Here is a 51,262-nt window from a genome sequence, read left to right as displayed (position 1 = left end):
CAACAAAAAAGGTTCTCTGGGGTTGACTCTTAGGCCTGATTTTAAGTAGGCTTAGCCTGTCCTTTGCAGGAATACATTTCATAGGGGCAAACCCCAAGATTTAGGGCTCGGCCTATTGATTTGGTTGTTCCCACTGCTTTTCTTTTCAAGTCCCTTTTTGTTGAAGATACTCTAACTTATAGCTGATCACATATACTTTTAGAGAAGTATTAGAGCAAAGTAGTATAACTGACAAGTAAATTTTGTTGTTTCCATGATCTGTAAACTTTTTCTAAGAATAACTAAAACCATGACTAATGACATCATGCTATTGTCTAACATCATACAAATCAGTATCAGGAAATGACATGAACAGAGAGAACATTGTCAAGTGCTTAGAAATTTTATGCAATCTCTAAATATATGAATAACATTTCACCCATACAAATTTAGCTAACAGAAGTATATAAACCCCTTTTAATTGTTGTAATACTTCCCAAATACTTCCTAAGTAATATGTTAAACTATTTGAGCACTTCACTATTACAGTGTAAAAGAAAGAAACTTTTGCAACAGTTTTCCTTTAAGTGTGACTTGTCTTCTGAAATAAAGGATGATAAAGTCAACATAAACATGAAAAGAGATTATTCTGATGTGAAATAAAATCTTCATCTTCTAGACAGAGTACTCAGATGGTTAATTCATTAAGTGCAGACCAACAATCCACATTATTTTAACAGATAGAAAACTCCAGTTTAGTGTGAATGCACAGTTTGACATAAAAGAACTTTAAAAAATATACATGTGGGAGACCTGGGTTCAATTCCCAGCCCATGCACTCAAAAAAAAAAAAAAATCAACAAATTGTGCTGTGATAACAGGATACTCAAATGGCAAAGAATGAAATGTGACCCCCATCACACAGCATACAAAAAAAATATAAACAGGCCTATAAATTTTTGATCAGCATTGACTATGAGAGAATTCACTTTCACAAACCTACAACTTTCCAGGTCATTCAGGTCTTGTCTTATATATTAAAACTAGCCATTTTATTTTAGGACAAACCATATTCCTATAAACAAGCTTATCAAGTTTTAGTCAGCATTAACTACAATAAATAAAATTCACTTTCAGAAGGCTTCTACAACTTTCCATATCCATTCAGGACTTGTAGTCAACAATGACTACAAAAAAAAATTCACTTCCTACAACTTTGCATATTCACTCAGGCTTTATCCTACACATTCTTAAGGATAAAACTATACACTTTTCTTTAACCAAGCATATCTTATGTATTTTATATATTTACATACCTGTATACTTTAAGTTACTAAAAAGATCTTTAATTCTGTCTTTAAGCATCTTACAAGACATAATTATTTTTAAATAAAGTTTATCAAAATATCTTAATTTCATTTAACACAAGCATACTTTTTTTACCACAATAAAGATCTAATAAATATTATGCTAGCTTATTTTATCAGTAAATTTGTATAAATTTAGGGAGAACATACCTAAGTATAATAAAATTGTTATTTGATTCAAGAAAGTCATCATATATTAGAGAAATGCAAATTAAAACTACAATGAGATTTCGTTCACACCCGCTAGAATAACTACTATTTAAAAAGCCAAAAATAGGGGTGCAAGGGTAGTTCAGTGGTAGAATTTTTGCCTGCCATGTGGGAGACCCAGGTTTGATTCCCAGCTCATGTACTTCTCAAAAAACAAAACAAACAAGCAAAGAAAGAAAGAAAAAACAAACAAAAATTCAACAAGCAGGATACTCACATGGAAAAAGAATGAAATGTGACCCCCACCACACAGCATACAAAAAAAAAAAGCCGAAAATAGTAATAGTTAGAGAGGATGGGGAGAAATATTCATTGTTGGTGGGAATGTAAAATGGTACACAGCTGTGGAAGACAGTTTAGCCATTCCTCAGAAAGTTAACTATAGAACACTATATGACCCAGCAATCCCACTTCTAAATATAAACCCAAAATAATTGAAAGCAGGGTCTCAAATAAATATTTGCAAACCGCTGTTCATAGCAGCATTTTTTGAAATTGCCAAAAGATGAAACCAACCCAAGTGTCCATCAACCTATGAATGGATAAATAAAATGACTATATATGTATATATGCCTAGCTTGTTTTACGTATATATAGTCATATATATGTATATATAGTCATAAAAACAGAAATAAGACTAGATTTTGTTGCTGCTGCATATTTTTCTGGCTGTATTTGTTTGTATTCCTTCTGTTGGAGGTTAAAAAAAAATCTGTATTTTTATAATATCCCCAAATCATGAGCAAGCTTAAAAGCATATTGAAGTTAGACATTGCTACATATCGTAACGTGTGAAACCCTGACCAAAACCATTCCAGACAATCCTAAAGAACACCTAGGGCAATATATAAGATTCTACTAAGGTTCTATACACTAGGGTAACTTTCCAGAAAACTACAACCTGCAGAAGGGTCCCTGGACCAGATAAGATCTGAAACCTAGAGGGACCAGCCTCTCCAGAACATCAGCTAGTTCCATCTCCCTACCCCATATTTTGACAGCCCCTTCCAGCACGGCAAATTTAGAATGGCCATAGTCCAAATACCCCTAAAGAGTGGGATAGAAACATCAAAGGTGATGGTGGAATTATACAGAGAAGGTAGGGTTTAACAAACAAATATGATTGCTGAATCATTAAAATGATATTTTTTTTTTTTTTTAGATCAGTAATTCTTTATTTTTATTCTCCTGTTAAAAAAGACACTTGGAACAAATAAATATAAAATGGTATGTATTATTTAGCAACGGGCAAATAAAAGTTTTCTAGTATCTCCACAGTAATACACTTATAAAGTTGTCACAAGCACACTCATCCTACCTACATCCCACCCTCTAAAAAAGGTCAATTCTTTTAATTCTCTACAATTTTTAACAATGGTTTCTCTAAGTAATCTAAGACTGACTCAGGAACTAAGACATCTGAATCAACAAGTTTTAAAAAATTATATATATACAAAAGATATGATTTAGGCCAGAAACTCCAACTAATAAATATTCTTACAGGTTTTCATTTTTTATAATTTGCATGAATAAAGAATGTTCTGTCTCTGTTCAAATCTTCATGGCAAATAAAATGCAGAAAGCTGAGTACAATAGATATACTTTCCTGTCCTAAAAGAAAATATAGTTATATCTAATATATAGTGAACATGCCATGTATTTTCTTAAAACCAACAGAATTCTGATTTTCTATACCTTGAAGGTGATGCAGCAGAAAGCAGATAAATACCAAAACCATTTATGACCAAATTTAGCTAATTTAGCTGATCATATACACCCTGCCAGTTTGGCTCAGAATACACCAGTTTAGGCAGTGATGAATATCCAAGTGTATTTGATTCACTAAAATTTATCTTCAAGATGATACCTGAAGACCTTTGCTAATACTTTCAATTAAATATTCCTATTTAATGATTCATCCATCAAGTGGAAATATGTACAACAGTTATTTCCAACCAGGAAAAAAAAGGGGTGATTTTTTTCTCCTACCCTATATTTGGTGCCTTATAACCACTGTTCACTCTGCACATAGAAAGGCAGAAAAGGATATAAAATATTTAAAGGGTCTTCATCAAAATAGCCAAGTGGATTTTAAATTTAGTTTTTATACTTTTTATATTATCTGGATCCTATGCTAGTTAATTACATTTTATTGGGTCCTTGTAATTTTAGAAAGATGAATATAAAAAAAGAACAACTGGCTTTTATATTTTAAAATAAGCCTCTCCTCCACAACTGCTTCCCAGGTATTTTAAAGCAAAAAAATCAATCTGGTTGTTTTAGGTGGGATGTAATACTTCCTAAAAAACAATTCTTATAAGCCCTTCAAACCTTTTAGGACCAGTGCCAAATTCAAAGGATTTATTCACTCAGGTTTCATGGAAAGTGGGAAAACAGAAATGTCAGTACAAGAGGAACCAAATATAAGAAAAAGCACCAAGGAAGGAACTCCCACAGGAACAGAGGCTGAAAGCAATGGAGCCCAGGAGCTAGGGACCAGCAGATGCCAGACATGATTACCCAGCTGACAGAGGTGTTCCTGACCCACTGACCTTTCTTGAATTAGGGTATCTCTCCCTGGATGCCTTAGTTTGGACAATTTTAGAGACTTAAAACTATAAGCTTGTAACTTATTAAATTATCCTTTTTAAAAGCCAAAAAAGAAAAAGCACCTAAAGATGGAGAAAGATAGCTCTGCAGGTCTGACATCTTACCTGTCAGTGGTAAGTCATGTTCATGTATTTCCACGGACAAAAAAGCTTAAGTTCTCGAAAAGAACTAATTATTTTTGGTTCTATATCTAGCACTTTCTTTAGTCTTCAAAAGCCAATTAAATTTAAATTGGTAGGGATGGGGAACATTACAAAAATTGTGGGTGATAATCATTAAAGCATAAGATCAACTTCCTAGGTGGCAAGTCTCAACTCTCCAGAAGTACAAAAAAAACCACCAGAAAGTGTACAGCCAGTACCTCACTCAACATGCACAACCAGGAAATCCTATGAAGTCAAGTCAGGGATTTAAATTAACTTCCTTGTAGCAGAAGATAGTGTTTCATGATGGAAGCAGAATATGCCCACTGCTCATTGAGACAGACATACACCACTACTGCTGAGGTACTACTTTGTGACAATTTAGAAATCCAAACTTAACTTCAGAAAATATAAATCTGGGATATGAATTTGAAGACAGACAGTACAAATAGCAATTAGTTAAGTGGTACCTGCCTGCAACAATTTTTTATTATTTTTCCTTTAAGGCTACAGAAAATCTGTCCATAAACAAGGCAATTAATTCTCAGAATAAAAATACCCCACTACTAACAGCCAAGGTCTCCAGTCAGATTCCATGGTGAGATACGATGTATCACATTCTATTCCACAAGTGTACTTTCTTGTGAGTCTGCAGAGTTAGGATCGATTCTTTCTGGAAATATCAGCTTCTCACAAACAGCCTCCTTTATTGGTAAATACTGGGATATTTCATTAGGTTCCGTGAAGAGGGAAGATGAAACATGCATTAAATTAGCAATTTTGCTCTCCTGTGATGTATATTCTCGTAACATATAAGTCTTGCCAGCCTCATGGTAAAGTCTTGTGTCATTCATCCTGATACGCACCCCATCAATTCTCAAGAAAAACCGTTAATAACAGGAAAAAGCTAGAAGGCATTACTCTAATTTTCACACTCAGGCTGGAAACTCCATGATCATGAAGTTCATCCTCAAACAGGAGAACTTCTTCAAAAAACTTAATCTGTTCTCTGGCTTTCAGTTTCTCTGTATCTATATGATCTGTTGTAGGTACAACCTTTAACTTAAGTGATTCTCCAAGTAATGTTCCTTTATAATCTGTTGTATAGGTCCAATCGTATGGTTTAATAACATCTTTGGAGTGTTCACCTTCCGTCCTGCTTTCCTGCCACTCTTCAGCACAAGCTACTTTGAGCATTCCTTGGTAGTTATTTACACATCTTAAGGCATCTGTAGCATTGAACTCAATCCCAAAGCCAGAGCTATGCTGGATTCTTAAAACATTGTTTCCAAACATCATTTCAGGAAGAGATGGCATATGCAATTCATCAGCTAACTTCTCCACATCCGCTGACTTCATGATGTGGGTCTTGGCCGCTGTTCAGCTTCCAGGGCCCGAAGCAGAAGTCCTGGTGGCTGCTCTGGAAGCCTCAGGGACCACGAGGAACAGGCTGGAAAAGAAGCGGCGGCGGCGGCGACAGCAAGCACCGGTTCCTCAGCTTTCCTCCGGCCCAGCCCCCTCTTCCGAGCGGTTACCATGCCCGGCCCCGCCTCCCCCGCCCCCAAGCGCAATGATATTTCTTTTAGTCTTCAATATCTTAGAGCAGCTAGAAGTAAACACCAAAAATTATGAAATTGTAAACCATACCAAACTCTGAAATCTGTTCTACAACAATTGTGCTGTGCTTTGAAATTTGTTTCTTTTTTGTATGTGTTATTTTTCACAAAAAAGAAAAAAAATCTGATCTTCAGGCTCAGTAGAAAGAATTCTAAACCAAGCCCATAACTCTCCAATCTTTCTGCGCCCAACACTTCCCCAATAGCTGCATTAGCTGATTCATTCGCATTCAACCCAGGCTTAAGACGTCCCAAGGGCATGGATAGGTGGGATAGAAAAAATAAGGCCCGGTCTGTTGAACTTGGATTTCAAAGTTTTAAATGAGGGTGGTGGGGTTAAAGACCCCCATGGTGGCATTAGTGTTGATGAGAGTTCTTATGCCTTTCTTTTAATTTTTTGTCAATTATTATATCTATTTTGCTTAAAGCTGTGACATGGACAACTGGAAAAGTCTTTGTTCTTTCCTGAAGAAGCCCTCTGCTGCCTTCGGGAAATTCCAGGCAATAGTTTCTTTCCAGTGTCCAGACTTGTTTATAGTAATTACATATATGAATGCCTTGAACCTTGAACCCTGGTGCCTAAAGAGTTTTTGCCTTTTTCTCAGGAACTTCACGAGTCCCAGGAGACTATACACACACACAAACACACACACACACACACACATACATATATAGTCTTTATCTTTAAATAATTTGAATATTGCTCTTCAAGAATTTTTTTTTGTTAATTTGCTATTATTGTACAGAGGTATGAAAATATACATTGAACCAAGCTGACAGAGACAAACAGAAAATTAGCCACAAACAAAAAAACACAGAAATATGCTTTTGAGAGGGACAAATAAAGGATTGAATATGCATTATCTCATCCCATTTCTGCTCTCTTTTGCAGAACAGCTCTAACTGTAATACCATTTTCAGGCCATTTCCTAATTCTAAAATATATTGAGGCCAGACTGTTACAGAAATAAACTATTTTTTTCTTTTTTTCATATGTTCATAACTAAAATCTTTCCAATTTTTCAAAATAAAGTAAAATATTCAGGAAAACTATTAGAATTAGAATTTCCCATTTTAAAGAATTTCCACAATCAATGACCAGTTAGGAACATTTGAATAATACAAATGCAGTAACACACCGACCAACAAGTTTAAGTGGATACTTAACACTTACTATATATTTAAGTAACATGCTGATTTACAGTTAAACAGACACCATATACTAATTTAATTTCATTAAATACCAATTAATTTTTGTATTATTTTCTAGGAATGTACTCAACAGATAAACTCAAGTCTGGGCCTGGAACACTGTACAGAATGATACTCAAAAAATAGATTAGTAGATATCAGAGAAAAGGGGGGTCATTTCAGAAATGGGACACAGCCTCAGTTCCAGGTCCGGGAGACTCGAACCTCCAAACTGACTTCCTGACCCACTTTTATCTTGATGACCCTCATCCAGTCTGATGTCTGGAGTTGGAACTGGAAATATTTCTCTCTCTGAAGCTTTTTAAGGCACTGAGGGTCTGGAGAGCTGGCAGAAAAGAGAAAAATCTGGTTGCCCAGCCTTTATACTAAGAGTCTAACAATCACATAAGGCTCAATTACCATGTTTACTTGTCCTTTCAGGGCTCCAGAACTTCAGACAGTTGGTCTCCTTCCTTCTTAAGAATCTTTGTTCCATCGGGATCAAAAGTGGTGGGTTCTCCTCCTGATGTGCTCAAAGGACCAATTCCTGAGATACCAGGGTTTTGAAGAGAGAATGAGTCTTGCTAGATGTGAAACAGGAGATCAGACAGCCTATTGGCCTAAAAATTTGTCTCCCCAAACTGCAGTTACTCTGATAGTTTTATAGTAGCAAAAGATGGGTAGATTTTAGGATAATGAGCACAGTAGCTTAAGATGACAAGGTTAGAGGTGATCTAATTATTGAGCATGCGCAGATTGATTACATATTTAACGTATGTAAGAAAATAGTCTTAACATGATGGTGGACATGATTTTTAGTATTATAATGAGGTATCGGTCACCTTTAGGTTAAAGATTTACCTGTTGTTCATATCCAGCTGGCCATTTTTGGTTAGATCCAGCTCTATTAAGGTAACTTTGTAATTGGGGTGAGATAGTTCTGGGCTGACTCAAGTCCCTTCATTAATAAACATTAAAGCATCTTATTTTTTTTATTGTGAAATATAACAGTATACAAAAAAGCAATAAATGTCGAAGTACATTGTAACAAGTAATTATAGAACAGATTTCAGAGTTTGGTATGGGTTACAGTTCCACAATTTTAGGTTTTTCCTTTCAGCTGTTCTAAGATACTGAAGACTAAAAGAAATATTGATATAAAGATTCAGCAGTAATACTCAATAGTTAAATCCTATCTTCTCTGTCATAACTCCTCCTTCTCCTTTGATCTTTCTCCCAATTTTTTTTTTTTTTTTTTAGGAATAAAGAAACGGGTTTATTTCAACATTGCCACCCCCTGACCACCTCCATTTTCCACACCAACTGGCCTCAGGAGGCACTGGGGCTGGAGCCAGCGTCCCCTGGGCCTCTTCCCCAAGCAGAGCTTGGATTTGTCTAAGACAGCCAGGGGTGGCTGCAGATACCACAGCTCAAAGTAGCTTGAGTTAAAGCTGCTGCCAATATCACAAGGTCCCCCACATACACACGTACACACACATGGGGCCTTGAATAGAGGGCCGGCTTCTGCCAAGGGCCCACAGCAGGTAGGTGCAGGACTCAGGGAGATTTAGACAGACCCAGGCTCAGCAGGGTTGTCTGCTCAACAGGGCAAATCCCAGGGAATTGGGGGCCCTCTTCCACCACCCCACTAGCTTTTCAAACAAAGGCCTGGAAAGCAGTGTCTCCCAATTTTTAAAAGGAGTATTTGAGCAATGCCCATTCTAACTTTTTCATGTTGGAAAGGGCTGTCAATAATATGGGATAGGAGAATGGAACTAGTTGATGTTCAAGAGAGGCTGGCCTTTCTGGGTTTCAGGACTTGTCTGGCCTAAGAGCCCATCTGGAGGTTGTAGGTTTCTGGAACGTAATCATAGTGCATGGAACTTTTGTAGAATCTCAGATAGAGCCCTAGGTGTTCTTTAGGGTTGGAATGGTTTTGGTTGGAGTTTGACAAACCATGGTAAATAGCAATATCTATCTGAAACTTGCAAGAGAGTAGCCTCCAGAATAGCCTTTCGACTCTACTTGAACTCTCTCAGCCATTGATACCTTATTTTGTTACAGTTCTTTCCCCCCCCCGTTTGGTCAGGCAAGCATTGTCAGTCCCACGGTGCCAGGGCCAGGCTCATCCCTGGGATTCATATTCCACCTTGTAAAGGCTATCTTTTGTGATTATAAGAATCTAAAGTTGAAACCAGGAAAGGGGGTATAAGTGAGGGTCAGTCACAAGGTTTTTACAGTCACCAGGTAAAGGCCATATAGTTAAACAATCATTATCAGAGATCATGGTAGCTGGATTACAGTTCAGTAATTTCATGTATTTCCCTCTGGCTATTGTAATATACTAGAAATGAAGAGAAATAAGTATATAATGATTCAGTAATCATAATTGTTTGTTAAATCCTAACTTCTCAGTTACATGAATATTTAACCAAAGTGGAGAAAGAGCATTCCATCTGGAACCAGATCTAAGTTCAAATCTTAGCACTGCCATTTCTTTCAGTGTGTGTAACTTTAGATGTGTCCCTTTAGTTCTGAGTTTATTTCCTCTGTAATAGTACCGCTTTTACAAGAGTTCTGTGAGGATCCGAGAAAGAAATGGTTGTAAAAGCTCCCACACCTGTATAATGCTTTATGGGTCACAGAGCTTTATATTATCATGGCTGTTTTTTATGATTGTAACAGTCATGTAGTCACTTAGAAGAAAAGTTCTATTACTGTGCGCCATGTTTTAGTTTGCAAGCTGCTGGAATGCGATATATCAGAAACAGAATGGCTTTTTAAAAGGAGAATTTATTAAATTGCAATCTTACAGTTCTAAGGCTATGAAAATGTCCAAATTAAGTCACCAACAAGAGGTTACTTTCACTCAAGAAAGGTGTATGAAGTTCAGGGTTTCTCTCTCAGCTGGTAGGGCATATGGTGATGTCTGCTAGCTTTCTCTCCCGGCTTCTTGTTTCCTGAAGCTCCCTGGGGGCGTTTTCCTTCTTCATCTCCAAAGAACTCTGGCTGCGTGGGCTCTAAAGCTTTTTCCAAAATGGTTCCGTCTTAAAGTGCTCCAGTAAGCAACCCCACTTTGAATGGGTGGAGACACACCTCCATGGAAACCATCTAATCAAAAATTACCACCTACAATTCGGTGGGTCACAATTCCATGGAAACAATAAAAAAGCTCCCACCTAGCGGTATTGAATGGGTATTAAAGGACATGGATTTTCTAGGGTACACAATACATTCAAACTGCAGAGACCTGGAATGGTGCTTGAGTAATGGTCTCTTGTCTTCAGGTAGTTTCCAAGTCCACTAAACTATGCATCCCTTAAGAATGTTCAGCTCTAAAATTCTAGAACACATCTGGAAAGAAGAGGACAAGATCAATCAAGGGATAGTTTTATGGAGGAAATAGGAAGGAACTGTGCATGGAATGATGGATTAGAGGGAAGGCATTCCATACAGTAAAAGAATATCATAGGAACACAAGAATTCATTTATTCCTTTCTCAAATATTTGTTTTATGCCTCCCTCTCCCTGCCACTTACCCCCAACACACACGCAAAACATTGTTGGGTATCCCCCTAACTATTTCTTCAATCAGCCAGTTTCTTTCCATCTTTTCTGCCACTAGTCTAGTACAAACTCAAGCTTCTGGCCTAGATGACAGTGATAGCCTCCTTCCTAGTTTCTCTGCCATCCATTTTTGCCTTTCTCCATCCATTTTATGCTGCAGCCAAAGAGAGCTTTCAAAATTGCAAGTCTAAGCTTGTCACTTTATAAAACTTTTCATGTTTTCTCTGTCGCTTAGAATAAAGTTCAGACACAATAACACAAGGCCTTGCATTATTTTTTAAATTTATTTTTAAAATTTTTTATTAATTAGAAAAAAAATTACAAGAAAGAAACACAAACACTCCCAACACATACACTCAGCAATTCACAATATCATCACATAGTTACATATTCATCATCATGATACTTTCTTGGAACATTTGTATCAATTCAGAAAAAGAAATAAAAAGACAACAGAAAAATAAAACAAAAGCAGAAAAAAATTTTTTTACAATACCATACCCCTTACCCATCCTTTTCATTGATTACTAGCATTTCAAACTAAATTTATTTTAACATTTGTTCTCCCATTATTTATTTTTATTCCATATGTTCTACTCATCTGTTGACAAGGTAGATAAAAGGAGCATCAGACACAAAGTTTTCACAATCACACAGTCACGTTGTGAAAGCTATATCATTATACAATCATCATTAAGAAACATGGCTACTGGAACACAGCGCTACATTTACAGGATAACCTCTCCACTCTGTTTGGAATCTGTCAGCCATTGACACTTTGTCTCACTTCACTCTTCCCCCTTTTGGTCGAGGTTTTCTCAATCCCTTGATGCTGGGTCTCAGCTCATTCTAGAGTTTTTCTCAATCCCTTGATGATGAATCTCAGCTCATTCTGGGATTTCTGTCCCACATTGCCAGGAAGGTCCACACCCCTGGGAGTCATGTCCCATGTAGACAGGGGGAGGGTGATGAGATTGCTTGCTGTGTTGGCTGGAGAGGGAGGACACATCTGAGCAACAAAAGAGGTTCCTTTGGGGGTGACTCTTAGGCCTAATTTTAAATGGGCTTGACCTATCCCCTGTGGGGTTAAGTTTCTTATGAACAAACCCCAAGACTGGGGGCTCAGCCTATAGCTTTGGTTGCCCACACTGCTTGTGAGAATATCAAGAATTCAACTTGAGGAAGTTGAGTTTTCCCCCGTTCTCACTATTCCCCAAAGGGGACTTTGCAAATACTTTTCCACTCACTAGTCAAATCACTCTGGGATTCATCAGGGCATCACCTGAACAAACCAATAAACTTTCATGTCCTATACAAAGTTCCATGTACTTAAGGTGTTCAACCTACTATCTACATAAGTTATATTAGGAGATGCACTAGTCAAAGTATAGATTTGTACCAAATAAACATTTTTTGCTTTAGTCTCACACATAAGTTGAAATTTTAAAATATTAATTACCATCTATTTTCAGCACACTGCAGTAATGACATTCTTTTATTCTTCCTCATGCAAAAACATTTAAAAAATTTGTACATTTAGTCACTATCATTAAACACTCTAGGCATTCCTAGATTATACTATCTCAATCTTTATTGTCTATCTTTCTTTGTGATTTCACTTATGACCCATCCCTCCTCCCTCTATCATTCTCATATGCAGTTTCATTCAATGTTTTAACATAACTGTATTACAGTTAGGTAATATTATGCTGTCCATTTCTGAGTTTTTATATTCAGTCCTGTTGCACAATCTGTATCCCTTCAGCTCCAATTACCCAATATCTTACCCTATTTCTATCTCCTGATGGTCTCTGTTACCAATGAGATATTCCAAGTTTATTCACTAATGTCAGTTCATATCAGTGAGACCATACAGTATTTGTCCTCTTGTTTCTGGCTAATCACACTCAGCATAATATCCTTAAGGTCCATTCATGTTGTTACATACTTCATAACTTTATTCTGTCTTACAGCTGCATAATATTACATCCTATGTAAATGCCACAGTTTGTTTAGGCAACCGTCTGTTGATGGGCATTTTGGCCGCTTCTATCTCTTGGTAATTGTAAATAATGCTGCTATAAACATTGGTGTGTAAATGTCCATTTGTGTCCTTGCCCTCATGTCCTTTGAGTAGAGACAGCATATAGATGGGTCCTGTTTTTTAATCCATTCTGCCAGACTATGCCTTTTGATTGGAGAGTTTAATCCCTTAACATGCAGTGTTATTACTGCATGGGTAGTACTTTCTTCTACTATTTTGCCTTCTGGATTTTATATGTCATCTAATTTTCCTTCTTTTTACCTTTACTCACAATCTTACTTTCTACACTCTTCTCCACACCTCTCTCTTCTGTCTTCGTATCTGTCTCTAGTGCTCCCTTTAGTATTTCTTGCAGAGCTTGTCTCTTGGTCACAAATTCTCTCAGTGACTTTTTGTCTGAAAATGTTTTAATTTCTCCCTCATTTTTGAAGGACAATTTTGCTGGATATAGAATTCTTGGTTGGCAGTTTTTCTCTTTTAGTAATTTAAATATATCATCTCACTGTCTTCTTGCCTCCATGGTTTCTGCTGAGAGATCTGTGCATAATCTTATTGGGCTTCCCTTGTATGTGATGGATTGCTTTTCTCTTGCTGCTTTCAAGATTCTCTCTTTCTCTTTGACCTCTGACATTCTGATTATTAAACGTCTTGGAGTACGTCTATTTGGATCTATTCTCTTTGGGGTATGCTACACTTCTTGGATCTGTAATTTTAAGTCTTTCATAAGAGTTGGGAAATTTTCAGTGATAATTTCTTCCATTAGTTTTTCTCCTCCTTTTCCCTTCTTTTCTCCTTCTGGGAGACCCACAACACGTATATTCGTGTGCTTCATATTGTCTTTCAATTCCCTGAGTCCCTGCTCATATTTTTCCATTTTTTCCCTATATTTTCTTTTTCTTGCCAGATTTCAGATGTTCCGTCCTCCAATTCACTAATCCTATGTTCTGTCTCTTGAAATCTACCATTGTAGGTTTCCATTGTTTTTTTCATCTCTTCTACCTTGCCTTTCATTCCCGTAAGTTCTGTGATTTGTTTTTTCAGACTTTCAGTTTCTTCTTTTTGTTCATTCCTTGCCTTCTTTATATCCTCCCTCAATTCATTGATTTCGTTTTTGATGAGGTTTTCTGTGTCTGTTTGTATATTCTGAATTAATTGCTTCAGCTCCTGTATGTCATTTGAATTGTTGGTTTGTTCCTTTGACTGGGCCATATCTTCAATTTTCCTGGTGTGATTTGTTATTTTTTTGCTGGCATCTAGGCATTTAATTACTTTGATTAGTTTATTCTGGAGATTGCTTTCACTTCTTTTACCTAGGGTTTTCTTGCTGGATGAATTTGTTGTCTATCTGTTCTTTGCATTCAGTTCAGCTTTATCTGGACCTCTAGCTTAAGTTTTGTTTAACAGAGGAGAATTTTTCCGTTCTTGTTTTCTTGTTTCTTGCCCTGCTTGTATGGTGCCTTCCCCTGCCACCACCCTAAGGAGGGTCTACTTAGATATTGTAGACCCCAGCCAGATTTTCCCAGACCAAAATGGCCTCCTATCAGGAGGAAAGATTCACCAGCATCGGTTTTCCCTGAGGGTGAGACCCAACAGGTTGAAAGACTTTCTTGTGAAGTCTCTGGACTCTGTTTTTCTTGTCCTGCCAAGTATATGGCACTTGTCTGCCTGCAGGTCCCACCAGCATAAGATGATGCGGTACCTTTAACTCTGGCGGACTCTCCCTGCTGGGGGCGTGGTGGAGACAGAGGAGAGGTTGTAGGCTGGTTTTAATGGCTTCAAATTACCAAGCCCTGGTGTCTGAATTCCTTGAGGGAGGGATTCCACCTGAGTTGGGCTTCACCCCTCCCCTGGGGTAGGCAAAGGCTCCAGACAAGCCCCCAAAAGAGCTCACTTCTGCCTGTGCCTGAGGCAGTTGCAGCCTGAGAAGTCCTGCCATTATATCCAAAGGCAGTCAAGTCTTTGTAGATAAACAGCCACAAAAACCTCTGTTTCCTTCTTTTTCCCCCCCCCCCCTTTTTCTGTCAGCCCTGCCCCCTTGGCTCTGGGGCAAAAAATGAGCGACCTTTGCTTTGACCAGGTTCACTTGAGCTGGGGGCCTATTTTTAGGGTCAGTATTTGTTAATTAATTCCACAATTGGCGTTTGATCATGCTCAGTCCTTGCTTCTGGTAAAGTCCCTTTCCTTTCCCCTCTGGGAAGAAGCCTGTGGGGGTGGAGCGCCAGCCGCTGCAGCTTTGGGAACTCACAGTTCTGGAGGGGCTCGCAGCTGGTCCAGCTGGTCCAGACTGGGGTATGCTGTGTGTCTGGTTGCTGATGTGGCCCCAGGAGCTGTTCTGTACTGTTTCTGGTTATTTAATCGTTGTTCTGGAGGACAAACTAAAATGCGCACATTGTTAAGTCGCCATCTTGACCCGGATGCTCAAGGCCTTGCATTATTGACCTCAGCTAAACTTTATAGCATCATCTCATGGTATCATTTCCCCTTTAGCTTTCTAGGCTAAAAAACATAGGCCTTTCAATTCAACTGAGGTTCAACCAACTTTCTGCCTCTGGGTTTTTGCTTATGTTGCTCTCTCTGCTTAAAGTTTCTTTCCTCCATCATCTTACTTGCCTTTCAAAGTCCAACTGAAGTGATAATGATAGCTAACATTTATTGAACACATTCTATGTATCATCATTGTTTTTAGTGCTTTACCTGTATTAACTCATTTAATCTTCACCATAACTTCATGAGGTAGATACTATTGTTTTCTCCACTTTTAAATATTTAAGGAGAATGAAGTTACAGTAACCTGCTCAAGATTTGAGCCAGTATTTGAACTCAGGCAGACTGGATTTAGGACATTGAATTACTGCGGCACTATATATAAACAGAACAGGTACAGGAGACTCTTAACCTCACAAACTTATGAATCTTGTAGAGAGCTATACTTATCTTTCATAGTAGCTAATATGATCATAATTAATTTGCTGTGTCATTATACATTTAATTGCTCTCTTTTCCACTGTGTTCTATCTAAAGTAGCTCTCACCAAAGAATATATATTGTGTTTCCAGTTGCCAGCACAGAGCCTGGCACGTACAGGTACTTCTAAAAATTTGTCAAATGAATAAATACTGTAATACATGATAAGGTAATATTTTTCCTTTCAAAATAATACCTCAGAAAAGAAATTGCCTTATATTTTGGCATTCTTTCATTTTACTCCACGTCTGATTTTTTTTTTTTTATATGATACTTTGTTTTGAATCAAAGTGCTGTTTGGGAAAGCTACAGCCTGAAATAACCTGAACCCTCAAATAGTCAGCCCCAACTGATGCTAGTTTTGGAGCTTTGGGGGTCACTTGATAGAATGAGTTAAAAACAAAAGGAGGCAAAACAATTTAACAAAGATTTAATGATTTATTCTGAAGTTAGAACCTTGCAGCTTCAAGGTTAGATGTTGTTGCAAAAAACCTTTTAAAAAGCATCAGGAAAAGTGGGTGCAGAGTTTCTGTTTGGGGCAATGTAAAGGTGTTAGTAATAGATTGTGGTGATGGTATCACAACATTGTGAATATAATTAATACCTCTGAATTGTACACTAAAAAATAGTTAAGATTGGAACCTTTGTGTTATATATATGTTATAAATTTTGAGTGAAAAGCATTTTCTCTAAGTTAATATTTTAAATATATCTTGCTAAGTAATATTAAGTAAATATATTAAATAATTTTTTACTAAATTAATAGATAGTCGGGTATTTATGTGACACCTGAGACTTAGAGTTAGAATTCTGAAGCTATGAAAGTCAGCACTACCCCGTACAGGAAATGTTTAAAAAGCTGAAAAAGTGATCAGACTTTGACTCCAGAAATGAATGAAGCTTATCTGGATAGGACTGGGGTAGATCAGAATACAGGATAAAGGATGATAACATCCATATTTTAAAACTTCAATTTCTGTGTGAGACCAAAGGGTGAGATGTTTATTTGGTGCAGAATTTATATTTTGGGTAACACATTACCTAATTTAACTTGTATGGTCAGTTTAGTTGAACACCATAAACACATGGAATCTTACATAGGGCATGAGAGCTTGTTGGTTTGTCCAGGTTAGTGTGATGCCCCGATACATCCCAGAGTAATTTGGGCAGTGAATAAAGAAATATTTGCAAAAATCCCTTGGGGGACTGGGGAGAAAGGAGAAAATATTAAACTTCCCCATTTGGAGAATTCCTGATTTTCTCACAACCAGTTTGTTTTCTCACAACCAAATTAATAGGCTGAACCCTTGATCTTGGGTTTGCCCCTATGAAACTTATTCCTGCAAAGGATAGGCTAAGCCTATTTATAGTTATGTGTAAGAGTCACCGCCAGAGAACCTCTTTTGTTGCACAGATATGGCCTCTCTCTCTAAGTCAACTTGGCAGGTGAACTCACTGCCCTCTCCCCAACATGGGACATGACTTCCAGGAGTATAAATCTCCCTGGCAGTGTGGGACAGAACTCCTATAATTCACCAGGATGTGGCAGCATGGGATTGAATAAGCCCTCTTGACCAAAAAGGGGAAGAGAGAAATGAGACAAAATAAAGTATCAGTGGCTGAGAGATTTCAAACAGAGTCGAGAGGTTATCCTGGAGGTTATTCTTATACATTATATAGATACCCCTTTTTAGTTATGGTGTATTGGAGTGGCTGGAGAGAAGCACCTGAAACTGTTTAGTTGTATTCCAGTAGCCTTGATTCTTGAAGATGATTGTGTAACATTATAGCTTTTACAATATGACTATGTGATTGTGATAACCTTGTGTCTGATGTTCCTTTAATCCAGGGTATGGACAGAATAGTAAAAAAATATGGATTAAAAAATAAAAAAAAGTAATAGGGGTGGATAAAGGGTAAAATAAATTGAGTAGATTGAAATACCAGTGGTCAAATGAGAGGGAGAGGTAAGAGGTATGGGATATATGAGTTTTTTCTTTTTTCTTTCATACCATACAAACTATTTTAATTGTGTAGTTACAATCAATAACCACTCCTAATCAGAACATTTCTGCATAAAGAAAATTGTGATATACTTATAAAAACAGCCAGCTGTAACAAAATAGCTGCTGTTTTCATAGCCATAAACTCATAAAAAAGAAATACACCTTTATACAGAAATTTTATACAGATGTAGCTTTAAAATTGATTGTAAACCAAAGGAAGACACATTGCAAACATCAATTATTTTCACATTAATTGCATAATTTTCTAAGGTGATCTATTAGTTTTATTTACCTAAGCTTATTTGCATGATAGTAAAAATTGCATACAACAATAAGAGTGAAGCTTATATTATGAATTGCTTGGATAATATAGAGCACTTTTTATAGGCAACTGTGTAAAGCACATTTTCTCTATTTAAAACTTTCAAGACACTTTGTTTTACTGCCCGTCAAAATGCATTTATAAATAGAAAAGAATCAGTATGGTAACGAGAGAAGCAATATTACATTTAACGGAAACTTCCAAAAAATTAATTACAACGTGATGCTGCAGGATCTACAAATAAATAATGAGGACTAAATTGTGTTTCACATTTTCTTTTCATTTTTTTAAAAAATCATGTAACAATGAGAATGAGGGGGAAAAAAAACTATGGTGAACTTTTATTTCCAAAATAAAAACAAATTTGAATTACGGCAGTGCCATATAATACAAGGCATTTGTTGGCATATGTCATCTTTAAACTGCATTCCACAGTCTATAGTTCTTTTGTAACATACAACAGAGTAACAAACTCTTTTTTTTTCCTTTTTTTAAAAATACGGGGCAAGTTTCCAAATATCAGTGTGGAGTGTTACAGAAATAATTAAAGGAAAGGAAATAATAATCACAGAAGTTATAATGCTTGTTTGAATGCTCCAGAATCAAAAAAAAAGAAAAAAAAAGTTCACTGGTATCATGCTTACAGGGTACACGCCTCGGTGCATCCCCTGAACATAAATCTTAATACCAAACAATCCTCGATGCTTCACCTGGGGCTGCCCAGCAGTTTGTAAAACAGAGTAAAACATTTAGTGCAGTCAGCATTATCCTTCCCCAACTTTCCTGTTTGTGCAAGTTTCTGAAGTTTCATTGGCCAAACAATGAACAACAAAGACTTTCTGAGAGAATACAAGGTGGACTTTTCATTTTGTTAGTAGATACCAGTGGCACTGTTGAATGAAAATAATACTTTTATCTCAGTCTTTCAGGTCAGCATTCATGTCTGTGTTTCCTTCCACTGATAGCTCTTCTTCTAGTTTCACTGAAAAAAGGGTGTTAGCATTCTTATCTTGGGCGCTGTCTTCCAAATCCTTCAGCAGCTCCTCTTCTTTATATTCTGCAACATCCACCTCGAGGCCTGAGTGGTCCTTCAGCTTCCCGTGGTGCTTGAGGTGATACCTCTGGTTCTGAAAGAACTTGATGATGGTGTACTTGGGTAGGTCAAGCTGGGCAGACAGAGTCTGGATGGCCTCTTCATCCGGATACAGGCCAACGTCTTGAATGAAACTCTGGAGGATTCCCAGGGCTTCCACTGAAATTTTTGTTCGTGGCCGTGTCTTCTGCCGGTTCTCCTCCTCGGACTCGGCGGGCGAGGCCACGGTGGGCTGCCGGGGTGGGAGCGGGGGGCCAGCCGGCTGTTGGGGCTGGGGCTGCGGAGCGGGGGGCGGTGCCTGCTGCTGCTGTTGCTGCTGCATCTGGTCTGCTGGAACATGGACGATGTGGGGTGGCCTGTCGCCGTGGTGATGCACCGCGTTGCTCTCCTGCTCATAAATGGCATTGCGTTCCAGCTGAGGAAGGCTGAGGAACCTTCGGATCATGGAGAGGTTCTCCCACAGGGTCCTGTTTTCGGGAGAAGGGTCTTCCTTCCAGCGTAACAGTTCACATAACCATCCCTGGCTTTTGGTTGCTGCAACCTTTGCAAACAATGCTTGGGACACTTTAGCACGCTTCATTTCCTGCTGAATCTCATCATAAATGGAAGCATTAATGTTCATTGTATTGTTCTCTGGTTTCCCATTCCTCTCAGTGGCAATAGTAGCTGTTTTCACCTGTGGAGGGCGGCTGGGGGGTGTGCTTATCAGTGGGGCAGGACCCATAGCTGAGGCAGCATTCAAGCTCCTTTCCCTTTCATCCTGGTAAATTCGGTCTCTTTCAGCTTCTGGTAATTGTAAGAAGTTCTGCATAGCCCGTAGGTTCACCAGCAAAGACTGGGATGCAGTCTTGGGGTCCTCCTCCTTTGGGAGGATTTCTGAAAGCAAGCCCTGAGTTCTGTTAAAAGCCACACGTGCAAATACTGCCTGGGAGATTCCTGCTCGTTTCAGTTCATCACGTACCCACTATCTTTTTTCTTTTTATTTATTTTTCTGGAGTGATGCAAATATTCTAAAAATGATCATAGTGATGAATATACAACTAACTAATTATATTGTGAGCCGTTGAATGTACACCATGTATGGACTGTGTGTGTGTGATTAATAAATTTTTTTTTTAAAGCTCAGAGGTATAGTAGAGAAGGTTGACATTAGAAAATAATTGTGTTATATTGTGATAAATGCTTTAGAAATGTTCCAAGTACAGAGAGAGTTAAAAGAGGGAGTAATAAATTGATCAATACTGGAAGTGAGGGGAGGCATCTAGGTGGAGAGAAGTCATATTTGAACTAGATCTTGGAGGATATATTGGAGATTGCTGGGCAGACAAGTACTGGGGAAAAGGGCTTTCTAAGAAGAGGGAACAGTATGTGCAGAGATAAGGAAGAATGAAATTTCAGGGACCCCCCCCCCCTTTTTTTTTCCTAGCAGAGATAATAACCACAGTGATTTATCATCTTTAGATATTAATTCATTGAGTTTAACAGGCTTGTTTTGGGCCTGTACATACATACATAGGATGTATGTCCCCTAGAAAAGCCATGTTTTAATCTAAATCTCATTTCATAAAGGCAGAATAATCCCTATTCAATACTGTATGTTTGAAACTGCAATCAGATCATCTCCCTGGAAATGTGATTTGATCAAGAGTGGTTGTTAAAACTGGATTAGGTGACATGTCTCTATCCATCTGGGTGGGTGTTGATAAGTTTCTGGAGTCCTATAAAAGTGGAAACATTTTGGGAAATGAGAGAGATTCAGAGAGAGCAGAGCAGAACGACATAGACACGAGAAGCAGAGTCCACCAGCCAGCGACCTTTGGAGATGAATAATGAGAATGTCTTCCAGGGAGCTTCATGAAACAGAAAGTCAGGAGAAGAAGCTAGCAGATGACACCGTGTTCACCATGTGCCCTTCCAGATGAGAGAGGAACCCTGACTATGTTCATCATGTGCCTTTCCAGATGAGAGAGAAACTGACTGTGTTCACCATGTGCCTTCTCACTTGAGAGAGAAACCCTGAACTTCATCGGCTTTCTTGAACCTACTTGAACCAAGATATCTTTCTTTGGATGCCTTAGATTGGACATTTCTTTAGACTTATTTTAATTGGGACATTTTCTCAGCCTTAGAACTGTAATCTAGCAACTTATTAAGTTCCCCCTTTAAAAGCCATTTTGTTTCTGGTATATTGCATTCCGGCAGCTAGCAAACTAGAACAGATTTTGGTACCGGAGAGTGGAGTGCTGCTCCTGCAGTTTGCGGATACCAAACATGTTGGAACAGCTTATTAAATGGATAAGGGGGAGAATCTGGAGGAGTTGTGAGAAGCTTGATAGAGAAGGCCTAGAATGCTCTGAAGAGACTGTTGGTAGAAATGTGAACTGTAAAGACACTTCTGATAAAGCCTTAAACAGAAATAAGGCATGTGTTATTATAGACTGGAAGGAAGACAAGCCTTGTTTTAAAATGGCAGATAATCTGGCAAAATTGACTAGTGGCTTTGGCTGGAAGGCAGATTTTAAAAGCCATGAACTTGGATATTTAGCAGAAGACATCTCCAAATTAAATGTGGAAAGTGCAGCCTGGTTTCTCACAGCTTATAGTGAAATGCAACTGGAAAGAGATAAGCTGAAAACTGAACTCTTCTTGGGTACGAAGAAACCAGAAATTGAAGTTCTGGAAAATTCTGGGCCTTCAGGAAGGTAGACCCCAGAATACAGTGCCCCAGATGAGGTCTTGGCCAAATGTGAAACCAGTCAGCCATTTCAGAGAAAGCCAGGATTGGACATGGAGTTTTCCAGGAAGGATTTGTGGAAACTCCTTATGTCTGATGCGCATGATCCTACGAGAGTGCTACTGCATAGAAAGCCTACGAGAGTGCTTTGGGACCTGTATAAACAGAGCCGCTGCCAGTCTAGAATGGGGAGTTCAGAGAAGGGACACATTGGAGGAAAAATAACTTCAGAGGCAAAACCATGGAGGCTGAGGCCTGAAGTCAAGAAGCTTCAGGCCAGGAGAACAGACCCACCCAAGCCCATGGAGAGGGTGAGTTTGCCCCAAAGGCAGAGGATGGGCCTTCCACCTCATTGCAGTGGAAGAGTCATGCCACCTCAGGCCTTGGAGAGGGTGAAGCACATTCCTTGGGGTTTGGGGAGAGCCTGGCTGCCACCACATGGAAGGGTTGAGTGTGTGCCCCGGAGATGGCAAAGAGTCTGGGTGCGGCCCCAATGCTTGGAGAGGGTGGAGCCGAGAAAAATGTGGTCTCTCCAACATCCTCCAAGGTTGCATTCAGAGATAGGCAGGCCTCTGTGTAGGTCCTTGGAAAGGGTGGGACTGCCACTTTCAGAAATCCTGAAACGAAATGATTCTCAGACTTTGAAATCTGATGGACTTTGCCCTGCGGGTTTTCAAAAGTGCTTGGGTCCTGTGACCCCTGTGTTCCTTCCACCCTATGGAAATGGGTATATGTATCCCATGACTGTTCCTCCTTTGTATGTTGGCAGCAAATAACTTGTTATGAGTTTTCAGGGTCCAGAGCAAACGGAGAAAATTTTACCTTAGGACTGTCTATGCCTTTAACTAACTTTGATGAGACTTTGTACTGATTTTAATCTTGTATTAATCTTGTATTTGAAATGTTACTGGAATGGTTTAAGGTTCTCTGATATTGTTATGGAATGAGGGTATTTTGTATATGGGGAAAACATGTCTTTTTTAGGGTCCAGAGGGTGGAATGTGCTGGTTTGGAAGGATGTATGTTTTAAAAATTCACGTAATTTGTTTTCATGAGTCATTTACTTTTCTGCATTTTGTTTTGTTTTCCTCAAAATTATGTTTTAAAAAATTCATCCTTGGGTGGGCCGCGGTGGCTCAGCGGGCAAAGTGCTTGCCTGCTATGCCGGAGGACCTCGGTTCGATTCCCGGCCCCAGCCCATGTAACAAAAACGGAGAAACAGAATACAATAAAACAAGAAAATGTTTAAAAGATGTTTCCCTTTCTTCCTTCCTTCCTTCCTTCTATCCTTCCTTCCTTCTCTCTGTCTTTCCTTTAAAAAAAAAAAAAAAAAAAAAAAAAAAAAAAATTCATCCATACACACTAAGGTGATTAGTTTTAACTAGTATGTGTTCCATCATATGACTACACCCCAATTTGCTTATCCATTTGTAATTTTAACACTTTCATTGTTTTCAATGTTTCATTACTGCAAGCACTATATTGCCGAGAACATCTTTAAACATGTCTCCGTGTTCTTACAGAGTTTTTTTATAGCAGTGTTTTCAGAGTTTGTTTTTTAATCACAACTCACAATAAGAAATACTTCTTATCAGGACCCAGTTAATATATTAAATAAAAGTTTAACCAAAAAATACCCTTTCTATGTGTCCTCTATTTCCTGTTCTGTTGCATTCTACTCCATTTTATTTTTGTAAAATGCTGGACATGACCCACGAAATTGATTTTTGTGACTCACTAATGGATTGAAAAATACTTCTCTAAAGCATATATCTGGAAGTAGATTTCCTGTGCCAAGTAATAGATGTATTTTCAACTTGCGTAGATATTATCAGGTTGCTCTCCAAAGCGGTTCTGTCAGTTTTACAGAATATGAAAATTCTAGCTTTTCCACATCCTTGCCAACACCTATATGGTCATATTTTAAAATTATTTATAATAAAATGGATTGAAATGAATCTCAGTCGGATTAATATGCATTTTTTTCTGATTAGTAGAGATGAAACAGATTTTTATATATATTATTGGTCATTTCGACTTCATCTATGAATTGTCTAGTCATACCTTTTGCCCATTTTTCTATTGGGTAGTGTTCTAATTTGCTAATTGCCGGAATGCAATATACCAGGAACAGAATGGCTTTTTAAAAGGGGAATTTAATGAGTTGCTAGTTTACACTTCTAAGCCCGAGACAATGTCCCAAATTAAAGCAGGTCTATAGAAATGTCCAATCAAAGGTATCCAGAGAAAGATACCTCGGCTCAAGAAAGCCGATGAAATTCAAGATTTCTCTGTTAAGTAAGAAGGCACATGGCGAACATAGTCAGGGTTTCTGTCTCAGCTGAAAGGGCACATTGCGAACACGGTGTCATCTGCTAGCTTTCTGTCCTAGCTTCTGGTTTCATGAAGGTCCCCGGGAGGCGTATTCCTTCATCTCCAAAGATTGCTGGCTTGTGGACTCTAGTTCGTTGTGCTATAGTAATCTCTGCTCTCTCCGAATCTCCTTCATTTTCCAAAATGTTTCCACTTTTATAGGACTCCAGAAATTTACCAAGACCCACCCAAATGGGTGGAGACTGTCATCACCTAATCCAGTTTAACAACCACTCTTGATTAAATCACATCTCCAGGGAGAGGATTTGATTACAGTTTCAAATATACAGTATTGAATAGGGATTATTCTACCTTTATGAAATGGGATTTTGATTAAAACATGGCTTTTCTAGGGTACATACATCCTTTCAAACCACCACAGGTAGTTTGTCTTTTTATTTATTCTTAATTATTGATTCATAGGACTACAAATACCAGATACCAATCTTTTCCTGATATACATGTTGTGGGTACTTCTCTCCATCTGTAATTTGTATTATAACCTTGTTTAAGATGTCTTTTGTTATGTAGGGTTTTTAAAATTTGCTATTGTCAGTTTATTAAAGATATCCTTTAGAGTTTTTTCAAAATTTGATAAAATTTATTCTTAGATCATAAAGGATTCTATATTTTCTTTGGACAATTTTCAAGTTGTGTTATTGTTGTTGTTTTTACAACTCTGGGTCTTTAATTCACCTAGAATTTATTTTTGTCCCTTCCCTTTTCATCATCTGAAATTGCTGGGGCTCACTATGTGATTCTTCACCATTTGTCTCACTCTGGGTATTATCTGTGGTGCTCTATGCATCCTTACCTCCTTCCTGAGAATCTTTCTCTTGGAAAGAAGAGGATGGGAACACAAATGATGGATCAATCTTAGAGGAGATGCTCTCTGAAGACCTGTAATGAATTAAGTATAAGGATGAAGTAAAAGTGAGTCTTCCAGGAGGACTCTTTACAAAAGATAGTACCTAAGGGTGGTTCTTCATACTTCACAATAGTAACCTGAGTATCTGGGAAGAGAAGTTATGTTTGTGGGGAGAAAAAGATTGTCTCCCTCAGAGGCTGGCCATGAGAGGTAGGAGATAATATACTTCTGACCAGAAGTCCTACTTTTAAACTCTACTATGTCTACGTTTTTCATTTGACTTCAATCTCCCTATTCCTGTGGCCTCTTTCTGTCTTTCAATAGGAGTTTGTGAAACTAAGGCACGGAGTCGCAAAGAAGTTGGTGAATCTAAGATTAGTACCCAGTTCTCCTGACCATCAAACTGTCAGGCAAATACAGCTGAAAATAACTTCTGAGAGAAAAATTGAAAGAGAGGAGGTTAACATCTCCAGAGGAGCAGTTCTCCAAAATTAAAAAAATAGCCTTTAATTCCTAGTGTAATCTTTGCAGTCATAATCATCGTAAAAAAGCTTTCATCACATGTCTGCTTACAAAGGGCAATTAAGATAAAGACACTCAACTAAATTTAGAATTTATTGTTTAAGAACATGCTCTACGAATTTACAATCTAAGAAAATTAATATAAAAGGTAATCAAGGACAATAAAAACAGTAGACCAGTCTCAAACTACTGTAGAGAGTAAGAATTGACATCAAACAAATCAGAAGCCAATGCAATTAAAGGATAAGGGCGTTACTAGGTAAAGGGAAGTGCCTAGTGGTAATTTGCTACAGGAGTTCCAAGTTCAGGAAAACCTTCACCTAATCAATTAGAGAGGGTGGGTTACTTGCCTTCTGCCTTCTCCTGTCCCCTTCACCCTCTACACTCATGCTCCACCCCATTTTCCCCGCTCCCAGACAGCATAACCTTTGTTAAGGCTTGAGATCAGAGGAATTTTTACTTTGTGTTAGTCCTTGGCTCTGAATAAGGGGACCTTTACCCAGCATCAGTAGGAACCACCCTCAGGAGCCACTTTGTGCTGCCTGACACGTCCACAGCAATTAGAGCAAAAGGACAGAGTTAAGGAAACTCCTGGAGGGAAATTCTCCTCCCCCAGCTCTGGCAGGGTCACTCCTGACTTCTACCATCTGTATAGATTTTCACTGTGGTGCAAGGCCCATTGTTCTACTAGCACCATTTACTCCCTGGGTTCAGTTCCTATAGGAGAAAGGAAGGCTGTGCTTCAAGGTACTCTCAGTTTATACACATTTGCATGCTCATCAATATTCATAAATATCTTACCTAGCTGAATCAATATTAAAAAGACCACAAAGACTTTTAAGTTTAATATCACTGTTAAAAAAATTGTTTTAATGTAGAAAACTTTAACATGTTCACATACATATGAAAAAATATGTTAATGAGTATATATGTATTACTCTATGGGGAAAGTTATTGTCCCTGTCTGAGTCTTTGTATTTGCTGTTCCCTTTGCCATGATTTCTTTCCCCAGATAGATATTCACATGATTTGCTCTCTCGCTTCAGTAAGATTTATGCTTCAAAGCTAGTGAGGGCTTCTCTATCAATCCTTCCGAGATAGTCCTTATCCCCCATCTGTGGCTCTTGCTACTCTTTACTTATCCTTTAATAGAATTTATCACTCCCAGCCATATGTTTATTGACTTGTTTATTATTTGTCTCCCCCCAAAAATGTAAATTCCCTAAGGGTAGGGACTTTGTATGTCTTGATCATTAATATATCCCAGTACCTAGAAAAGTGCCAGGTACATAGTAGTACTTCGGTAAATACTGTATTTGTTAAATGAATGAAATGAGATGAAAAACAAAACAAAACAACACAAAACAGTGTGTGCCATTACTCTAAAGTTGCATGATGAAATTAAGCAGAAATGAAGATGAATAATGTCCTTGCCTTCAAGAACTAAATTCATCCTATTCAGTTTTACATACATAATCATTCTGAATATCTGGCACACACACACTCGCACACACACACACACACACACACACACACATTTTTGGTCCAGGTGTCTCACCTCCTACATATTTTGAAAAACTGCTCCTCTGGAAATGCTAACCACCTTCTGGGTTCAGCATGTCTCCCAGGCACCCTGGTTACTGTTTTCAGTTTGGGGCATGGCTCATGACCCAAGCCAGGCTATTAGAGCCCTCCCTGTGACTTGGTGGAACTATAGAAAGAGAGTTACTCTCCACCAGCTGTGTGTGAGGATCACATCAGCCTAGAGAAGCTGGAAGCCAACATTCCACCATTCGGGAAGAACCTACCTGAGAATGAAACCATCACTGAGACTGAAGCAGAGTCAAAGAGTAAGAGAAGACAGGAGGAAAGAGATAGATGGACCATGATTTGATATTATTGAGTTCCCAGATCCAGCCCTGCCCAAAGCTAGCTGTGTCATTGTATGTGAGTGATTCAGTTCCTTTTGAGCATGACCAGTTTGAACTGGATTACCATTACTGCCAGCAACAACAAAAAAACCTAATGCACAATTAGCTGTATAATTTGTATTATATTAATTCTCACTTGTTATTAACATATGCTGTTTTTTACCTAGAACTTATGACAATTTTTATAGTTTATAAAATATTACATATATACCTTACTTTAACTCAGTTATGTGAGGCATGATGTATATTATTCTTTTAGTTGATTGTTCTGAGGCTCAGAGAAACCAAGCAGTTTATGCAACATCACACAGCTAACAAATGGTAGACTGAGAAACTATAATGTATGTCTTCTGGCTCTAAACCAAAGCAGCTCCACAGCTCCTTTATTAAGTATTGATATGGTTTTCTCATTAATTATTTTCTCTTTACTAGAAAAGATGCTCACTTAAATACAGGCACTTGAGTCTCTCTTTTAGGTCCTAGGGTTCCTGTAATGAGTGGAACTCAAAGTAGGGGGTTGGCTCTTGCTGATTGTAAGATTAAAGAATTTGCTATATTTGCTTTCTCTTGTCAAACAATTTATAATCTACTGACTGAAATAATGCATATGTATTAAAGTGGTGTTTTTCTATCTTTTTTGATGGAGACTCATGGTAAGAAATATATTTTATCTGGTATACACAGGCACACACACATGCAAATGCATATATTTCTAAAACAATTCCACAAAACAATACCTACCTTACTACTCATGACATTCTCTGAATAGTAAGTCATTTTCTATTCTTTTTTAAAAATTATGGTTGCAAACTACTAAATTGATTTGATGATCCAATAATGGTCCAAGACCCAGATTGAAAAACACTGTTATAGGTCACATATATGAAAAGACAAATACAGCTAAATTTCAGTATCACAAATGATTACTGAGTGCTAATGATGTGCTAAATACATTGCTAGGTGTAGTGGATTATATAAAAATAATATATAGCTATCTTTATGAAACTCACAATCTAGTGGGAGAAATTAGAGAATAAAACTGTTTATTTAAAGAAAAATATAACAAAACAGCATAAAGATTCAACAGCAGAAGTGATCATCTCGTATGAGAATCAGAAAGGGCTTCGAGGAGGAGGTGTTATTTGAGGTAGATCTTGAAAAATGGACAGGATTTCAATACTAGCGATGTGGTTAGAGGTAACAGCAAGAACCAAGGCTCAGAATCAGGAAAGGCCAGATTGTGTTCAGAAAACAGGGAGTATGAAACCCAATGGAAATGAAGAGTTTATGTGGGGGAGAGGTGGAGGTGAGGTGGAAAGTAGGCTTGAACTGTGACATAGGGAACCGTGAAGGACAGATGAAAAGTGTTCTGTATTTAAATGTGATAATGTGTGTAAAACACCCTCCTCAGTGGCATAAAGTAGGTACTCAAAGTGAGCTTCCTTCCCCTTTTTCTCTTTTTCTCTATGGACAATGAGGAGCCACTGAAAGTTTCTGAGTGGGTAAGGGAAATGATGAGGTTGATCAGGGGGATGTTGCAGTTGTTGAGATAAGAGGGTAGAGGTCTAATCAGGAAGGTGGCAGTGGAGATAAAAAGAAAGGAACAACTGACTTTGTGTAGGTAGACTCTCTAGTAGTTGGCATTATTTGATGTGAGGGAGAACCAGAAGTCCATGGTCACCTCTTGGTTTGATGTCCCAGAAGAAGAAACATGGGTAAGTGGAAAGAAGAAGCTAGTTTGAGTAGAGAGGAGGATATTTTGGTATATACCAGTGTTGATATTCCAGCTGGACATAAAGGGAGGAAGCCCAGCAGACAATTGTAGCTCAACGAGAAAGGCTGCAGAGAGTGCCATTCAGGTATCATTGTCACAAAGGTGAAATGATACTGTAAGAGTGAAGGAAGGCTGCAGCCTCAGAGTCCTCTCTGAGTACACAACTATAAGCAAGACCAAATTCCAGCCCTCAGAGAGGCATGCAGACAAACAACAAAAGCAACTCAGTGAGGCAGTGGGAAGGGAAAGAGTACAGTACAGTGGGTTATAGGACTACATAGAAGGCATACCTTACTCAGTCTTTGGGGTTAAGAAAGGCTGCCCGGAAAAAGGAATATCTAAGGTGAGACCTCAGTGATGGGTAGGAATTAGCCAGTAGAAGGATGGAAGAGTAAGAATGTTCCAGCATAGGCACAGTATGTGAAAAGACAAGAGACCAAGAAAAAGTGTGGTGCTTTCGGATAAATAAAAACATAAGAAGTCTCTCTATTTTGGTGATAAAATACCCATTTCGCAGACAAAGATATGAAATGTGAAGATTTAGTAACAGTTTCCCAGCTGGCTTGGCTTGGAATCCACTTCTATGTTACCATTACAGTTTTTTTCATTACCCTACTCAGTCACGTGAATTCCTTTAACACTAGGTGGGTGCCTAATATTATTACATTGAAATGGCAAAGAGACTATGTAGAATTAGAAGACAACCAAGGTTGAACTTAAGGAATGCATATGCTTGAGAAGTAGAAGGGAAAAAAGTAGCAAATAAAGGAAGTGGTCAAAAGAGAACTAACCCCCACCAAAACAAACAATTAAAAAAAATGAAAGCAAAGCAATTAAAAAAATAAAAAAGAGAACTACTCAGAGGGTACACAGTCTGAGAAACCAAAGAAAGATGGAGTTGTAAGAGAAATGATATAAAATTTTGAGTATGGAGAATGTTGAAGAGCTAAGCGGTCTGACTGTAGGTGGCTAATGATAATCTCTTGTGGTCAATGAGAAAATGATATCCAGAATGGATCACAGAGAGTGGAAAAATAAATGAGTGGTAAGAAAGTAGAGTGAATGCAGAGCTTTTTTTTCCAGAAACTTTTTGATTTTGTGATATAGGAAATAGTAAGAAGGCAAATTACCTTCTGGGAAGCAGGCTTTGAGAAGGCAGGAGGTTTATTAGGAAGTGATCTTGGGATCAATAACTAGGGAAAGGAAGGGAAGGGAAGCAAGACCAGGCAGAAGGAGAAGTTAGCTGTTCTGCAGGACCCAGCCTCAGCCAATCCTCAGAGCTATATCTAGACGAGACAAGAGGGCTGAATCTTGACACTCCTACATAGATCAGTCTTTGGATGTAGGATGTCTGGGAAGGAGATATGACTTGACAGCTGAGGGCCATCTACCGGCAGCACTTCTACTCTCAGCAGCTGGGGAAACAAATCTTTCATTTACAAATAAATCCTTAATTCACAAAGGGAGTGTAGGCATTGCATTCCAGTGTTTAGTACAGTAATAGCTTTCAAGGCTAGTAGTCAAGAAAGGAATATTTTTAATTTAGACTCAAATAACTTTAGAAAAAGGTGCATAGATATAAACAGAAATATCCTAATTGTTGTACTCTGTTATCCAACAGCCATAACATATTTAAAAATAGGAGTCAAAGATACAAGTATCTTAAAGTCAAAGAGATACAAGTGCTTGAGGGCGAAAGGATGGAAAAAATATATACCATGTACATAGTAAGCCAAAGAGAAATGGGGTGACTATTTTAATACCAGACAAAATAGACTTTATGTCAAAAAAAGTTATGAGGAACAAAGATGGTCATTATATACTGTTCTAGTTTGCTAGCTTCTGGAATGGGATATACCAGAAACAGGATGGCTTTTAAAAGGAATTTATTAAGTTGCAAGTTTACAGTTCCAAGGCCATGAAAATGTCCCAATTAAAGCAAGTCTATAAAAATGTCCAAATTAAGGCATCAACAAGAGGTGACCTTTACTCAAGAAAGGCCAATGAAGTTCAGGGTTTGTCTCTCAACTGGAAAGGCACATGGTGAACATAGCGATGTCTGCTAGCTTTCTCTCCAGGCTTCTTGTTTCATACAGCTCCCCCTGGGACATTTTCCTTCTCCTCTCCAAAAGGTTTCTGGCGTTGTGGGCTCTGTGGCTCTCTAAAAAATGTTTCCTCTTTTAAAGGATTCCGATAAACTAATCAAGACCCACCTGAAATGGGTAGGGTCACATTTCCCTCTAATCAAAGGTTAATATCCACAATCGAGCATATCACAGCTCCATGGAGATAATCTAATCAAGTTCCCAGAGTACAGTGCTGAATAGGAATTAGAAGAAACAACTGCCTCCACAAGATGGATCAGGATTAAGACATGGCTTTTCTAGGGTACATAATCTTTTTAACTGATACATATAGTGATACAATTCAACCAGAAGATGTAACAATTATATATGAACATAACAGCAGAGACCCAAAATATATGAAGCAAATACTGACAGATCAGATCTTAACGGAGAAATTGAGAGTACTACATTAATAGTAGGAGACTTTAACACACCATTCTTAATGGGTAGATTATCTAGTGAGATATTCAATAAGGAAGTATAGGACTTGAATGATACACCAAAACAGCTAGACCTAACAGATGTATATATAGGACATTATACCAACGAGAACAGAATAAACAGTCTTTTTTTTTTATTAATTAAATTTTTTTAAATACCAAAAACACCAATAAAACACAAACATTCTTAACTTTTGATCATTCCATTCTACATATATGATCAGTAATTCACAATATCATCACATAGTTGCATATTCATCATCATGATCATTTCTTGGAACATTTGCATGTATTCAGAAAAAGAAATAAAAAGAAAACAGAAAAAAATTCATACATACCATATCCCCACCCCCTCCCCTCACCAATCACCAGCATTTCACTCTAAATTTATTTTAACATTTGTTCCCCCTATTATTCATCTTTTAAACATTCTTCTTGAGCACACATGGATCATTGCCCAGAATAGGTCTTGTGTTGGGTCACAAAACAAGTCTCAATAATTTTAAAAATATTGAAATCATACAGTGTATATTCTCCAACCACAACAGAATAAAATCAATAACAGGGGAAGAACTGTAAAATTCACAACTATGTAGAAATTGAACAACATACTCTTAAACAGCGTGGGTTAAAGAGGGAATCACAAGTGAAATTAGGAAATATCTTGAGGCAAATGCAAATGAAAACACAGCATACCAAATGATGAGATACAGTGAAAGCAATGCTGAGAGGGAAATTTGCAGCTCTAAATGCTTCCATTAAAAAAAAGGATAGAGACTTCAAATCAGAGACCTAACTTCAGAAAAAGAGAAAACTAAAGCCAAAGTCAGCAGAGGAAGGAAATAACAAAGATTGGCACTGAGATAAATAGAAAACAAATAACAGAAAAAAATAGAATCAACAAAAGCAAAATTCAATTCTATGAAAAAAATAAAATTAACTAATCTTTAGCTAGACTGGCAAGAAAAAAGAAGAGAGGATACAAATAATGGAAATGAGAAATGAAAAGAGGCACATTACTACCAACCCTGCTGAAATGGGAAGAACTATAAGAGGACACTATGAACAACTGTTGCCAATAAATTGGATCACCTAGATGAAATGTCAAGTTTTTAGAAATACACAACCTTCTTATATGGACTCAAGAAGAAATAGAATATCTTAACAAACCAATTGCTAGTAAAGAGATTGAATCAGTAATCAAAACCATCCCAACAAAGAAAAGCCAAAGACCAGATGACTTCACAGAATGGAGAATTCTACCAAACATTCCAAGAAGACTTAATCCCAATTGCTCAAACTCTCCAAAAAACTTGAAGAAGAGGGAACACTCATTCTGAGGTCGACATCACCCTCATACCAAAGCCAGATAAAGATACCACAAGACCAATACCTCTTATGAATATAGATGCAAATTGAATCCAACAGCATATTAAAATAATTATACACCATGATCAAGTGGGATTTATCCCTGGTATGAAAAGTTGGGTCAACAAAAATTAATTAATATAATACAGCACATTAACAGAATAAAGGAAAAAAAAACATGATTTTTCTCAATTGATGCAGAAAAGGCATTCAAGGAAATACAGCACCCTTTCTTGATAAAAACACTTAGAACACAAGGAATATAAAGAAACTTCCTCAATATGATAAAAGGCATATATGAAAAGCCCGCAGTTAACAATCTACTTAATGGTGAAAGACTAAGATCAGAAACAGACCAGGATGTCCACTGTCACCACTGTTATTCAGTATAGTACTAGAAGTTCTAGCTAGAGCAGTCAGGCAAGAAAAAGAAGTAAAAGACATCAAAATTGGAAAGGAAGAAATAAAACCTTCCCTATTTGTGAACAACATGATCCTATATACAGAAAATCCTGAAAAAGCCACACCATAGTTACTAGCGCTAACAAATGAATTCAGCAAAGAGGCATAGTAAAGATTAACATGCAAAAATCAGTAGTGTTTCTATACAAAAGCAATGAACAATTGGGAGAAGAAATAAAGAAAAAAAAACCCACTCACAATAGCCACCAAAAGAATCAAATAGATAGGAATAAATCTAACCAAGGATGTAAAGGACTTGTACACAGAAAATTACATAACTTTGCTGAAAGAAACTAAAGAAGACCCAAATACATGGAAGGACATTTGTGTTCATTGACTGGAAGACTAAATATTAAGATGTCAATACTACTCAAAGCAATTTATAGATTCAATGCAATCCCGAATAGAATTTCAACAACCTTCTTCACAGAAATGGAAAAGGGAATCGTTGAATTTATATGGAAGGATAAGGGGCCTGAATAGCTAAAACCATCTTGAAAAAGAAGACTGTAGTTGGAGGGCTCACACTTTCCAATCTTAAAATGTATTACAAAGCCACAGTATTCAAACAGCATGCTATTATGGACCAATAAAAATTGTCTAAAATTAAGAGTGCTGCTGATTGTACAACCAAGTAAGGGTATTATAAAGACATGGTTTGTTTATTTTGGATATTATCCATAGTGCCCAATAGATGGGGAGAGCCAAAGAAATCAATGACTGAGAAACACAATGGCAAACAGTGATACATTTTTTTTTTTTTTTACATATTCCAAGTTTATTCTCGAATGCCCATTCACATCAGTGGGACCATACAGTATTTGTCCTTTAGTTTTTGGCTGGACTCACTCAGCATAATGTTCTCTAGATCCATCCATGTTATTACATGCTTCATAGGTTTATCCTGTCTTAAAGCTGCATAATATTCCATCGTATGTATATACCACAGTTTGTTTAGCCATTCTTCTGTTGATGGACATTTTGGCTGTTTCCATCTCTTTGCAATTGTAAATAATGCTGCTATAAACATTGGTGTGCAAATATCCGTTTGTGTCTTTGCCCTTAAGTCCTTTGAGTAGATACCTAGCAATGGTATTGCTGGGTCGTATGGCAATTCTATATTCAGCTTTCTGAGGAACCGCCAAACTGCCTTCCACAGTGGTTGCACCATTTGACATTCCCACCAACAGTGGATAAGTGTGCCTCTTTCTCCGCATCCTCTCCAGCACTTGTCACTTTCTGTTTTGTTGATAATGGCTATTCTGGTGGGTGTGAGATGATATCTCATTGTGGTTTTGATTTGCATTTCTCTAATGGCCAGGGACATTGAGCATCTCTTCATGTGCCTTTTGGCCATTTCTATTTCCTCTTCTGGTAGGTGTCTGTTCAAGTCTTTTTCCCATTTTGTAATTGGGTTGGCTGTCTTTTTGTTGTTGAGTTGAACAATCTCTTTATAAATTCTGGATACTAGACCTTTATCTGATACGTCATTTCCAAATATTATCTCCCATTGTGTAGGCTGTCTTTCTACTTTCTTGATGAAGTTCTTTGATGCACAAAAGTGTTTAATTTTGAGGAGCTCCCATTTATTTATTTCCTTCTTCAGTGCTCTTGTTTTAGGTTTAAGGTCCATAAAACCACCTCCAATTGTAAGTTTCATAAGATATCTCCCTACATTTTCCTCTAACTGTTTTATGGTCTTAGACCTAATGTTTAGATCTTTGATCCATTTTGAGTTAACTTTTGTATAAGGTGTGAGACAAGGGTCTTTTTCATTCTTTTACATATGGATATCCAGTTCTCTAGGCACCATTTATTGAAGAGACTGTTCTGTCCCAGGTGAGTTGGCTTGACTGCCTTATCAAAGATCAAATGTCCACAGATGAGAGGGTCTATATCTGAGCACTCTATTCGATTCCATTGGTCGATATATCTATCTTTATGCCAATACCATGCTGTTTTGACCACTGTGGCTTCATAATATGCCTTAAAGTCCGGCAGCGTGAGACCTCCAGCTTCGTTTTTTTTCCTCAAGATGTTTTTAGCAATTCGGGGCACCCTGCCCTTCCAGATAAATTTGCTTATTGGTTTTTCTATTTCTGAAAAATAAGTTGTTGGGATTTTGATTGGTATTGCATTGAATCTGTAGATCAATTTAGGTAGGATTGACATCTTAATTATATTTAGTCTTCCAATCCATGAACACGGTATACCCTTCCATCTATTTAGGTCTTCTGTGATTTCTTTTAGCAGTTTTTTGTATTTTTCTTTGTATAGGTTTTTTGTCTCTTTAGTTAAATTTATTCCTAGGTATTTTATTCTTTTAGTTGCAATTGTAAATGGGATTCGTTTCTTGATTTCCCCCTCAGCTTGTTCATTACTAGTGTATAGAAATGCTACAGATTTTTGAGTGTTGATCTTGTAACCTGCTACTTTGCTGTACTCATTTATTAGCTCTAGTAGTTTTGTTGTGGATTTTTCTGGATTTTCGACGTATAGTATCATATCATCTGCAAACAGTGATAGTTTTACTTCTTCCTTTCCAATTTTGATGCCTTGTATTTCTTTTTCTTGTCTAATTGCTCTGGCTAGAACCTCCAACACAATGTTGAATAATAGTGGTGATAGTGGACATCCTTGTCTTGTTCCTGATCTTAGGGGGAAAGTTTTCAATTTTTCCCCATTGAGGATGATATTAGCTGTGGGTTTTTCATATATTCCCTCTATCATTTTAAGGAAGTTCCCTTGTATTCCTATCCTTTGAAGTGTTTTCAACAGGAAAGGATGTTGAATCTTGTCAAATGCCTTCTCTGCATCAATTGAGATGATCATGTGATTTTTCTGCTTTGATTTGTTGATATGGTGTATTACATTAATTGATTTTCTTATGTTGAACCATCCTTGTATACCTGGGATGAATCCTACTTGGTCATGATGTATAATTCTTTTAATGTGTTGTTGGATACGATTTGCTAGAATTTTGTTGAGGATTTTTGCATCTATATTCATTAGAGAGATTGGCCTGTAGTTTTCTTTTTTTGTAATATCTTTGCCTGGTTTTGGTATGAGGGTGATGTTGGCTTCATAGAATGAGTTAGGTAGTTTTCCCTCCGCTTCGATTTTTTTGAAGAGTTTGAGGAGAGTTGGTACTAATTCTTTCTGGAATGTTTGATAGAATTCAGATGTGAAGCCGTCTGGTCCTGAACTTTTCTTTTTAGGAAGCTTTTGAATGACTGATTAAATTTCTTTACTTGTGATTGGTTTGTTGAGGTCATCTATGTCTTCTTGAGTCAAAGTTGGTTGTTCATGTCTTCCAGGAACCCGCCCATTTCCTCTAAATTGTTGTATTTATTAGCGTAAAGTTGTTCATAGTATCCTGTTATTACCTCCTTTATTTCTGTGAGTCAGTAGTTATGTCTCCTCTTCCATTTCTGATCTTATTTATTTGCATCCTCTCTCTTCTTCTTTTTGTCAACCTTGCTAAGGGCCCATCAATCTTATTGATTTTCTCATAGAACCAACTTCTGGCCTTATTGATTTTCTCTATTGTTTTCATGTTTTCAATTTCATTTATTTCTGCTCTAATCTTTGTAATTTCTTTCCTTTTGCTTGCTTTGGGATTAGTTTGCTGTTCTTTCTCCAGTTCTTCCAAGTGGACAGTTAATTCCCGCATTTTTGCCTTTTCTTCTTTTCTGATATAGGCATTTAGGGCAATAAATTTCTCTTAGCACTGCTTTTGCTGCGTCCCATAAGTTTTGATATGTTGTGTTTCCATTTTCATTCGCCTCGAGGTATTTACTAATTTCTCTTGCAATTTCATCTTTGACCCACTTGTTGTTTAAGAGTGTGTTGTTGAGCCTCCATGTATTTGTGAATTTTCTGGCACTCGGCCTATTATTGATTTCCAACTTCATTCCTTTATGATCCGAGAAAGTGTTGTGTATGATTTCAATCTTTTTAAATTTGTTAAGACTTGCTTCATGAACCGGCATATGGTCTATCTTTGAGAATGATCCATGAGCCCTTGAGAAAAAGGTGTATCCTGCTGTTGTGGGATGTAATGTCCTATAAATGTCTGTTAAGTCTAGCTCATTTATAGTAATATTCAGATTCTCTATTTCTTTATTGATCCTCTGTCTAGATGTTCTGTCCATTGATGAGAGTGGGGAATTGAAGTCTCCAACTATTATGGTATATGTGTCTATTTCCCTTTTCAGTGTTTGCAGTGTATTCCTCATGTATTTTGGGGCATTCTGGTTCAGTGCGTAAATATTTATGATTGTTATGTCTTCTTGTTTGATTGTTCCTTTTATTAGTATATAGTGTCCTTCTTTGTCTCTTTTAACTGCTTTACATTTGAAGTCTAATTTGTTGGATATTAGTATAACCACTCCTGCTCTTTTCTGGTTGCTATTTGCATGAAATATCTTTTCCCAACCTTTCACTTTCAACCTATGTTTATCTTTGGGTCTAAGATGTGTTTCCTGTAGACAGCATATAGAAGGATCCTGTTTTTTAATCCATTCTGCCAGTCTATGTCTTTTGATTGGGGAATTCAGTCCATTAACATTTAGTGTTATTACTGTTTGGATAATATTTTCCTCTACCATTTTGCCTTTTGTATTATATATATCATATCTGATTTTCCTTCTTTCTACACTCTTCTCCATACCTCTCTCTTCTGTCTTTTCGTATCTGACTCTAGTGCTCCCTTTAGTATTTCTTGCAGAGCTGGTCTCTTGGTCACAAATTCTCTCAGTGACTTTTTGTCTGAGAATGTTTTAATTTCTCCCTCATTTTTGAAGGACAATTTTGCTGGATATAAGAGTCTTGGTTGGCAGTTTCTCTCTTTTAGTAATTTAAATATATCATCCCACTGTCTTCTATCTTCCATGGTTTCTGCTGAGAAATCTACACATAGTCTTATTGGGTTTCCCTTGTATGTGATGGATTGTTTTTCTCTTGCTGCTTTCAAGATCCTCTCTTTCTCTTTGACCTCTGACATTCTAACTAGTAAGTGTCTTGGAGAACGCCTATTTGGGTCTAATCTCTTTGGGGTGCGCTGCACTTCTTGGATCTGTAATTTTAGGTCTTTCATAAGAGTTGGGAAATTTTCAGTGATAATTTCTTCCATTAGTTTTTCTCCTCCTTTTCCCTTCTCTTCTCCTTCTGGGACACCCACAACACGTATATTTGTGCGGTTCATATTGTCCTTGAGTTCCCTGATACCCTGTTCAAATTTTTCCATTCTTTTCCGGATAGTTTCTGTTTCTTTTTGGAATTCAGATGTTCCATCCTCCAAATCACTAATTCTATCTTCTGTCTCTTTAAATCTATCATTGTAGGTATCCATTGTTTTTTCCATCTTTTCTACTTTATCCTTCACTTCCATAAGCTCTGTGATTTGTTTTTTCAGTTTTTCTGTTTCTTCTTTTTGTTCAGCCCATGTCTTCTTCATGTCCTCCCTCAATTTATCGCTTTCGTTTTTGAAGAAGTTTTCCATTTCTGTTCGTGTATTCAGCATTAGTTGTCTCAGCTCCTGTATCTCATTTGAACTATTGGTTTGTTCCTTTGACTGGGCCATCATTACTAGTGTATAGAAACACTACAGATTTTTGAATGTTGATCTTGTAACCTGCCACTTTGCTGTACTCGTTTATTAGCTCTAGTAGTTTTGCTGTGGATTTTTCTGGGTTTTTGATGTATAGTATCATATCATCTGCAAACAGTGATAGTTTTACTTCTTCTTTTCCAATTTTGATGCCTTGTATTACTCTGGCTAGAACTTCCAACACAATGTTGAATAACAGTGGTGATAATGGACATCCTTGTCTTGTTCCTGATCTTAGGGGGAAAATTTTCAGTTTTTTCCCCATTGAGGACGATATTAGCGTGGGTGTTTCAGGACGTCTTACTGCTGCATAATATTCCTTCGTATGTGTATACCACATTTTGTTGATCCACTCATCTCTTGATGGGCATTTGGTTTGTTTCCATCTTTAGGCGATAGTGAGTAATGTTGCTGTGGACATCGGTGTGCAAATGTCTGTTTGCGTCATTGCTTTCAGCTCTTCTGGGTATATACCAAGTAATGCTATTGCTGGGTCATAGGACAACTTAATATTTAGTTTTCTAAGGAATCGCCAAACAGTCTTCCATAGTGGCTGCACCATTGTACATTCCCACCTGCAGTGCATAAATGTCCCAGTTTCTCTACATCCTCTCCAACATTTATAGTTTCCTGCTTGTTTAATAGCCACCATTCTTATAGGTGTGCGGTGGTATCTTATTGTAGTTTTGATCTGCACTTCCCTTATAGCCACTGAAAATTATCATCTCTTCATGTGCTTTTGAACCGTCTGTATTTGCTCTTCAGAAAAATGCCTATTCATATCTTTAGACCATTTTATAATTGGGTTGTTAGTTCTTTTGTTGTTGAGTTGTATGATTTCTTTGTATTACAGGATCAAACCTTTTTCAGATATGTGATTTCCAAATATTTTCTCCCATTGAATTGGCTGCCTCTTCACATTTTTGACAAGGTCTTTTGAGGTGCAGAAGCATTTGATTTTGAGGAGTTCCTGTTTATCTATTTTTTCTTTTGTTGTTTGTGCTTTGGGTGTAAAGTTTAGGAAGCTACCTCCAGTTACTAGGTCTTGAAGATGTTTCCCTAATTTTCTTGTAGAAGCTTTATGGTGCTAGTTCTTATATTTAGGTGTTTAATCCACTTTGTGTTAATTTTTCTGTAGGGTTAAGATAGGGGTCCTCTTCCATTCTTTTGGCTATTGATATCCAGTTCTTCCATGCCTGATTATTGAAAAGACTATTTTGTCCCAGTTCAGAAGATTTGGGGGCCTTGACAAAAATCAGTTTACCATAGATTTGGTGGTCTACTTCTGCACTCTTGATTTGATTCCATTGGTCAATGCCTTTATCTTTGTGCCAGTGCCATGCTGTTTTGACCACTGTGGCTTTATAATAGGTTTTGAAGTCAGAGAGTGTTAATCCTCCCACTTTGTTCTTCTTTTTTAGGATGCTTTTAGCTATTTGGGGTCTCTTTCCCTTCCTGATGAATTTGGTAATTAGTTTTTTCCAAATCTTCAAAGTACATTGTTGGAATTTTGATTGGTACTGTGTTGAATCTGTAGATCAATTTGGGGAGAATTGACATCTTAACTATATTTAGCTTTCCTACCCATGAGCAGGAAATGTCTTTCCACCTATTTAGATCTCCTTTGATTTCTTTTAGCAATCTTATATAGTTTTCTGTGTACAAGTCCTTTACATCCCTAATTAAGTTTATTCCTAAGTACTTGATTCTTTTAGTTGCTGTTTTTAATGGAATTTTTTCCTTGACTGACTCCTTAGCTAGGTCGTTTCTTGTGTATAGAAATGTTACTGATTTTTGCACATTAATTTTATATCCTGCCACCTTGCTGAATTTGTTTATTAACTCAAGTAACTTTGCTGTAGATTTCTCAGGATCTTCCAAGTATAGTATCATGTCATCTGCAAAAAATGAGAGTTTTACTTCTTCCTTTCCAATTTGGATGCCTTTTATTTCTTTGACCTGCCTGATTGCTTTAGCTAGAACTTCTAGCACAATGTTGAATAATAGTGGTGACAGTGGGCATCCTTGTCTTATTCCTTATCTTAGGAGGAAAGCTTTTAGTCTCTCTGCATTGAGTATGATGCTGGCTATCGGTTTTTCATATATTTCCTTTATCATACTGATGTAGTTACCTTTGATTCCTATCTTTAGGAGTGTTTTTTTGCGTGCGTGTGTGGTGGGGGTGCATAGTCTGGGAATTGAACCTGGTTTTCCTGCATGGAAGGCAAGCATTCTACCACTGAAACACCCATGTGCCCTTTGGAGTGTTTTTATCAGAAAAGGGTGCTGAATTTTGTCAAATGCTTTTTCACCATCAATCGAGATGGTCATGTGATTTTTCCCTTTCAATTCGTTAATGTGCTGTATTACATTAATCGATTTTCTTGTGTTGAACCATCCTTGCATTCCTGGTATAAGCCTCATTTGGTCATGCTGTATAATTCTTTTAATGTGTTGTTGGATTCAGTTTGCTGACATTTTGTTGAGAATTCTTGCATCTATATTCTTTAGGGAAATTGGCCTGTGGTTTTCCTTTCTTAGCATCTTTACCTAGTTTTGGTATTAAAATGATATTAGCTTCATAAAATGAGTTAGGTAGAGTTCCTTTTTCCTCAATTTTTTGGAAAAGTTTGAGGAGGATTGGTGTTAGTTCTTTCTGGAATGTTTGATGAAATTCCCCTGTGAAGCCATCTGGCCCTGGGTTTCTCTTTGTATGAAGATTTTTGATGACTGATTGAATCTCTTTACTTGTGATTGGCTTGTTGAGATCTTCTATTTCTTCCTGAATCAGTGTAGCTTGTTTGTGTGTCTCCAGGAATTTGCCCATTCCATCTAAGTTGTCTAGTTTGTTGGTATATAGTTGTTCATAGTATCCTCTTATGATTTCTTTTATTTTTTCAGGGTCTGTGGTAGTGCACTCCTTCCCATTTCTGATTTTGTTTATTTACATAGTCTCTCTCTTTTTCTTTATCAGTCTTGCTAGTGGCCCATCATTTTTACTGATTTTCTCAAAGAACCAACTTTTGGTTTTATTGATTCTTTCTATTGTTCTTTTGTTCTCCTATTCATTTACTTGTGCTTTAATCTTTGTTATTGCTCTTCTTCTATTTGTTTTGAGGTTAGTTTGCTGTTCTTTCTCAAGTTCCTCCAGGTGTACTGTTAAGTCCTCAGTTTTTGCTCTTTCTTGTGTTTTTAATATAGGAATTTAGGGTAATAAATTTCCCTCCCAGAACAGCCTTTGCTGCATCCCACAAGTTCTGTAAATTGTATTCTCATTTTCCTTCCTCTCCAGATAGCTACTGATTTCTCTGGCAATTTCTTCTTTGATCCACTGTTTGTTTAAGAGTGTGTTATTTAGTCTCCATATATTTGTGAATGTTCTCATTCTTTGGTGGTTATTGAGATCCAGCTTCATCCCATTGTGATCAGAGGAAGTGCTTTGAATAATTTCAGTGTTTTTAAATTTATAAAGACCTGTTTTGTGTCCCAGCATATGATCTATCCTGGAGAATATTCCATGAGCACTACAGAAGAATGTATATCCTTGTGCTTAGGGGTGCAATGACCTATATGTGTCTGTTAAGTCTAATTCATTTACCAAGTTATTAAAGTTCTCTGTTTCCTTGTTGATCTTCTGTCTGGTTGTTCTATCTATAGAGGAGAGTGGTGTGTTGAAGTCTCCTACTATTATTGCTGAAACGTCTATCACTTTTCAGTTTTGCCAATGTCTATCTCATGTGCTTTGGAGATCTTTGATTGAGAGCATAAACATTTATGATTATTATATCTTATGGTGAATTGACCCTTTAATTACTATAAAGTGTCATTCTTCGTGTCTTATGATGTCTTTACATTTAAAGTCTGTTTTGTCCGATATCAATATAGCTACTCCTGCTTTATTTCGGTTAGAACTTGCGTGGAAGATCTTTTTCCATCCTTTCACTTTCAATCTATTTGCATCCTTGTGTCTAAGATGAGTCTTTTGTAAGCAGCATATAACTGGATTATGTTTCTTAATCCATTCTGCCAATCTGTGTCCTTTAATTGGTAAATTTAGACCATTAACATTTAATTATTACTTAAAAGGCATTTCTTGAATCCACCATCTTTTCATTTTTATTTTATTTATCAGATCTATATATTCTTTTCCCTCTTTCTCTTTGTATTCTTTAACTTACTCTTTGTGGTACTCTTCAATTCTGTGCCCTACTCTAGACCTCCCTTTCATGTGTTTTTTTTTTTTTTTCAGATGGCAGAACTCCTTTTAGTATTTCTTGTAGGGCCTGTCTCTTGTTGACAAATTCTTTCAGGACTTCTTTATCTGTGAAAACTTTAATCTCTCCCCCAGTTTTGAAGGACAGTTTGGCTGGGTATAGAATTCTTGGCTGGAAGTCTTTCTCTTTCAGGATCTTGAATGTATCATACCAGTGCCTTCTCACCCCCAGGGTGCTAGTTGAGTAGTCTGAACTCAGTCTTATTTGGTTTCCCTTTTTATGTAGTAGATTGTTTTACTCTTGCCGCTTTCAGGATTTTCTGCTTCTCTTCGACATTTGACAGACTGATTAGTATGTGTCTTGGGAAGGCCTATTTGGATTTATTCTGTTTGGAGTTCGTTGGGCTTCTTTAACTTGTGTATTTATGTCCTTTATGAGGGTTGGCAAATTTTTCCCCATTATATCCTTAACTACTCTTCCTAGCCCTTTACCCCTCTCTTCTCTTTCTGGGACATCAATGATTCTTATATTTGTGTGCTTTGTTTTGTCTATCATTTCCTGAGATCCAATTCAATTTTTTCCATCTTTTTTGCTATTTGCTGTTACGAATCTTTGAAGTCAGTTATCCTGTCCTGTATGTCACTTATTCTTTCTTCTGTCTCTTTAAATCTGGTGTTGTGTGCATCTGGTATGTTTTTTATTTGGTCAAGAGGTCTTTAATCTCTGTGATATCTGCAATTTTTCTATTTATTCTTTCAAAGTCCTCTTTATGCTCTTCTACTTCTTGATCTCCTTTTTGTCACTTGCTATCCCACTTATTTTATTAAGTAGAATTGTATGAACATCTTTGATTAGTTGTTCCAATGTGTGTGTCTCCTCTGGTGTTTTAATTTGGTCATTAGGCAGGGTTTTATCTGTCTGCATTGTGATATGCTTACTGATCATCAGCTGTCTTCGTGGCATGTAAATATCTTGATTGATTTACTTTGGAAGTTGATTTCCTTCAGTAGTTTAAGGCCTTGTATTTGTGGGATGGAACAGCAGGGAACAGGGTACAAGGTGGGGTACTCAGTGCAGTGATTTCTTTCAGGGCAGGTATAGGCGCAGGTTCGGGATACTACGCTGATGCTTGTGAATGTGGATGCCCAGCAGCCAGGGAGGATATAGCTGTGTGGGTGCACCAGTCAGGAGGCATAACCCTGGTATGCACTGCTCTAATGCACTGGGCCCTTTGTGTGCATGCATAGAGCTGTGGCAGCAGGTCAGCCTTATGTCTTTATGGATTTGGGGCAGCTGTGACCCAGCGGTGCAGGTCAGCACTTTCTCAGAGCTGAGAAGTGTGGGAAGTAAACTGAGTTTCACAGAGCTGAATGACGTGGTTAGGGGCCCGTGCACACGTGTTGGTCTAGGAGTAGCATAAACTGATGTGCAGAGCTCAGCGAGGGTAGGGTGAGGCTGTGTGATACTGTGGGCAGCGGTCAGGGTTAGCCTGGGTATGGAGGTTATTGCCCTGACAACAGCCTGCAGGGAACAGGGAAGGGGAGGTAATGCTTGGGAGGGGTGCAGGAGAGGTGGGTTGCGCTGCTTTTGGGGTGGGGGTGTGGGGCAGGTACGTGCAACGCGGGCTGGTGGGGTGTGGGCTCTTGGAGAATGGGGAATGGGATAGGGTGACAGGGTTCAGGTGCGTGGAGTGTGGGATGAGTCTGTGGTCATGGGGCTGCGCCACTGAGGGTAGCATGCCCAAGGAACGTGGCCTGGTTTACTTCCTAGTCCCTGACTTCCATCTGTGCACTCCGTGGGCTTTGCGTCTCCGCACCAGGCTCCAGCTTTCTGTCTCTCAGTTCCTAGGCCTCTACAACTAGGGTTGCCCTATGTGGTACAGCAGGCTCTCCCGGGTCAGCCGCACTCCCGAATCACTGCTTCAGTTGCCCTCCTGACCCTTTTCTAACTTTTCCCTGGAGTGGGTTAATCTTGAGCTACTCTACTCAGCCATCTTTTTTTTTTATTATTAATTTAAAAAATTAACAACAAATAAAAACATTAACATATCATTCCATTCTACATATATAATCAGTAATTCTTAATATCATCATATAGTTGCATATTCATCATTTCTTAGAATATTTGCATCGATTTAGAAAAAGAAATAAAAAGACAACAGAAAAAGAAATAAAACGATAACAGAAAAAAAAGATTATACATACCATACCCCTTACCCCTCGTTTTCATTTATCACTAGCATTTCAAACTAAATTTATTTTAGCATTTGTTCCCCCTATTATTTATTTTTATTCCATATGTTCTACTCTTTTGTTGATATGGTAGATAAAAGGAACATCAGACACAAGGTTTTCACATTCACAGAGTCACACTGTGAAAGCTAAATCATTGTTCAATCATCATCAAGAAACATGGCTACTGGAACACAGCTCTACATTTTCAGGCAGTTCCCTCCCAGCCTCTCCACTACATCTTGAACAACAAGGTGATATCTACTTAATGCATAAGAATAACCTCCAGGATAACCTCTCGACTCTATTTGGAATCTCTCAGCCATTGATAGTCTCATTTCACTCTTCCCCCTTTTGGTCGAGAAGGTTCTTTCAACCCCTTGATGTTAATTCTCAGCTCATTCTAGGGTTTTTCTCAGTCCCTTGATGCTGAGTCTCAGTTCATTCCAGGATCTCTGTCCCATGTTGCTAGGAAGGTCCACTGGGAATCATGTCCCACGCAGAGAGAGGGAGGGTGGTGAGACTGCTTATCGTGTTGTCTGGAGAGAGAGGCCACATCTGAGCAACAAAAGAGGCTCTCTTGGGGGTGACTCTTAGGCCTAAATTTTAAGTAGACTTGACCTATCCTTTGTGGGGTTAAGTTTCATATGAACAAACCCCAAGACTGGGGGCTCAGCCTATAGCTTTGGTTGTCCACACTGCTTGTGAGAATATCAACAATTCAACTTGGGGAAGTTGAATTTCTTTCCGTTCTCACCATTCCCCGAAGGGGGCTTTGCAAATACATTTCCACTCACTGATCGAATCACTCTGGGATTCATCAGGGCATCACTCTGGACAAACCAGCAAAATCTCATGTCCTACCTGAGATTCCAAGTACTTATGGCGTTCAATCAAACTATCTACATAAGGTATATTAGGAAATGCACTAGTCAAAATATAAATTTTGTAACTAATAAAAATTTTTTGCTTTAGTCTCACACATAAGGTGACATTTTAAAATATTAATTACCATCTATTTTCAGTACCCTGCAATAATGACATTCCTTTGTTCTTCCTCATGCAAAAACATTTTTAAAATTTGTACATTGTGCATTTCACTATTATTATACACTCTAGGCATTCTTAGATTATACCATCTCGTTCTTTAACATCTATCTTTCTTTCTGATTTCATTTATGTCCCCAGCCCTCCTCCCTCTATCATTCTCACATGCAGCTTCATTCAGTGTTTTAACATAATTATATTACAGTTAGGTAGTATTGTGCTGTCCATTTCTGAGTTTTTGTATCCAGTCCTGTTGCACAGTCTGTTTCCCTTCAGCTCCAATTACCCAATATCTTACCCTATTTCTAGCTCCTGATGGTCTCTGTTACCAACGACATATTCCAAGTTTATTCACTAATGTCAGTTCATATCAATGAGACCATACAGTATTTGTCCTTTAGTTTTTGGCTAGTCTCACTCAGCATAATGTTCTCAAGGCCCATCCATGTTGTTACATACTTCATAAGTTTATTCTGTCTTAAAGCTGCATAATATTCCATCGTATGTATATACCACAGTTTGTTCAGCCACTCGTCTGTTGATGGACATTTTGGCTGTTTCCATCTCTTTGCAACTGTAAATAATGCTGCTATAAACATTGGTGTGCAAATGTCTGTTTTTGTCTTTGCCCTTATGTCCTCTGAGTAGATACCTAGCAGTGGTATGCTGGGTCATATGGCAATTCTATATTCAGCTTTTTGAGGAACCGCCAAACTGCCTTCCACAGTGGTTGCACCATTTGACATTCCCACCAACAGTGAATAAGTGTGCTTCTTTCTCCACATCCTCTCCAGCACTTGTCATTTTCTGTTTTGTTGATAATGGCCATTCTGGTGGGTGTGAGATGATATCTCATTGTGGTTTTGATCTGCATTTCTCTAATGGCCAGGGACGATGAGCATCTCTTCATGTGTCTTTTGGCCATTTGTATTTCCTCTTCTGAGAAGTGTCTGTCAAGTTTTTTTCCCATTTTGTAATTGGATTGGCTGTCTTTTTGTTGTTGAGTTGAACAATCTCTTTATAAATTCTGGATACTAGACCTTTATCTGATATGTCGTTTCCAAATATTATCTCCCATGTGTAGGCTATCTTTTTTACTTTCTTGATGAAGTTCTTTGATGCACAAAAGTATTTAATTTTGAGGGAAAGATAAAATTCTTAGCGTCAAAGAGTTTATATTCCAGTTAAAATATATTTGTGTCAGGGCATAGTATAACACAGCAGTATTTGGAGGACCTGCCAATTATCTTTGTAAAGAAATAAAAATGCTGGAAAATTTGTTTTTAAGTAGATAAATAAAAAATGACCTAGAAAGACCTCTTAGAAGAGATGGTTCTTATAAGTCTTTTGAATAAGAGCATAGCATTGAATAAATAGAGCTCTGAACTAGATTTTTTTTGAAGCCATAACAATTTTGTGAACTAACATAATCCTGGTATTATTTAACACTTGGGAATAATGCTGAGAAAAATTTGATTATTTTTCTGGATATAAATCCCTTAATTGTTGAAAAGCTGATTACATTGCAAACTCGGGCTCTTCTGCCCTATGAAGGTAATGCTGGATTGGATTTAGAGATTTTAGGCATATTGTAAAGTAATCATTTGTGTGTTCTGAGTATAAAGTATATAAATGCCTGGTTGTGTTCCAAACCCAAGCTTAAGTATCTTCCTTCTTCCTTTATTTTATATTATCTCTGGCTCTTCTCCCCTTCATGAATACTGTTATTGGAAGGAAGTACGCATGTTCAAAGGGCTTTGTAAATTTGTTATCAAATTTATGTTATGCAGTCTGGATAAATAAAGACTACAGGTAGGATAGATATATCAGAATATTATCCTTGTTAATGTTTACCTTATCAGAAGACAAGTCTTCACTTTTAAAAGAAAACTGTTACAAAGGATTTGTTCTTTCCACTTAGTAAAACGGAGATGCTGGCCTCTCACCTTTCTCTTCTGTCTTTGTAATAGTGCCTTCCCACGCCCATGTTCTCTCACATGTGTACCTAATAAATTTTCTATCTGCTTACAAAAAAAAGTGAGGTGTTAAAATAGTTTAACGTGTTACATAGAAGGTGTTTGGGAAGTGTTAAAGAGGTTAAAGGGAATTTTCTATACTGAGCTAAATTTGTATAGGTATAATGTAATTCATATATTTAGAGATTGTATAAAATTCCTAAAGATTTGACAGTGTTCTCACTTGTCCGTGTTATCTCCTGATACTTATCTATATGTTGTTAGACAACAGTATGTTGTTAGTCATGATTTTAGTTATCAATAGAAAAGGCAACAGATCATGGAAACAATCAAATTTACTTATCAGTCACATTACTTTGTTCTAATGCTTCTCTATATGTGGTCAGCCATAAGTCAAAACTTCATCTGCAATTAAAAAGGGACTTTAAAAAGAGAAGCAAGTCAAATATATAAAATTATGTTTTTTCTGTTAATTAACATAACCCTGGTAAATGTGTAAAGGACAAAACCTCTAGTATGGTTTGTGGTTGACCTCAATATAAAAAGACTGTCAAAAGTTTTTATTTCTGAAAGTAGCTGCATTTAAAAATACTTATAAGAAAATTAGGGTTAAATTATAGCAGTCAATTTTTACTCTTGAGCTTTAACTGTTATTTAAAAAATCTGAGATGGTTTGCTCTTTACATAACCTGGTAGTTCCCTGGCACTTTGTGTGACACCTGACACTCAAGAGTTCTCCAGCTCAGAAAGTCAGCCTTACTCCATACAACAACTGTTAAAAAGCTATAAAAGAAATCAAACTTCAATTAAAGTGTGAATGAAGCTGATCTGGTGAAAACTAAGGTAAATCAGAATACAGGGTAAAAGAAAATATTGCCTGTATTTTTGAGACTTTCACTTCTGCATGAGACCAAAGGAAAAGATGTTTATATTGTTCTAAATTTAAATTTTCTGGAGCATATTATCTAATTTAACCTGTCTGGTGAGTTTACTTCAACGACCTAGTTCAGTTTTATTTGACATGGAACCTAGAATAGGGAATAAAAATCTTGATATTCTGTACATGTTAATGTAATTCGCTGATGCATTTTGAAGTATTTTGGGCAAAAAAAAAAACAAAAAACCTCACACCTAGCATTAAACTCTTTCTGTTGTTGAAACCCTGGTGTCTTAGGAATTGGTTACTGAAGTGCAGAGAATTCACCACCTTTGTCTTGTATCAAAACCTTGGTAGAAACTTCCGGAGAAGATGGCGGCTTAGTAAGACGCGCGGGTCTTAGTTCCTCCTCCAGAAAAGCAACTAAAGAAACAGAAACAATACAAAACAGCTCCCGGAGTCACGACAGAGACCAAAAAAGACAGCGTACCCCATTCTGGAACGGCTGAACGGGTAGGGAGAATCCACTGCTGTGAGATACCCGAGGGGTGCACGTTTTCCCGGCTGGGGTGGCTGGCGTCTGGGGTCCCCTCCACGCACGTGGCTCCCCGGTCTGACTGGGAACATTGGATAGCGGGGCCCTCCCGTCACGCTTGGCGTCTCGGGCCAGCTGGGCAATTTGGACCGGCACTCCCCCAAGCCACGGCCAGCGACCCCCGCCTCCACGCGCGGTTTCCCGGGCCGACTGCCCCGCAGACAAACGACCGCCACGAGCGCCACCTACTGGGCAGGAAAAGAAAAACAGAGCCCAGAGATTCCACAGAAAAACCTTTCAACCAGCTGGGTCCCACACCCAGGGAGATCTGATCAAATGCCCAGACACCAGCAGAAAATAATGGATGACGCTCGGAAAATTGAAGATATGGCCCAATCAAAGGAACAAACCAATAGTTCAAATGAGATACAGGAGCTGAGACAACTAATGCTGAATATACGAACAGAAATGGAAAAACTCTTCAAAAACCAAATCAATAAATTGAGGGAGGACATGAAGAAGATATGGGCTGAACAAAAAGAAGAAATAGAAAATCTGAAAAAACAAATCACAGAACTTGTGGGAGTGAAGGACAAAGAAGAAAAAATGGAAAAAACAATGGATACCTACAATGGTAGATCTAAAGAGACAGAAGCTACAATTAGTGAACTGGAGGATGGAACAACTGAATTCCAAAAAGAAACAGAAACTATAGGGAAAAGAATGGAAAAACTTGAGCAGGGAATCAGGGAACTGAATGACAATATGAAGCGCACAAATATACGTGTTGTGGGTGTCCCAGAAGGAGAAGAGAAGGGAAAAGGAGGAGAAAAACTAATGGAAGAAATTATCACTGAAAATTTCCCAACTCTTATGAAAGACCTAAATATACAGATCCAAGAAGTGCAGCGCACCCCAAAGAGAATAGACCCAAATAGGCGTTCTCCAAGACATTTACTAGTTAGAATGTCAGAGGTCAAAGAGAAAGAGAGGATCTTGAAAGCAGCAAGAGAAAAACAATCTGTCACATACAAGGGAAACCCAATAAGACTATGTGTAGA

The 51,262-nt window shown here is 37.7% G+C and overlaps 2 pseudogenes; both read right to left on the bottom strand.

Moving 5' to 3' along the window:
• Positions 1-4,768: 4,768 nt before the first annotated feature.
• On the bottom strand, positions 4,769-18,684 carry LOC143690580 (TIP41-like protein pseudogene; annotated as a pseudogene).
• LOC143690579 (DNA-binding protein SATB1 pseudogene) lies at positions 18,332-28,317 on the bottom strand (annotated as a pseudogene).
• Between the last annotated feature and the right edge of the window lie 22,945 nt (positions 28,318-51,262).

Source organism: Tamandua tetradactyla, chromosome 7 (assembly GCF_023851605.1).
Source record: "Tamandua tetradactyla isolate mTamTet1 chromosome 7, mTamTet1.pri, whole genome shotgun sequence".
Classification (NCBI taxonomy): domain Eukaryota; kingdom Metazoa; phylum Chordata; class Mammalia; order Pilosa; family Myrmecophagidae; genus Tamandua; species Tamandua tetradactyla.
The sequence above is the reverse complement of the archived record's forward strand: the minus strand, read 5'-3'. Positions and strand labels throughout refer to the sequence as shown.